This window comes from Theropithecus gelada, chromosome 13 (genome assembly GCF_003255815.1).
Source record: "Theropithecus gelada isolate Dixy chromosome 13, Tgel_1.0, whole genome shotgun sequence".
Lineage (NCBI taxonomy): Eukaryota > Metazoa > Chordata > Mammalia > Primates > Cercopithecidae > Theropithecus > Theropithecus gelada.
The window spans coordinates 45254690-45326447 of NC_037681.1; the positions used below are offsets into that span (position 1 = coordinate 45254690).

The 71758-nt window shown below is 44.1% G+C and overlaps 1 protein-coding gene and 1 pseudogene across 4 annotated transcripts; one reads left to right on the plus strand and one right to left on the minus strand.

Moving 5' to 3' along the window:
- The first annotated feature begins 14557 nt into the window (after nt 1–14557).
- Nucleotides 14558–25196, plus strand: LOC112604478 (annotated as a pseudogene). The gene is made up of 2 exons (XR_003115234.1): nt 14558–14618; nt 23939–25196. The product of XR_003115234.1 is annotated as a 39S ribosomal protein L45, mitochondrial pseudogene (transcript).
- Nucleotides 25197–26306: 1110 nt separating this feature from the next.
- DNAJC27 (DnaJ heat shock protein family (Hsp40) member C27) lies at nt 26307–55059 on the minus strand. Of its 3 annotated transcripts, none has more exons than XM_025354901.1 (7): nt 54785–55059; nt 50177–50259; nt 46068–46137; nt 40209–40373; nt 39442–39564; nt 34093–34253; nt 26307–30394 (listed from the first exon to the last, which is right to left on the minus strand). In XM_025354901.1, the coding sequence occupies exons 1-7, from the start codon at nt 54869–54871 to the stop codon at nt 30262–30264; spliced, it is 822 nt and encodes a 273-aa protein (XP_025210686.1). In that variant the 5' UTR covers nt 54872–55059; the 3' UTR covers nt 26307–30261. The 3 variants fall into 3 exon arrangements, with proteins under 3 accessions (XP_025210686.1, XP_025210687.1, XP_025210688.1); XM_025354902.1 differs by lacking the exon at nt 54785–55059 and adding an exon at nt 54523–54634; XM_025354903.1 differs by lacking the exon at nt 34093–34253.
- Between the last annotated feature and the right edge of the window lie 16699 nt (nt 55060–71758).

The following is a 71758-nucleotide window of genomic DNA, read 5'->3' on the forward strand; positions in this document are numbered from 1 at the left end:
CGAGAGCTGGAGGGGCCCGGGCAGCCCCCGATCCGGCGGGGGCGGTGGGCTGGGGAGACGGCTGCGTGGAAGCGCGGGCGTGGGCGGCGGGCGGGAGGGCTGGGGCGAATCCACGCCTTCCCGCGAGCAGGCCCGGTCTAGGAGGATGGAAGACCGAGACGCGCCCGCCCGCAGGTGAGGCGCGCTAGGGGACACCCTGCCGCCGCCCCCTCCTCCGCCACGGCTTCCTTCCGGACCGGCAGAGGCCGGGGCTCAGGTTTGGGGACCGCTCCACTGCGGGGCGCGTGGGGCCTAAGTATCCCCGCCCACCCCGGGAGCCCAGACTTCGGAGCGCCGGGCCTGAGCTTTCCACAGAGGGGCCCGGCGACGGAGCCCTGTCCTGCTCGGAGGAGGCGGGTGGCGGTGGCCCGGTGGGCACCACACGTGGAACTGGAAGAGTTCCTGAGACCCTGCTTCGAAGAGATATCCCGTGCACATCCTACCCGTTTGAGATGTGTTTGAGTTCACAAACTCTCCCTTAAAGATGCAAATGCTCCTTTGAATAGTTAAACCTATAAGTCTCTTACACCACAGCATAAAGTATTTTCCTTGCATTTGACAGAACACCGTGCTAAGATCAACTACAGGCTTTGAGAATTTAAATAAAGGAAGAGGAGAGAGAATGTTTTGGGACAAAAGCACGTGTGGGGAGGTGGGTGCTGAGGACAGCCAGCAGCAATAGGGGGTCATCTCCCCTGGGGAGAGCTGAAGGAATGAACAGAGGGGAGAGAAACTCGTCTATCCAGACCCTGGGTGGAGCTGCCTCCCCATACACCTGAGAGTTACCCGTGGGCACCCCTTCCAGAACCTCAGGCATCACCTTGCATCCCTCAGGGAATGGATCCATTAGAGAATCGATCCTGCCACTGGCTGTTTCTACCATTCCCTCACACTCTGTCTGAAAAGGCGCCAACTTCAGCCCCAAACTTCTCAGGGCTTTGATTCCAAAGGTAGGGGACCTAACATCAGATACAGGAGGATGGTAATTTAAATAAAGCAAAACTTTGCCCCCATTTGTTTTATTTTATTTCTATTTTTTATTTTTTCCAGAAGGAGTCTCTGTCACCTAGGCTGGAGTGCAGTGTCGTGATCTCCGCTCACTGCAACCTCCGCCACCCGGGTTCACGCGATTCTCCTGCCTCAGCCTCCCGAGTACCTGGGATTACAGGCGCACACCACCAAGCCCAGGGTAATTTTTGTAGTTTTAGTAGATGGGGTTTCACTATGTTGGCTAGGTTGGTCTTGAACTCCTGACCTCAAGTGATCTGCCCACCTTGGCCTCCCAAAGAGCAGATGAGCCACTGCGCTGGGCTGCCCCACTGTTTTAATTTGCTGGAGGTTTTTGGGTTTTCGGGGGGATTTTTTTTTTGGAGAGAGTTATTTGTGGTTTTTTGTTTTTGGTTTTTGGTTTTTAAAAAGGAAGGCATTTATTTATTTATTTATGAGACAGAGTCTTACTCTGTCGCCCAGGCTGGAGTGCAGTGGCAATCTCAGCTCACTGCAACCTCCACCTCCTGGGTTCAAGCAATTCTCCTGCCTCAGCCTCCCAAGTGGCTGGGATTACAGGCATCCGCCACCATGCCTGTCTAAATTTTGTATTTTTAGTAGAGACAGGGTTTCACCATGTTGGCCAGGTTGGTCTCGAACTCCTGACCTCAAGTGATCTACCCGCCTTAGCCTCCCAAAGTACTGGGAATACAGGTGTGAGCCACCATGCCTGGCCTTTGCTGCAGGGTTTTTGTTTTGTTTTGTTTTTTGTTTTTGAGACGGAGTGTCACTCTGTCGCCTAGGCTGGAGTGCAGTGGTGGGATTTCAGCTCACTGCAAGCTCTGCCTCCTGGGTTCACGCCATTCTCCTGCCTCAGCCTCCCGAGCAGCTGGGACTACAGTCACGCGCCACCACACCCAGCTCAATTTTTGTAGAAACGGGGTTTCACCGTGTTAGCCAGGATGGTCTCGATCTCCAGACCTCGTGATCCGCCCGCCTCCGCCTCCCAAAGTGCTGGGATTACAGGCGTGAGCCACCGCACCCAGCCTTTGCTGAAGGTTTAAACATTTATTTTGAAATGTCACATGATGTTAAAGAGGACATGACTTTTATGTTTTACAAAGGGAGATGTAATGTACGGCATGGAGCAGTGGCTCACACCTGTAATCCCAGCCTTTGGGAGGCCGAGGCAGGTGGATCTTGAGGTCAGGAGTTTGAGACCAGCCTGGCCAACATGGCAAAACCCTGTCTCTACCAAAAAATACAAAAATTAGCCAAGCGTGGTGGCGGGTGCCTGAAGTCCCAGCTACTCAGGAGGCTGAGGTGAGAGAATCGCCTGACCCTAGGAGGCAGAGGTTGCAGTGAGCCAAGATCGTACCACTGCACTCCGGCCTGGGCAACAGAGTGAGACCCTATCTCAAAAAACAGTGGGGGTAGGGGGAGAGCTGTGCTAATGTTTTTTAAAAGGCTGATAAATATCGTGCCTGGTCCTGCTTTGGCACAAGAGACACTGTGTTGCACCCTCTTTGGGCCCCTTCCCTTTTCTTGGCACACATGCCAGCCTTATGGTTCTCAGTGGAGCACCCTGCCCGCAAAGCCATGCCCAGCTCCTGAGCTGAGAGGGCCCTCTGCCACCACTCATGCCCCAGCCTCCTCTCCCCAGCCACGCCATGAACGGAGAGAGTTCCACACAGAGGCAACCTCATATAAAAACAACAACAAATTGATTTCCTGCCTCTCCATACCCTGCCTGCTGGCTTCACAGTCCCACTCCCTGTCCTTCCACCATCCCTATCTCTCCGCTGTGGGTCCCTGCTCAGCGGGCACTGGGGAAACCAGAGGAGCCTGCCAGTTCTGCCAAGGCACCATGTTCACCCATGAGGCAGACCCTCAGGTGTACACAGGTTATAGTTGGGAGTGACTTCTGGCTGAGATGATCAGAGACAGGGCCTTTCAGGGCAAGAGGGAAGGATCTGATGGGCCTGAAAGGCAGGCCCCCCGGGGTGGCTGGAGCCTCCCCACAAAAGCCCAGCCACAGGAAGAGCACAGCACAGTCCCATCCCTGCTCTGCGTCCTGGGTTCTGGCACAGCCCTTCCCTGTGGATGTGGGAAGCACAGTGGGACAGCAGTAGCCCCTTGCAAGGACTCCTGGGGAGCCAGAAGCATCTGGGTGAATATTGCCGGGCAAGAGAGCTGCTCGACATCCTGTCACAGAGGAGATCAGGGAAAATGCCACGAGGGCCTCATCCATCTCACTCACAGTGGCTTGCCCGGTACCTGGCACCTAGTAGATACTCAAAAAAAATACTCATTGAATGAATGGAAGTCTCCCTAAGAAGAAACGGTACTTTGTAACGGCACTGGCTGTCCCTGAAGGGACCAACTGGCCTCATTCCCTGATGCTGGGAATGTCCTGGTCCCAGGGCAATGAAAAATACCCACCCTCGAGTGAAAAGGGTGGGATTATGGGGGAGGTGTTTTTATTTTCCATGCTATACATTTTGTATTGATGTAACCTGGACAACTGGCATGCTTCGCTCTTATAATCAAATGATACAGGAAATCTAAATACACACAACTCAGGACCTCAAATGGCTGCACGGGTGACTTGCCCCTGCAGTTTGTCCTAAAAGGAAGACAGAATCATGGACTTAGGTCAAAGCTTGGAGGGCATCCTGACCCCTCAACCTCAACCCAGCATCTGCCTGAATGGGATACCTCTTTGCTGAAGGTACCTTTTTGTCTGTGTGGTTCAAGACTAGAGATGATGGCTGAGAATTAATTGTTATTGGATAAACAAGAATGGTTCCCCCTCCCACCCCCGGGAAATGCGGTGGCTCTTGAATCCAGCAAACAATAGATCAGAGCAGAACTCTGTGTCCTGGGGGAAAACAGAAGTGGGAGAGAGAAGATCATTAGTTGCCCTGGTGCTGGGCACCAGGAGAGCCCTGTTTGGGGCCTGAAAGCAGAACCTGAGACAAGGCCTGCATGCAGGTGGTTTAACTGGGGTAGTGATTCCAGGGAAACAGAACAGGAGCCTGGGAAGTTCAAAACAGAGAAGGCAGGAAAGCCGGTAAATATGAGGGTTTGTTACAGTGTTGGCCACTGGTGTGGGAGGGGGCCTTGATCCTGCTGGGACTGTCTTACGAGCCTTGCAGAAGGCACCTCAGAGCTTTCCACTGAAGGGCTGGCAGAGGTGGGTATTCGTCCTCCTGCCATCCTTCCCTGTTGGTTAAGGGTCGCCAGTCAGGGTGTTCTCTCCCTGGCTCTTCCAGGTTTGTGCAAAGGAGGCTAAGTGGTGAGCGCCTGGGAAGGAAATGGATCCTCAGTGCAGATACCTGGCAAGGTGCTGCTGGGGTGTGCCTGCAGCAGTAAGGGGAGTAGAGAGGGGGACCGGGGGAATGTGGCATGTGATACTCAAGCATCCTGCGCAGGGCCCACACCCCTCATCCATTCCTGCTGGCTCAGAGGCTCAGCAGCTTGGATCCTGTGACCTGGAGGAGAGGCGTATGGTACCCTAGGGAAAGCTGGCTCTCTGGAATCAGCTCGGCTTTGAGCATGGTCTTGATGAGAGCTGAGGACCTCGGACCAATTACTGAGCCCCCCAAGCCTGTGTCTCTGTGGTGCAGTGACAGCACTAACCCCTAGTCAGGATCCTTGTCAGGAAGGAGGGGATTCATGGGTACCAACATGGTGCGCAGCTCTCAATGGAACAAGTCAACTGGAGTTACCAGGATCTCACAGCAGACAGCTGGGCAGCCCTGAGCACTTCTGCCCCAGCGTGGCCTGCACGGCTGGGCTGGCTGCCCGCCCTAGTCCTCTCCATGACTGCATCTGGGGCCCCTCAACTCCAGCGCAGTCTTCCTCTCACAACATCGACAGCACCGGCCAGTCTGTCCCTGTGTTCTCACTTCTTTGTCTCTGTTCCTGGTCTCTCCCTTCTTCTGCCCCGTGTTGGAGTCTCCCTGACTCTCACAGGGTCACTCCTTGGGCACTGTGGCTGGGTGTGAGAGCGTGTGTGCAGGACTGTGAATGTGAGGAGGGGTGTGAGGAATGTGTGTGAGAGTGGGGTGTGTGTGTGAGAACGTTCCTTCACATATGTGTGCATGAGTGGATGTGTGAGTGTGCATGTCTGCGAATGTACGTTCACGTTGGCCTGTGTGTGTGTGAGAATTATACCTTCATGTTTGTGAGTGCGTGTGTGACAATGTATGTTCGTGTTTGTGTGTGGGTGTGTAAATGTGCATGTGAAAATGCATTCGCATTTGTGTGTGAGTGCGAGTGTGTGTGAGAATGTAGCTTCATGTTTGTGAGTGTGAGTGGGTGTGTGTGATCGTGTGCTTGTGACAATGTACCTTCGTGTTTGTGTGTGCGAGTGGGTGTATGAGCATGATTATGTCAGAACGTACTTCACGTTTGTGTGTGATTGTGTATGTGTGAGAGAATGCACCTTCATGTTTGTGTGAGTATAAGTGGGTGTGTGTGTGAGAGAACGTACCTTCATGTTTCTGTGTGTGGGTGTGTTAGTGTGATTGTGTGTGGAAATATACCTTCACGTTTGTGTGAGTGGGTGGGTGATTGTGTGAGAATGTACTTTACGTTTGTGTGTGTGGGTGTGATTGCGTGTGAGAACGTACCTTCGTGTGTGTGTGTGAGAATGTACCTTCACGTTTGTGTGAGTGGGTGTGATTGTGTGTGTGAGAATATACCTTCACGTTTGTGTGTGAATAGGTGTGTGACTGTGAGAACATACCTTTGTGTGGGTGTGAGTGGGTGTGATTGTGTGTATATACTTTCACATTTGTGTGTGAGTGTGAATGGGTGTGTGTGATTGGGTGTAAGAATGTACCTTCATGTTTGTGTGTGCGAGTGGGTGTTTGAGCATGATTGTGTGTGAGACGTACCTTCAAGTTTGTGTGTGAATGTGAGTGGGTATGATTGTGAGTGTGTAAGAACACACCTTTGCGTTTGTGATTCCGAGTGGGTGTGTGATTGTGAGAACGTACCTTCATGTTTGTGTGTGTGAGTGGGTATGTGAGTGTGATTGTGAGTGTGTGAGAATGTACCTTCACGTTTGTGTGTATAATTGTGTGTGAGAACGAACCTTCACGTGCATGTGTGAGTGTGCATGCATGTGCCTGGCGGTTGCCTCATCCGTCCTGGTGGGTGCCCACCTCACCTCTTCCTCCCCTCTCCTCGCTCGGTGCCATCTGCACAGGACGTGGGCCCTGCTGGCTGCCCTCGGGTGCTGTTTCTAGGCCCCTGGCGCGGGCAGAGGGAAGCGGGCTGAGGATGCGCAGTGAAGACTCCAGACACCAGCGTTGCTGGGGCTGGGCGTGGTCTGTGCCCCTCCGCAGGTGTGAGCGTCTCCTCGGGAGCAAGGACCAGGATCCCTGGTTCCTCCTGCCCAGTCGTTGAAACAGAGTGACTATTCCACAATATGTCATGGAAATAATGTCAATGGCACACGAGCCACAGTGCCAGTGACACCCATGGGCCCGATCCCCAGACAGCGGCAGCAGCTCCCCTTCCTGCGCCCCGCCCTCCAGGCACTGCGCGCTACCTTCTTCCCTTTGGTTTCCCAGGTAGAGACCCCTGGCGTCCCTGTTTTGCGGGTGGGGAAGCGGGAGCGCAGAGATATCAGGTAACTTGCTCCGGCCCCAACTAGGAAGCGGGGGAGGGAGGCCCAGGCTCTGGCCACCCAGAAGTCCGGCCGTACAAGGAAGGCTCAGGAAGCTTCCTTTGGTTGTCACTGCTTCTCTGTAGCCAAGGGTGCCTCAGGGACTCAGAGCGAATCCTGGAGAGTCACAGCTCCCTGCTGGCAGTTGAAAGAGACTCCAAACACCATTCTGCTCCAGCCCAGGTGGAGACATTGAGGCCCAGAGGGGTTAAATTTGGGGAGAGAAGGACACGTGCCCACGGAGCGTGAAACGGCGTGTGAATGCTGAGTAATTCCGAGGCCTCTGCGGGACGTCACGTTTCCAAAAGCGCCCGAGCCCTGCCCCTCCGGGAGGAGGCACCATAGAAATGTGTGCTAACAAGCCTCCCGCGGCCTGCGGGGGATAGGAGAGAGCAGGAAGCTTTCAGAACAATGGGAGTGACTAGAAAAGGCTCAGGCTGGGAGGAGATGAAGGGCCCTGCCCCACGGTCTTTCTCATGGGTGGAAAGTCACCAGCACCCAGAAGAGCAAGGCTAAGACAGCCTGGGGAGCTGGCACAGGTTCTCCGATCTTAAAGACGCCTGTGATTAGATCCGGCTCACCGGGATATTCCAGGAAATCTCTCCATCTCGAGGTCCTTCACTTAATCACATTTGCAAAGTCACTTTTGCCATGTAAGGCATCATAGTCACAGTTTCTGGGGGTTAGGGTGGTGACATTTTGCGTGGACATGATTCTGCCTATCACAGCAGGCTCCTAATGTGATATAGATCCCTGTAGTACTGATTAGAGGAAGGACTCATCTTAATTCCTCCCATTACAACTTTCTCTAATGTTTCTAATCTCCATGCTGAAATAAACGAGCCTTTGCCATGTTAAATCAGAGGAGAGGAAATCATCTCAAAGGTCTGTGAAAGGGTGATTTTTGAGAAGAGACCCTACACATTTTTACTTTTTGAGATGTCTCACTCTTGTCGCCCAGGCTGGAGTGCAAAGGCAGCATCTCCGCTCAGTGCAAGCTCCATCTCCTGAGTTCAAATGATTCTCCTGCCTCAGCCTCCCCAGTAGCTGGCACTACAGGCATGCGCCACCACGCCTGGCTAATTTTTGTATTTTTAGTAGAGATGGGGTTTCATCGTGTTGGCCAGGCTGGTCTCAAACTCCTGACCTCAGGTGATCCACCCGCCTCGGCCTCCCAAAATGTTGGGATTACAGGCGTGAGCCACCACGCCCGGCCACCCTAAAAATCTTTTAATGCAAGAGAATGCTGTAGAAAGAACTCCCACCTGTGGTTCCTTGCCACCCTCACCCCTCCCAAGTTCAGCTGAATGGATGCCTGAGGTTCATGGATTCTTTCTAAGACTTTTCCAAATCCCCTTTCTGCTGCCACTGGAATTGTCTCCCAGAAACACAGTTCAGACTGTTTGACTTCCCAATTCTTTAGCATCCAGGCTTTTCCTTGGTTAGGCCCCAGCCTACTTATTCTCTCATATAATCTGTACACCAGTCATATGAGGTAAGTACAATTGCCATATCCATTTTACAGATGAAAACACTGAGATTAGATTCATAACCTGCCCAAGGTTCCATAACTGGCAAAGGGTACTGCCCATGTTTACACCCACATCTCTGACTCCTGGGCCCAGTGCATAGACACTGTGGCCTGCTCAACATCCTGGGTCATTGCTAGAGGAATCGGGGGGCTCATGCCTTCTCCTCTGCTTCGATGGGGGCCAACTTAAGCTATGGACCAGAAGGGGTGGCCCATGGGAAAGACAAAGCAGGAGGAATTAGCAGTACTGGAGGGGAGGCAGGGCCTTTATCTTAGCGGCCTTGTCTGTTCAAATCCAGAGACATCCTCTCCACCCTGGGAGGCAGGAAAGCAGCCCAGTCAGAGAAGAGAGGTGGAGCCCTGGACAACAGATCCACAACAGCGCAACACCCAACCCTGGCCCAGTGGAGGCTGCAGCCTGGCCAGGAAGGGCTCAGGTCAGCTTGATTAACATATTGCTGACCCAGCCGGGTGCGGTGGCTCACGCCTGTAATCCCAGCACTTTGGGAGGCCAAGGTGGGCGGATCACGAAGTCAGGAGATGGAGACCATCCTGGCTAACACGGTGAAACCTCGTCTCTACTAAAAAATACAAAAAAAAAATTAGCCGGGCGTGGTGGCGGGTGCCTGTAGTCCCAGCTACTTGGGAGGCTGGGGCAGGAGAATGGCATGAACCCAGGAGGTGGAGCTTGCAGTGAGCCGAGATTGCGCCACTGCACTCCAGCCTGGGTAACAGAGCGAGACTCTGTCTCAAAACAAAAAACAAAAACCAAACAAACAAAAAAAATATTGCTGATCCATTTTCATATCTTAAAATTAGAAACAGAAGGCCGGGTGCGGTGGCTCAAGCCTGTAATACCAGCACTTTGGGAGGCTGAGACGGGCGGATCACGAGGTCAGGAGATGGAGACCATCCTGGCTAACACGGTGAAACCCCGTCTCTACTAAAAAATACAAAAAAAAATTAGCCGGGCGTGGTGGCGGGTGCCTGTAGTCCCAGCTACTTGGGAGGCTGAGGCAGGAGAATGGCGTGAACCCAGGAGGCAGAGCTTGCAGTGAGCTGAGATCTGGCCACTGCACTCCAGCCTGGGCGACAGAGTGAGACTCTGTCTCAAATTAAAAAAAAAAAAATTAGAAACAGAAGTACAAGCTCCAGCTATTCTATTTATCAAATCAGAGCAGAGTGAGGCTGACGTTTGTGGAAGCTGAGATTTCTCTGCTCACCTTGGTCATTTAGGGCACCCTCTCCTTGTTCCCCTGTCAGTGTCCAGGTCTCCCCAGTTCTTGCCTTCTTCCCTCTCTCCCGTCTCAAAACACTGTATCAGGACCAGATCCCAGAGAGTGCCCCACCTGGAGGTGATAATGATTTGAATGTTAAGGCTGGGTCTTTAATTCTGTGTCTTCATGCTTTTGCTCCGAACCACTTAGGAAGTAGATCCAGAAATCAGGCAGTTGGGGCGCAACAGATCAGTTTCAGATGGATGAAAGTTGAGTTGGAGGCTGGGGCTTAGGTGTGTGGCCACAGCCTGGGATAATGCTTCACTTTGGACTTGAACTCCTCACCCCATCACAGGCAAGTGGGTTGCCACAGGCCTCCCCGGAGGGGTGGAGCCTGCCTGGGGAATATGGAATGGTAGGAAGGGGCTAGATCACAGAAGGCCTTGGATGCCTAGCTAAAACGTCTAAATTTGGGCTTTGTGTTTTATAGGAGTTGTTGAGGATTCTTTTGAGTAGATGACATGTCCTGACCTGCTACATTCTTTCAGAGGATTGATTTGGGATAAAAGATGGTTTGGAAAAGAAAGACTGTCAAGAGAAAACTGGGCCGGGCGCGGCAGCTCACACCTGTAATCCCAGCACTGTGGGAGGCCGATCCTCCCACCTCAGGCGGGTGGATCACCTGAGATCAAGAGTTTGAGACCAGCCTGGCTAACATGGCGAAATCCCGTCTCTACTCAAAATACAAAAATTAGTGGGGTATGGTGGCGCATGCCTGTAATCCCAGCTACTCGGGAGACTGAGGCAGAGGAATCGCTTGAACCTGGGAGGCGGAGGTTGCAGTGAGCCAAGATCTTGCCACTGCACTCCGCCTGGGTGACACAGCGAGACTCTATCTCAATTAAAAAAAAAAAAAAAAAAGAGGGAGAAAACCGCTGAGAAGATGCAAACTAATCACTCCTGGAAGACAGTGGTCCGAATCTAAGTAATGCTCTCTAGTATTCATTCCACAGGGGTCTCAGGCGTCTCATGAGATCTCAGGCTGACTCACACTCACATTAGACACATTCAGGTTTTGGGTTGAGCATATCCATGAGTATTTGCAGATAGTAATTTTTATAACTATTAAATAATTCATGCTGACATTGTTTTCCCTGTTGTGTTCTTGAAAAAGATGCTGTTTACTGCACAGGCAGTGGTGAAAATAAATTAGCCACCTGCTTTGCCACCCCTTTTCCAATCTTGCTGTGTCCCATGGGGGATGCAGGCTCTGCTGGGCACCTTTCTGAAAGTGTTCTTTTCAGTAGAATATGTGCTGAGCTTTTTTGCAAAATCAGGCCTTAAAAAAAAGTTATACTTTTTAATTTTCATTTAAAAAATTTCTTTTTCACTCCATTAAAATTCATCTCCATGAAATGGGTTCAGAGTGGTTTTAGCAATTCTGTCTGTCACTCATTCTAAGATACTGCTGGCGCCACGTGCAGCCACCCCCTGCTGAATGGGAAGCAAGTGGCAGAGCCGAGTGTGCACCTGGAACCCCAGTGTTGAGGTCTCTGGTCAAGGCAGCCCCCACTCTCCTTTCATTCGCAACCCCCCACCCCCAGCCCACACTACCTGCCAGTTTTACATCTGTTTGGACAGGAAGCCTTACAACCCTGCTCTGCTATTTTTAGGAAGCGCTCACATTGAGTCAGCCTTTCTGCTGGATTCACGCCCTCTGCTTGATGGTTCTCGGGCTGTCTGCCTTTTCAGCAGGAGCCTCGGGCTCACATCCTCAGACAGTGAGCACAACGCTTCTCTTCTCCCTGCCTGTCTCAGCTTTGGTCTGCACCCCCATTTTTATCACCTTCCTAGAACAAGGGCAGGCTTTTAGGGGGTCCATATTTTCTTGTTTCTCTCATTAACAGTCTCCCCACAAGTCATGCACATTAACATGGATAGAGCTGGAGGCCCTTCCTCTTTTTCACAATTGTGCATTAATGTAGCTATAAGTGGGAACCTTTTTTTTTTTTAAATCAAGTCTACATTCAAACATGCTTTTAAACTAAAAATAACTGCATTTAAATAACTTTAGGCAGAATGATATAAAGGAGGATTTAAATGTTAGCTGTAAATTGATACTCTTCATTCTTATCAATTCTTATCATTTCTTATCCCAGAGTATAGCCAAGTGACTGTTATAGAAAAGGTGCTTAATAAATGCTTGATGGAGGAAAGAATAAATGAATAAATTCTGTAATGTTAATAGTTTGGTGATGTATCCCTCTCAAGGGTGAAACTTGTAATTTAACACTCAGAACTTTTCTTTAATAAATTGCAAATGGTAGAGTTTTCAGGCGTCTGTCCAGGTTGCACCAGAAATATTTCAGACAACTGAAATATTTCTTTGGCTGAGGGGCTCTGGTGCCCCTCAAAGGCCAGGTCTGATTCCCAACAAAGCCAACTCTAGTCATTTTCCTAGGAGATTTTATAAACCAGGGAACTAGTTAAACACATTTCATTGAGAAAGTTACACCAAGATTTGATCAATTCAATTTAAAATGGCTTAACCAGTAAAGAAAATGTATTATCTCTAAAACAAGCAGTCTTTGGCTAGGACAGGTCTAAGGTTAGTTATTCTAGTGGCTCAATAATGACATTAAGGTCTGTGCACTTTCCACTTCTTCCCAGCTACCTCGAGGGTATCAGCTTTGCTATCACAGGCTTACACTCCTCATGGTTGCAAGGTGGCTGCCACAACTGCAGCATCATATGCAGACATGACAGTGTTCAACAGAGGAGGAACAGTTTCTTCCCCTGCCTCTCTTTCAGGACTTCAGAGTACCTTACCAGAAGCTCCTCAGAAAAATGTCCCATATATATTATATATATATAATATTTATATATTTTTATAAATATATATATTTTTATATAATATATGGGATATATATATATATTTTTTTGAGACAGGGTCTCATTCTGTCACTCAGGTTGAAGTGCAGTGGCGTGATCTTGACTCACTGCAGCCTCAACCTCCTGGGCTTAAGCGATCCTCCCACCTCAGCCACCCTTTGTAGCTGGAACTACAGGCATGTGCCACCACACCCTGTTCCCTTATACCTTTTTGGCCAGAGTAGGGTCACATGCCCACTTCCAAACTAACACTGGCAATAGAACTGGTACCACTGTGGACAATTTCAATCATTCGTGGTTTACAATTGAGCCATATAGCAGAGGTAGAGACACCTAAACACATTAGGACCCTTCCAGCAAGGATAAAGGGAGGGAGAGCTATAGGATGGGCCATCTACAGTGCTGGCTCTGGCGCCCCTCAAAGGCCAGGTCTGATTCCCAACAAAGCCAACTCTAGTCATTTTCCTAGGAGATTTTATAAACCAGGGAACTAGCTAAACACATTTCATTGAGAAAGCTACACCAATATTTGATCAGTTAATGAGAAATACATTTAGCTGTTAAGGGTACCCCCACTTTTCTTGCTTCCTTACTCTCAAGGAGACCCCTGTTTTCAACATTTTCAGTTGTATTCTGTGACTTTTTTCATTTGGCTGGGAATGATGTGGTTGAGGGATCTACAATCTATTTCACAGTTCAGCAACAGATGTCATTCATTCATTCGTTCATTCATTTATCAAATATTTATTATGCTTTTATTAAGCACTGCAGATACAAATATTTTTAGAAAGTTCAGGTTTTTGTGGAGACCCTGCCCTCCTAAGGAGAAGATCTACTAAATGTGCCTGGGTAGCAGAGAAGACTCCGGAAAACCTTTCAGAAAACGAGTTGTTGGAGCTAGATGTAAAAGTTAAGAGTTTTCCAGGTGGACAGAGCGGGAGGGAGGGCGCGTTGGGTCGAGGGCAGCATGACAAAGGCACAGGCCGTGTGCCATGGTGTGTTCAGAGAACACCACGCTCAGCGTGCCTAGAGGACGGGAGAGGGTAAAGAGGTGGAAACACAGAGGCAGAAGATAGAAGGAGGTCGGATAGGGATGGGCTCTGAAGTCAGGCCCCAGTTTGAATCCAGGTCCCACTTTTGCAACAGCTCAATGGTTGCCTTCATGTCCCAGGGCTGCCATAACAAATTACCACAAACTGGGTGGCTTAAAACAAGTTATTCGCTCATGCTTCTGAAGGTCAGAGGTCCAAAATGGGGGTATGTTGGGTGTTGGCAAGGCTGTTTCCCTCTGAAGGCTCTGAGGACGAATCCAGCCTATGCCTCTCTCCTAGCTGCTGGTGGCTGCTGGCAGCCTCAGGTGCTCCTTTGCTTGGGGCTTTAAAATTCCATGCTCTGCCTCTGGCTTCACTAAGCCTCCCTTTCTCTGTGTGCCTCTCTGTCTCTCTCCCTTCCCTTCCCTTCCCTTCCCTTCACTTGGAGTTGACAATGGATTTAGGGCCTGCCTTAACCCAGGATGATCTCATCTCAAGGTCTTTACCTTAATCACATCTGCAAAGACCCTATTCCAGATAAGGTCACACTTTGAAGTTCTAGTGGGCCCATCTTTGGTAGACCGTAATGCAGCCACTACAGTAGTCTTAGATAATTAACTTACCCTCTCCAAGCACTTTTCCTTATGCAAAGTATAGGGATAAAATATTTATCCTAAGTGGTTATTGTGAGATTCAAATACAATGCTTTTTCATTGCTTAGGAAGTACTTGGTCTATAATAAGTGCTCAATAAATGGTAGGAATTTGGATATTATCCTATAGGCAACAGAAAGCTTCATAAAGTAGGTGTTTGAGGAGGGAGAAAAAGAAGTTGCTTTCCAAATTTGCCCTCTTTTTTTGTTTGTTTTTTTTGTTTTTTGGTTTTTTTTTTTTTTCAGATAGAGTCCCGCTGTGTCACCCAGGCTGGAGTGCAGTGGTGCGATCTCCGCTCACTGCAACCTCCACCTCCTGGGTTCAAGCGATTCTCCTGCCTCAGCCTCCCGAGTAGCTGGGATTACAGGTACGTGCCACCATGCCAGCTAATTTTTGCATTTTTAGTAGAGACGGGGTTTTACCATGTTGGCCAGGCTGATCTCAAACTCCTGACCTCAGGTGATCTGCCAGCCTTGGCCTCCCAAAGTGCTGGGATTACAGGCATGAGCCACCGCGCCCGGCCAGGGATGTGCAAGCGCCTAGGCGATGCTGAGGCCACTTTGAAAATCACTGGCCTGCACATCTGCTGTGCTTTGCAAATAGTAGATGCTCAATAAGTCCTTTTTGCAATGAATCCTATACTTTCTAAAATGAAGCTTCTCTCTTAGGGCGACAAAGACTATTCAAGACTTAATACCAACTAATAATGCCGACTGCAGACTGCTAGTGAGTTGTCAGATCTTCCTGCATACAACTTTAAATCATGATATCAATTAATTAGACTTCAGCCAAATCCATCCTAATAAATACACTTTACAAAATCCCAAACCTTGCTCCATTAAACATTCCTTGGCAATATGGAAGGGATAGGCCGGGGGCGGTGGCTCAAGCCTGTAATCCCAGCACTTTGGGAGGCCGAGACGGGCGGATCACGAGGTCAGGAGATCGAGACCACCCTGGCTAACACAGTGAAACCCCGTCTCTACTAAAAAATACAAAAAACTAGCTGGGCGAGGTGGCAGGCGCCTGTAGTCCCAGCTACTCGGGAGGCTGAGGCAGGAGAATGGCGTGAACCCAGGAGGCGGAGCTTGCAGTGAGCTGAGATCCGGCCACTGCACTCCAGCCCGGGCGACAGAGCGAGACTCCGCCTCAAAAAAAAAAAAAATATGGAAGGGATACTCTCTGGTGCAAGATTGAGAAGCTTTGGGGCATTGGTTAATTTCATTAGGTCTATAGGGAAAATCACAAGAGGTGAGTAGCCTTTACGCCTCTGATAGTGAAAAACGGTGTGGTGTTGCCTTTAACAGCCATATATATATATATATACACACACACACACACACATACATACACATATATATTTTTTTGAGATGGAGTCTCACTCTTGTTGCCCAGGCTGAAGGGCAATGGCATGATCTTGACTCACTGCAACCTCTGCCTCCCGGGTTCAAGCAATCCTCCTGCCCTAGCCTCCTAAGTAGCTGGGATTACAAGTGCCCACCACAACTCCTGGCTAACTTTTATATTTTTAGTAGAGACGGGGTTTCACCATGTTGACCAGGCTGGTCTTGAACTCCTGACCTCAGGTGATCTGCCTTTCTTGGCTTCTCAAAGTGCTGGGATTACAGGCATGAGCCACCGCGCCTGGCCTAACAGCTATATTTTAAAACACTGTCATCAGTCAGCATACTTAGTGCCTCCTCAAGTGCCCTGTGAGGAATCCTATGAGAGAGAAGACTTTGAGACATAATCCCCACCCCAAGCACTAAAAATGTAGTCGAGGAGATGAGATCAGAGGGAAGGTTCCTGAGGGGTGGGAGGAAAGCTTGGCTGCTGGAGGCTGCATTAGAGCCAAGTTCACTTTCCCTCTTTCCTGGAGTCAACAAAGTGCCAAGCCACAGTTTGCTGTCACAGCTTATGAGATCTTATTGGTCGGTGGTGTTATTTCTCCTCAACTTGAAATCAACCATAGTGAGTATTTATACTACAGGAGCCAAGCAAAAGCTACAAATCAGGGTTTCCCCCAACCCCCTCCCAAGGGAACCAGTTCGCCAGCGCACCAGTCACTCCTCGGGCCTAGTTGAAGCAGCCTGGGAGGTTGCAGTTGCAGTTTCCAAGAGGAGCGTGGCATGAAATTGGGTCTGATGTGGCACCAGAGCCTCAGGGTGGTGATGGCTGGAAGACAGGCCTGAGGGGATGGGCCTCGTGTCTGGGATGGGAAAAGTGGCCCAGAGTTACCAACCCTCCAGGGGGCAGGGGGCAGAGCAGGGGAGGCCTAGGGCCAGCCTGGACAACTAGGAGGACCAGTGCTCATACCTCCAGTCTGGAGGCCATGGAGGGACCAATGACATCAGTGGGAGATCGACCAGTAGGACCAGCTAGAGGCAGTCAAGGCCGTGAGGGTAGGGGATGGCAAGAGGACAGAAAACGTTTCTCCTGGCCAAGATGAGAGGTGAGGTACCCCAGCCCCAACTTTAGGTCTTCCCTGGGGAGAAAGAGGGGAGCAGAAATGCGAGGGCGAGATGATCTTGCATTTACTGAGTTTTAATCTTGAGTTAATTGTGTTTGAAACCAGAAGCGACTAACTTACCTTAAGAGGCAAATTTTAAGTTTTCGTATCCTTGGTGAAAATGTTAGCATGGGAGCCAAGATAACTCCTATTTCATAAAAGAATGTCTTTGAACATCTGAATCTTATGGACTTGCTACTGAAAAAAATTTTTTTTGCTTCTCCCACCCCCACCAAAATCAAGTCAGGATGAGCTATTTTCCAGGAAACATTTTTCCTTTCTTTTATTTATTTTTTCTGAGTTGGGATCTCACTCTGTCACCCAGGCTAAAGTGCAGTGGCATGACCATGGCTCACTACAGCCTCAAACTCCTCGGTTCAAGTGATCATCCCTCCTCAGCCTTCCGGGTAGCTGGGATTACAGGCCCAAACCACCACACCACCGCAAACAGCTAATTTTTAAAATTTTTATTTTTTAACTTTTTATAAAGACAGGATCTTGCCGGGCGCAGTGGTTCATGCCTGTAATCTCAGCACTTTGAGAGCCCGAGGCGGGCCAATCACGAGATCAGGAGATCAAGACCATCCTGCCTAACACAGTGAAACCCCGTCTCTACTAAAAATGCAAAAAATTAGCCAGGCATGGTGGCAGGTGCCTGTAGTCCCAGTTACTAGGGAGGCTGAGGCAGGAGAATGGTGTGAACCCAGGAGACGGAGCTTACAGAGGGCCAAGATCGCGCCACTGCACTCCAGCCTGGGTGACAGAGTGAGATCCCAACTCAGAAAAAATAAATAAAAGAAAGGAAAAATGAAAAAAAAAAAAAAAAGACAGGATCTTTACATTGCCCAGGCTAGTTTCGAACTCCTGGCCTCAAGTGATCCTCCCACCTCGGCCTCCCAAAGTGCTGAGACTATAGGCGTAAGCCACCACACCCATACTACTGAAAATGTCAAACCTGTGATTTCATCTCAAACCTTTGTAAAATGAGATGTCATAATCACTATTTCATGTAGTAGAAATTTAAGGGTTTTCTTTAATTAAAATAAAAGAGGGCTTACCCAGGCATGGTGGTGCACACCTATAGCCTCTGTTCCTCAGGAGGCTGAGGTGGGTGGATTTCTTGAGTTCAGGAGTTTGAGACCAGCCTGGGCAACATGGCAAAAACCCATCTCTAAAAAGAAATACAAAAATTAGCTGTGTGTGGTGGTATGCACCTGTGGTCTCGGGAGGCTGAGATGGGAGGATCACTTAAGCCTGGAAAGTGGAGGCTGCAGTGAACTGAGATCACACCATTGCATTCCAGCCTGGGTGACCGAGGGAGACTGTCTCAAAAAAAAACTATCATCAATCTGTGTATATTATTGCTTAAAAAATAAGCGTTCAACAATGCCTGCTATTCCAAACTTTAGGAAAAGCATAATTCATATATATATATGTGTGTGTATATATATATATGTGTGTGTGTGTATATATATGTGTGTGTGTATATATATATGTGTGTGTGTGTGTGTGTGTGTGTGTATATATATATATATATTTTTTTTTTTTTCCTGAGACAGAGTTTCGCTCTTATGATGAGGCTGGAGTGAAGTGGCATGATCTTGGCTCACTGCAACCTCCGCCTCCCCGGGTTCAAGCAATTCTCCTGCCTCAGCCTCCCAAGTAGCTGGGATTATAGGCACCTGCCACCACTCCTGGCTGATTTTTGTACTTTTAGTAGAGACGGGGTTTTGCCATGTTGGCCAGGCTGGTCACGAACTCCTGACCTCAGGCGATCCACCTGCCTTGGCCTCCCAAAATGTTAGGATTACAGGTGTGAGTCACTCTGCCCAGCCAATTTGCTAATATTTTAAAAATTAATTTCTATTTTTTCTTCTCCTTTTTTTGCCGGAGTGGGAGGTGTTGAAGAAATCCCCCCAAAGAGTAGGTCTCTCCCAGCCTCCCCACCTGTTCTTAGATTATTAAACTCTCAGTTAATGTTGCAGTGGAATTATATGCAAGAAGCCTGGGAAACCTAGTTTTTACTCACTTTGTAAAATTTCATAAAGTAATGGTCTTTAAAAAGGACCTCAGGTGTTATCTAATTAAATGGCCTCATCTAATAACGGAGGAAACCTAATCTCAGAAGGTGAATCCACTTGCCCAAGGCTACTCTATTAATGAACAGGAGAGATAAGACTCTATCCCAAGTCTTCTAATTTCAATTCTGCTGCTGCTGTGTTATATGAGAGTGGAGTTTGCGGATATATAACTACTTTAAGTGGATTTGAAATCCCAGCCAGGGAGCACTGATTGCTATGTTAGCTTTCTGAAAAACTTCTAAGTCATTAAAAGCTTGTTTTCCCTGTAGTCTGAAATTTCTACTAATGTAAAGAGAAGCAGGATTTCATGACAGCCTAGAGTCACCATACTGTAAGAGGTCCCCACAAACAGCTTCAGAGTGAGTTAAAAAAAAAACTGCTGCTATGCTTAGCTTTTGGATTTGTGTAGTTTTTAGATGACCAAAGTACACTCATTGGGAAAACTCAAAGTACATTCATTGGGAAAACTCAAACAATATAGACAGGATTGGACGAAAAGTGAAACTATCCTAACCCCATTCCCTAAATTGCACTTCCTGGAGGCAAGCTTTAGAGTTTGGTGAATACAAACCACCTTTTCTTTGTATAGTGCTAGTGATTCTAACATAAAATGCCTGGCCACTTCTGGGGGCGAGGATGGGGCGGGAAACAGCCCCTTTAGAGCTTCCTGGGTTTTAACTATGACAAAAGAATGTTAGGAACATGAAAATCACTCAGAAACAAAATCCTTAGAGTGGGTCTCTCCCTATCTCCTGCCTCATAGGTTATTTAACTCTCAGTTACTGGCCTGGGTGGAGGTCCCTTAAGACATGATTTTCAAGCCATTCTGGAGGCATCAGAGGTCCCATAAGACTTTAAAATTTCATTAAAAAAAAAAAAAAGTGACCAGGCATGACCGCTTATGCCTGTAATCTCAGCACTTTGGGAGGCAAAGGCAGGTAGATTGCTTGAGCCCAGGAGTTCGAGAGCAGCCTGGGCAACACAGGGAGACATTGTCGCTACAAAAAATAGGAAAAATTAGCCAGGCGTGGTGGCATGTGCCTGTGGTCCTAGCTACTCAAGAGGTTGAGGTGGGAGGATCACTTAGGCCGGGGAGGCAGAGGTTGCAGTGAGCCGAAATTGCACTACTGCACTCCAGCCTGCGTGACAGAGTGAGACCTTGTCTCAAAAAAAAAAAAAAAAAAAAAAAAAAAAGAAAGCAACAAAAGAAAGAAAACGTAGACTGGGTGTGATGGCTCACGCCTGTAATCTCAGCACTTTGGGAGACTGAGATGGGTGGATCACGAGGTCAGGAGATCGAGACCATCCTGGCCAACATGGTGAAATCCCGTCTCTACTAAAAATACAAAAATTAGCTGGGTGTGGTGGTGCATGCCTGTAATCCCAGCTACTCGGGAGGCTGAGGCAGGAGAATTGCTTGAACCAGGGAGTCGGAGGTTGCAATGAGCCGAGATCGTACCATTGCACTCCAGCCTGGCGACAGAGCGAGACTCTGTCTCAAAAAAAAAAAAAAAAAAAGAAAGAAAACATATTAAGTACATCCACCAAATTCCGTATTCTAAAGCACTCATGTTAACTCTTTCTTGGTTTGGGCACACCTCAGAAAGAAGTTTCTGTCATTCCTCTGCATACATGCAGGATTTGATGAGGAAAATTGTCTGTGGTGGTCTTTTAAAAGTATATAGACCTCTTCAGGAGAATTGCTTGAACCCAGGAGGCGGAGACTGTGGTGAGTCAAGATCGCGCCATTGCACTCCAGCTTGGGCAACAAGAGCAAAACTCCCTTTCAATAAATATATATATATATCTTTATGTCCATCTAAGCAACCTGGTAAAGCAGGTACAATATGACTTACAAGTGGGAAGCAGAATATTTTAAAATTTGGATCCTGAGCCTGATAGTGTATAGTGGGAAGCTGGGTTCTGAAAATGGGCAGTCTTGGGTTTCAATAGCTTCTTGCCCCTGCCCCAGGGCTGGAGTGCAGTGGTGCAATCACGGCTCACTTGATTTCCCAGGTTCATGTCATCCTCCCACCTCAGCCTCCCGAGTAGCTGGGACTACTCGTGTGCCACCATGCCTGGCTAATTTTTGTGTTTTTTGTAGAAACAGGATTTCACCATGTTACCCAGAGTGATCTTGAACACCTGAGCTCAAGCAATCCTCTGTGTCTTGGCCTTCTAAAGTACTGGGATTGCAGGTGTAAGCCACCTCTCCCTGCGTGAATAGCTTCCTGTGTGGCCTCCGATGAGGCATTTAACCTCTCTGAATCTCGGTTTTCTCATCTGTAAAACGGGGATAACAATATAAAAATAAAAGACATCCATATTCTTAAGAGTCATTGGTTATTTCCGGAACTTCTCTTTGACTTTCTTTCTTTCTTTCTTTTTCTTTCTTTCTCTCTCTCTTTTTCTTTTAACATTTATTCCATTCACTGTACTCAATTCTTTCACTTTTTTTTTTTTTCCAGCTGGAATCTTGTTCTGTCACCAGCCTGGAGTGCAGTGGCACGATCTCGGCTTGCTGCAACCTCTGTCTCCCGGGTTCAAGTTATTCTCCTGTCTCAGCCTCCCGAGTAGCTGGGATTACAGGCATGCACCACCATGCCCAGCTAATTTTTGTATTTTTAGTAGAGACGGGGTTTCACCATGTTGGCCAGGATGGTCTCAATCTCCTGACCTCTCATGATCCGCCTGCCTCGGCCTCCCGAAGTGCTGGGATTTCAAGTGTGAGCCACCACGCCCGGCCCTCTTTGGCTGTCCAAGGTGATTTAATATCTCATAATTTCTACCATCTAGCATCTTTCTAACTACCCTTCTCAAGACCCCAGTCTTCTACTCCATCTAATCACATCTTTCTCTTCCTTTAGGCAGTCCCCAGCCTCCAGGAGTCTTGTTCATTTCTTTGGAAGAGCAGCTTAGCTCTCTGCCTCACAGCACAATGCCGGAGTACCTTCCCTCAGAGCTAAAATTTCATCAGGAAGCAGCATTAAACACAGCCTCTGCCTAACACTGCCTGCAGCACAAGGCCCAGCAAAAGCTCTTAACCCAGTGTCCTTGAATACGATTCATTTTCTTGGGCAAGGTGCTCTCCTCCAGCAGCATCTGTGAGCAGGAGAGATTACTATCTTCAGATCTAAACCCTGCCATCTTCCTCAGGAGGCACAACTGCCTATTCGCTTCTTCTAGAAGGGGTGAAGTTACCAATGTGAACTTACAGATTTGTCCTAATAAAATGTTGCTTTTAGCTCTTTAATATATAGGGATCCCATGTTGGAGTTTACTAGAAATACAGGGTTCAGTCACTAAAAAAACAGTTGACAACCACTGACTTGGGGCTTTTCTGTTTGCTCCCTGCTAGTCAGAAGGAAGACAGTTTGTTCTATTTTCTTTTCTTTTTTTTTTTTTTAATGAGACAGAGTTTCACTCTTGTCGCCCAGGCTGGAGTGCATGGTGCGATCTCGGCTCACTGCAACCTCTGCCTCCCAGGTTTAAGCAATTCTCCTGCCTTAGCCTCCCCAGTAGCTGGGATTACAGGCATGTACCACCACTCCCAGCTAATTTTTGTATTTTTAGTAGAGATGGGATTTTACCATGTTGGCCAGGCTGGTCTCGAACTCCTGACCTCAGGTGATCCACCCACCTCAGCCTCCTAAAGTGCTAGGATTACAGGCGTGAGCCACCGTACTTGGCGTTATTTTCCTTTTGAACCACAAAGATCCTTTCTTTCTTCAGTATTTATTCAATTAACTTACTTTCTCTCATACTCCAAAACTAGCAGAATGTTTACATCCTGACATCTGAGGACACAAGACCCTCTCATCTTAATTTCTCTTAATCATAGCAGATTTTTACATTCTCTTCCTAATATAAATGCATTCATGCGTTACAGCTGCTGATTTTATAATTACCAACGAATTGGTTTTGGATGCAAGGAGACATTTTCTTCAAGTCATAGCATTTAGAACAGTCAACTGACCAGAATTTTAACGAGGTGATATTATGGTACATATTTGTTTATATAACTAAAACAACAAACTTAGATTTTAGATATTTTCCCTTAAAATGAACCCAACTTTCAACTGCTTTAGAAGAATATGTTGATATATTTCATTATGAATATACAAACTTGTATATAAAGAAATCCCTAACTAAATGGTTGGAACTATTTCCTTTAATTTAATTTTATTATTTTATTTTGAGACGGAGTCTCACTCTGTTACCCAGGCTGGTGTGCAGTGGCATGATCTCAGCTCACTGCAAGCTCCGCCTCCTGGGTTCAAGTGCTTCTCTTGCCTCAGCCTCCTTAGTAGCTGGGACTACAGGTGTTCACCACCACCTCCGGCAAATTTTTGTATTTTTAGTAGAGACGGGGGTTTCGCCACGTTGGTCAGCCTGGTCTTGAACTCCTGACCTCGAGTGATCCCTGCCCCCACCTTGGCCTTCCAAAGTGCTGGGATTATAGGCGTTAGCCACTGCGCCCGGCCGGAACTATTTCCTTTAGGCCAACATGAAAAACTGAGGTTGGCATAATGATAATGGTTGAGCTCTCAAAAAAATAAATAAAAGCATTTAACAACCTACATGATCTTCAGTATATAGTAGCAATGAGTATTAATTCTGAAATTGTATCTTGAAGATTTCTAAAAAATGCAATCGAGAAATAAATTACAGAAAAAAAGAAACTCTTCAAAACACAAATTTTTAAAAATGACACTAGACTGTAAGCTCCACAGGGCAGGGATTTTTGTCACTTCTGCGCTCTGCTAGATCTCCAGCACCTAGAAAAGGGCCTGGCACATGGTAGGTGCTCAGTAAATACATGGTGAATGAATATATATATATATTTTTGAGACGGAGTCTCGCACTGACGCCCAGGCTGGAGTGCAGTGGTGCGATCTCGGCTCACCGCAACCTCTGCCTCCCAGGTTCAAGCGATTCTCCTGCCTCAGCCTCCAGAGTAGCTGGGATTACACGTGCCGGCCACCATGCCCAGCTAATTTTTTGTATTTTTAGTAGAGACGGGGTTTCACTATGTTGGCCAGGCTGGTTTCGAATGCCTGACCTCGTGATCCACCCACCTTGGCCTCCCAAAGTGCTGGAATTACAGGCGTGAACTACTGCACCCGGCTGGTGAATGAACACTTTCAACAATAAAGTTTGATTAAAAATTTAAGAAATTACAGGTGCCCTCGATAGGCAATCAATCAACTGGAAACTAAAAAGCCAGATAATTTTGCATCTTAAATTGACCCTGAAACAAATTGAGTAAGTCCAGTTTTTCTTTTCCATTTACAACTGGTTATTGGTTTAAAAAGCAGCCACTTCCCAGCGGCCTTTGCGGGAACAAGATGGCAGCCCCCATACCTCAAGGCCAGTTCTGGTGACTCAGTCCTCAGCTATAGTTCCAGTAAGAACTAAAAAACATTTCACACCTCCTGTTTATCAACCTAAATTTAAAACAGAAAAAGAGTTTATGGAACATGCCTGGAAAGCAGGATTGGTTATTCCTCCAGAAAAATCGGACTGTTCCATACATCTGGCCTGTACAGCTGGTATATTTGATGCCTGTGTTCCTCCTGAGGGTGATGCATGCATATCATCTCTTTCAAAGGAGGGACTGATACACAGAACTGAAGGAATGAAGAAGACTATGGCATCGCAAATGTCAATCCGGAGGATAAAAGACTATGATGCCAATTTTAAAATAAAGGACTTCCCTGAAAAAACTAAGGATATCTTTATTGAAGCTCACCTTTGTCTCAACAACTCAGACCATGACCGACTTCATACCTTGGTAACTGAACACTGTTTTCCAGACATGACCTGGGACATCAAATATAAGGCCGTCCGCTGGAGCTTCGTGGAATCTTTAGAGCCCTCCCATGTTGTTCAAGTTTGCTGTTCAAGTATGATGAACCAGGGCAATGTGTACAGCCAGATCACCGTACGCATGCACACCCGGCAGACTCTGGCCATCTATGACCGGTTTGGCCGGTGATGTATGGACAGGAAGATGTACCCAAGGATGTCCTGGAGTATGTTGTATTCGAAAAGCAGTTGACAAACCCATATGGAAGTTGGAGAATGCATAGCAAGATCGTTCCCCCATGGGCACCCCCTAAGCAGCCCATCCTTAAGACGGTGATGATCCCTGGCCCTCAGCTGAAACCAGAAGAATATGAAGAGGCACAAGGAGAGGCCCAGAAGCCTCAGCTAGTCTGATGACAAAAATGATTCTGGGGTGAAGCCTGGGTGATGAGGCTGCTGGAAGCTTTGAAGTCTCCCATTCCCATCATGCTACAGAAAGAACTACCTTTGTTCTCTCTCATCCTGCTCAGGTCTTTTCAGTAGTCTCATCCTCAGCAACCATGGCTGATGGCTGGGCCCTAGCAGGTGGCAGGTATAACATGGCCATGTACACTCTTCTTTTTTAAATTTTATGTCAAGCTTCTGAGTCTAGATGAAAGACAGTATGTTTCAGAGAACATTGGATACCAGTTTTTTCCACAGCAGAGTCTGTGAGAGAGAACCAGCAGCATCCTCTTTGTAATCACAGGGCAGGGATCAGAGTTTGAAATAAAACGCTGTCAGAGTGTTGGTTAAAAAAAAAAAAAAAAAAAAAAAAAGTAGCCAAACAAACACCCCAGTTGAGAGAAACCAAGTAATTAGATATATTTTAATATATAAAATGTTACACTTGTTAAATGTTACTGACCATAGCTTTCTCATCCCTGCTTATGATCCTTGTTGGCTTTTATTTTCTAACATTCTTTAGGCTGCAGGTAACAAAAAGCAAACTCCAACGAAACTGAAGCAGTAAACGAGTGGAAGGACTCTGAGGTGACTGATGAGCTTGACAAACAAGCTCATGGGCCCTCCCTCAAGGACTAGAAGGCAAGGCTGAAAACCATCAGGACTCTGCCTCTCGCTGGATGTCTGCTTCATTCTCAATTTTTTCCCATGAGGTTGGAATCAAGGTTGTCAGCATCACTGGGACTTCTTCCTTTCCTGAGAGAAAATATCTTCCTAGCTCCAGTTAGAGAGATCCTAGGGAGCGACACCTATGTGACCTATTTGGAGTCACATTCCTGTCCTGTGGACGGGTGTCTGTGACCAGGGAAGAAAGATCGGAAAGAACTTGAACTTTGAGGCCGGGCACAATGGCTCAGCAGTGGCTCACGCCTGTAATCCCAGCACTCTCGGAGGCCGAGGTGGGTGGATCACTTGAGGTCAGGAATTTGAGACCAGCCTGGCCAACATGGCGAAACCCTGTCCCCATCTCTACTAAAAATACAAAAATTAGCCAGGCGTAGTGGCGGGCACCTGTCATTTCAGCTAATTGGGAGGCTGAGGCAGGAGAATTGCTTGAACCCAGGAGGTAGAGGCTGCAGTGAGCTGAGATCACACCACTGTACTCCAGCCTGGGTGACAGAGTGAGACTCCATCTCAAAAAAAAAAAAAAACAACAAGACCTTGAACATTTTGAACGTCTCCCCTTTAGACCATGTTTAGCAGGATGAAGAGGACAGAGTAGCTCCCCTGAAAGACGGGTGGGCCATTCTCAGGAATGTCTTACTGAGGGTCACAGTTGGTGAGGAACTGGACTGGCTTCTAGCTTAGTATGTTTTCCATTAAAGACCAGTGTTTCCACAAATAAATGCAGCCCACAGACCAGTGTGGCTTTACTTGATATTTGGCTTTACTTTATAAAAATACACAACTTAAATACATATGACACTCTGTTTACAAGACATAAACAACTGGTAGATTTCACATTTTCAGTTATTTCAACAGAAAGAAAATATGTAAATTACCTTGTAAGAGTAAAGAGTTCATTTATAGACTCTGCTTTCACAGTTAAGGGGGAAGAATGCCCAGGGGCAATCAATGCAGGAAGCTAACCAACACCGTCCAGCTCTCCAGCAAAACTCATCTCGCCAACAGGGCCTCTATTGCACAGCCTAATATTGCACTGCTTGTTAGACACCATCTCACTTATCCATGTCAGAAGTGTAAGCTTTTGTCTTCTCTAGAAAAGTTTAATGGAAAAAAACAATGAACAAACAGTAAAACTGTGTCTTACAATTGTGCTAAATACCAGTTATGAGAAGTACGAACCTCTCTTTGCAAAGCTTGCAATGAAAGGTGGTTAGCTATATTTTGCAGCTAAGTTCATTTTCAAGTTTTACAAAAACTTTGATTCAGAGTAAGCTTGATGGGGTACAGTGGCAAAGGAGGTGACATTCCCATGCCTAGTGGAATTAGTTGTAAGGGGGCACTGTCACTGTCAAAGGCACCATGCACATGGCTTACAGCTCCACCCTTTCTAACTTTTGGCAAAATCTCTCCCTTCCCCTTGTGATGCTGTCATTGTTCTATGGGGTGCAGCTCCTTTTTTTTTTTCTTCTTTTTTTTTGGAAACTGATTCAGAGCTTGCAGTGGCTGCTTACTTACTCTGGCTATCTTTCAGAAATTTAGCTGCCTTATCTATGGCTCGTTTAACTAACAGTGAATTAGGTACTAGTTTATAGGTATAAAGAAATAGTTACTCAGTTGAGAATTCAGTATATGAGAACATACTAGAGTAAGTTTCCTGAGGTAAATGTATGCCTTAAAGAATGATGTGCAATCTATAGAACTGTAGCATTTTCTCTTGGGTAGCAACACAATGACCCCCAAGTCTGGACTTTTAAATTAACAGGCTAACAAAACTAAGGATACATTGATATAGAGAAATAAAATGACAATGCTGAAGTCAAAGAAATATTGACAGCTGAGATATCAATTCAAAAGGAGGCATGAAGGGGAACAGAGGAACAGAAGGAGCCTGTATTTTAAAGTGCTTAGGTAGGTTAGAAGATGAATTTAAAATGCCTCCAGGGATTTCTAACAAGTTTAAAAAGTGTTACTTCTTGGTGATTCAGATGTTGAAGACATGGCTTTTCTTTAATAATAGCTATTCAAACTTTTTATTCTTTTTTGAAAAACAAGATCCTCTATAAAAACGTTTTAGCCATTGTAATTATTCTGCTAGCTGTTACTCTCACTAATGTATTTTGAAATCCTAACTGGCTGAAGAATTTTTAATAAGGTTGAACTACAAAGCACACATTTGCACCAATAATTTAAATTAATGCATAGATGTCTGTGAAATTTTGCATGAAGTTAGTGCCAAAAAAAAACCTTTCCATTGCAGATCATGCTTTGTTATTTCTTCATATTCTGCCGAAGGATTATAGGAGTCAGAAAAATTCTAGGACCCTGAAGCTTAACTTGCTTATTTTATTCCTTTTACGTAAATGAAGTGGTATATGGCCATTCTTAGCATTAATATGAAGGTTGGAAACTGAGTCCCAAGACCTAAGAATCAAGCTCAGGCTAAATTTCACCAACTCACACATAAGGATATGAGTGGAAGCACTAATGAATTTTCTCTGCTATAATTGCTCATCTGTGCAATACGGTTGAATGAGGTTCCCAATCTATTATGTAATAACAGTGATGAAAACTGGCACCAGCTTTTATACAGGGCCACACATTCAGTGAGTTGTCATGTCAATTTGGGCTGACACTACCATGTATGATCCCTCATTCATATGACTTCTACATTCTGCTGTGAGGGCAGACATGTCTGAGTGCTTTCAGCATGATAAAGGCCTTCCTTAAGCAAAATTTAAGTCCTGAAGAACTCTGGGTTGGAGTTCTGTAGCCTCAGAAGCCAGTTAAAGGCCAGAGGAAAATCTTGCAAGAAATAACATATCAATCAGTTCATTTATAAAGTTGTTTTGATATTACCAAGATGAAAAATGCTATGATAAAGCAATGTTCTGGTTTCCTGATGACAAGCTCAGTGCAGCACGAGTACAGGCATACAGTGAAAAGCTGCTGTGTGGAAAATCCACAAGACTGCAGTGGGCTTGGATTGGAAGAGAGTGGCTTTTCTTCTTAGGTGGTAAGGTAGATGCTCTCTGGCAGTCGATATGGGATAGCTTTTTAAAATCCACAGGATAGGAAGATTTTATATACTTTCAAGCCCCAATTAGTACAGCTAATTGAAAGTATATAAAAATGTTAGTTAATGTGGCTGTAGCTAAAAATATGATGTAACAAGAGTGATGACGTAATGAGTCAACTGGTGAGACTGGTTCTATAAGCACCGTAAGGAGTGCCAGTCCTAATACGGGAACTTCATCCATCCCTTGTATACCAAGGAAGAGACTGTGGCCAGAGAATGTATTTTGTAAGCTATAGTTTAAAAATTTGGAGCCCAAACAGGAATTACAGAGATTCCTCCCAATAAAGGCCCTGAGGTTTCCCCTGACTGCCACCCAAAGGATCTACACTTGTCTCTGGTCAACCAGGTTCAGGTCAAGGCTTAGAAGAGGGAGGAGGCAGTGGCCAGAAGCCAGGGACTCAAGAGGAGAGAAACGATGGCAGATGTGGGGTTCAGAAAAAACACAAGAGGGGAAGGGGAAGAGGGGAAAAAAGGAAGAAACAACACTGGTGAGGAAGTGCAGAAGAGGCCAGCTTTGCTGAGGAGTGGCCCTGCCTTTCTCACCTGCCTGTGGCAAAGGCTGGCAATAAGACAAGGGCTAAGCCTCACGGGGAGTCTCTCCTACTGCATCAAGCTTGCCCTGAGCTTGGCTGACCTTTTCCTCTGCCGATGTGCATAATCTTCAAGTGCGACCTGTAAGTATCTTTTTTTTTTTTTTTTTTTAAAGACACAAGGTGTTACTATGTTGCCCAGGTGGGACTTGAGCTCCTGGGCTCAAGCAATCCTCCTGTCTCAGCCTCCTGAGTAGCTGGGACTACAGACAGATACTACTGCACCTAGCTCCTGCAAGTACTTCTGTCTTGGGGTCTGATTCCTCATTCCCAGGTGCACAATGCTCTCTACTGCTACCAGCAACCATTTCTATGGCAAGGAAAAGGCCTCAGATCCAGGAACAGGATGAGCAGCAGCTAGTGTACCTAGAATTTGTGGCTACCACCACCTTTTCTCTTAGGACTGGCTTGTCTCTCCCCCTGGTGGCTGCAGAAGAGGAACAGAGTGAATATCATAAAGGATTGCTCAATTCAGAACTGTATCACCTCATTTTACAAACTCCCAAAGGGCTGCCAAGAGTCATCATTATAGATCGATGGTTAAAATATCACCTAAGGAACTCATCGTAAAAGCAGCAACTTCTCTGTAAGGTCACACCAAACTTACAGGGATTCTGATGTTGTTTGCTTCCATTTTTGTTATTTTCTTCTCTTATGAGGAATTCAGTAAAAAACAAAAAGTGAAAGGGTCCTCTTGTCCTCTCTTCCCTCCCTCCAGGAACCTCGTGGATTTCCCCAAGTGAAATGTCTAAGGGATACTATAATTACAGAGCTGACGAATGAGAAAAAAATTCAGATTATCTAGAAATATGAGATGAAGTAAGCGACGCTCAGTTCTCTTCACTTCATACAAATGCAGGTCATTTCTCAGTAAAATGTCTATGAAATGGGCACCTGAATTACTGATATACAAATGACAACACATGAATGAAAAGAGCAGTGAGATTCTGGGAAGGAAAACTCCATGTTGGTCATTTCACCTCTAGGGAAAGTCTGTTTGCATTTGAGTCCCACACGTGGCTTTTTTCTCTACTTTCTACTTGATGTTTTTCAGGAGGGCTGTCCGAGCATTCACAACTGCTTTGAAGGCATCTTCACTGCCAGGTGCTACACATTTGTCAGGGTGAAGCAGCACAGCAAGTTTCCGATACGCTTTATTGACTTCATCCCTGGGAAAAGCAGCCAAGATCTATGTTAGTAACAAAGTCAGCCCAACCCACTGCATGTTAGCTGTTTCGATACACATATCTCTTGCAGTGAACATATCCTAAATTATTACCCTTTCTCAAAGGCAGGATTAAAGGACTAGAAAACAGACAATGAACCAATAAATAATACGTTATAACACAAATTGAAAAAATTATTATTACACAATGCAAAAAGTATGTAAATGCTAACAAAACACTTAGTAAAAGAATAATCAGATGAAAACAGGCAGTACTTGGCACCTCGCAGGCACTCAGCGTATCTTTGCTGATTGAAAGAATAAGGGCTTGGGCATCAGGGAAGGCACCCAGAGTCGCCTTCTGAAAGAAGGGGTTCTGGGAGAAAACCAACAGCGGCCTGGAATGGAGCCCGAACACAGCACAGACAGAAAGCAAAACAACCCCAACACCTGGGCTTGATAAACAATCACAACAGTAGGTGCTTCATGACAAGTGTGTGCTGGGAAAACTGTTTCTCGAAGTTAGGATACAGGAGGTTGTTACATAACCCAGGCATGAGTGAGTACAAGAGTTTAGATTAAGGTATTTGTGGAAGGAAACAAGGGAAGATAAAAGATAAAGAAAGAAATGGCAGAAGTGGATGATAAGCTGAATATCCAGAAGGAGAAGATGAAAGGAAAGGGGCTGAAATGAGCTCTAGGGTCAAGGTCATGAGCAATCTGAGGCCCAAGAAGGTGACACCACTGAGCAAGCAAGGGATGCTGGAAAGGGGTAGCCCAGAATGACCATGAGCTCATTGAGACCAAAGAAGAAACATGACAGAGATCAGTACTATCCGGAGAGGAAAGGAGCAGTAGCTGTGCTTTTCCAATCCGGCGGTTCCTATAAACCAGTGGCACTCCAGGAGAGAGCTGCAGGCTTCTGAGCGCCTCAAAGAGCCAAAACTGGCTGGGGAGGGGCCTGGATACACCTGTCCCTGTCCCCACTGGTCATCATCATCTGATGGCAGGCCTCCCAGAAGGCTCTAAGTACCCAGCCACTCCCCTGTCAGATTAAGCTCTGTCTCTACCAGATGGTTTTATTTCTCACCTTCCCTTTGTAATTCAGGGTTCCAGTGATGCTATAAGCATGGATACGGCGCTTTATCAAATGCCCTAGCCTTTCTCCTTTATTTTTTATCAGAAGGATTTCTAATGTGGCTCGCCAAATCAGACGGCCTTTGATACCTTGGCTATGATGGAAAGTTTTATGTATCAGCTTGGAGAGACTGAGGTCATAGCGTCATGTTAACAGTCCTCCAAGTCTTAGGCATACATTCTAGGGCCTTTTCTGCTTTCTGCTCTTAGAGGGGTCCTGAATTTTCTTGTTTTAGCAAGAACCTTGTTCTTTCAGAAGGCTACTCTGGCAGGGGGCCTTCCTGGTGCCCTGCATGTTGTTTTTCTACATGTATAATTTTGATAATTCGCGAACAAGAATGACATTCTCCCTCTCTGAAGCAATTCGAATTGTCAGAATTTTTATTTGTCCCAAAGACCCCATATCCTTGAGGAAGGTACAGCATCCTCCCTCTTCTCCACGAGGGAGTCCTGGGAAGGGCCCTTCCAGCCACTCTGCCTCCCGAGAGAGGGTGTGCAAATGGGGTCAGTAGTTACACCTGGTCCTCTGCACTAAGAGTGCCTTTCAAGATTTGCAGGTAGCAGGAGAAACTCTCAAGATGTAACAATACATCAATTCTGTTGAAGACAAAGATTTTCTTAAAGTTCAAGAACAGTAAACACAGTTAACACTCAACAAATATCAAAACTCTCTGTAACTTAAGAAAAAAATGTTTTAAGGTTTTTTTCCCAAATGTACTTAGTGCCATACAAAATTAGTTTGCTGGCCCAGTGGAACAAAGGTAAGAAGCACATGTTTCTATTGGTTAAGGATATGAAACCTATAGGGGCCTGTAAGTTCTGGTAAACTTCAATTAACCAAAGTGAATACACAAGGAACCAAAAGTTTCTTCTTTCTTAATGAATATTGTTCTCAGTCTACTAACAGGTAGAAAAAGTAATCGTTTCTTAAGTTTAGAGCCAGCATCCCTTGGAGATGACACAGAAGAATTCAGAAAGAGACTATGGAGGTCTAAAAAGAAATTTAAAAGATACGGATATACAGATTCAGTGCAATCTTACTGAAATCTTACTGGCTTATTTATTTATTTTTTTTTTGTAAATGGAGAAGCTGATCTTAAAATATATATGGAATTACAATAGATCCTTAATAGTCAAACAATCTTGAAAAAGAAAATAGGAAGACACATTTTCCAATTTCAAAACTCACTAAAAATCTACAATAAACCAAACAGTATAGCACTAAAAAAAAAAGATCCCGATAAACTCTATGCCTTACACATGAGGTCATCTGAATTCCCTGACAGCTTTAGAGCATCCTCAATATCACCTGGTGAATGAGTGTGCTCAATAACAGTCTTCCCCTTCCCTTCTCCTCTTTCCTTCTGGACCTGAAGATATGCTGTGAGGTCAGAATGGAGAAGAGATGTGTAGTGCTTTGGGTGCTGACATGGCAATTTCAAGACATACTTTTTTCTTTTGTGAGAATCAAGGTGACAAAGTAGGAAGGGTGAAGTATGTGGGGGGAGTCTGGGTGCAAAATAAGACACACAAATTACAATATGTGTAGTAACGGTGGAATTAGACCATTGAAAGTTACATAACCATAATGAATAATAATTTAATTTTGGTACAGGCAACAAAGAATAGTGATTGACTTTTTTTTCCTGAATAACTCTTTTGACTTAAATAAAATAATTAACATAAATACACACACAGAGGGCTGGGTGCAGTGGTGGCTCACGCCTATAATCCCAGCACTTTGGGAGGCCAAGGCGGTTGGATCACCCGAAGCCAGGAGTTCAAGATCAGCCTGGCCAACATGGCAAAACCCCATCTCTACTAAACATTCAAAAATTAGCCGGGCGTGGTGGCGTGTGCCTGTAATCCCAGCTACTCAGGAGGCTGAGGCAGGAGTATTGCTTGAACCCGGGAGGCAGAGGTTTCAGTGAGCTGAGATCACACCACTGCTCTCCAGCTGGGGTGACAGAGTGAGACTCTGTTTCAAAAATAAAAATAAATAAAAAATAAAATAAACAAACAAATACACACACAGATGAGGAACGTACACACAGATGAGGAACGTGCAGGGCTTTAGAGATAGACAGTTGAACATATAGTGTTCCAGGGTAAGAACCAATTATACCACCAACTCCTGAGATTCTTGAACATGCTTAATCTCACTGAATCCCAGTTTTCCCACCTACAAAACGAAATGTTTGTACAAGTTGATTGCCAACATGCTTTCCTCATCTAACATTCTATGATTGAATAATTCTCTTGTTAGTTTTTTTTTAAAGTTACATTAGCTTCAAGGCTCTTCTTGTTCCACACAGATGAAAGCAGAGCATACCATTTCACGAAGTGTTTATGCACATACATGACACAATTTTCTTACCGGGCAACTGTGCCCTCTATTTTATCTCTTTGGTATTCAGCTAATTCAGTGAAACAGAGTCATTCTGATATATTTTCATATATCTTCGTATTTCCAGCCAATTGGAAGAAGATGTACTGCACCTATAATTTTGGTGATGGGGTCTTTCTTTATGATAAAAGTCAGCACTGAAATCCCAGAGCGCTTACCTTGACGCCCCAGGTTTGACTCCCAGCATGTCCCAACTGTCTTTACTATTTCGAATTCTGCGAATGGCATCTGCTTGTTCTTTGGTGAAACTAGCACTGCTATTTGTGGTAGGGCGTTTCCCGCCATTTTCACATAAATCAACTATGGATACATAAAAGGTCTGCAAGAAGAAAACACATCCCAGGGTAGAAATGATTTTGTGAAAATAGGAATTCCTTTTAAACATCAACTTAAAATACTTTTAATATATTCCAGCAACTCTTAGAAGTCATGTATAAAGCAAATACATACTTTGGAAGATTTTTTTCTTTTATACTATTTAAATATATATATTCATATATTTTAATATGCAAAAAGTATAAGGAATAAAATTAAAGTGGCTGATAATCCTACTTTCAGATAACCACAATTGAAGTTAAAAAGTAACAGATGAGCTGGGCATGGTGGCTCACGCCTATAATCCCAGCATTTTGGGAGGCCGAGGCGCACGGACTGCTTGAGCTCAGGAGTTTGAGACCAGCCTGGGCAACACGGCAAACCACCGTCTCCACCAAAAAAAAAAAAAAAAAGAAATTGGCCAAGTGTGGTGGTGCACCACCCAAGCAGTAGTCCCAGCTACTTGGATGGTGAGGTGGGAGGATGCTCAAACCCAGGAAGTGAAGGCTGCAGTGAGCCCAGATCATGCCACTGTACTCCAGCCTGGGTGACAGAGCCAGACCCTGTCTCAAAAAACAACCAACCGACCAAAACAAAAGTAATAGATGAACACTGTTAGAAAAATTCAAATAGTAAAGAAAAGTGTAAAATGAAAACTGTGTCTCTCTACTCCTCAAGTTCCTCTCCTGGAGGTAACCATTGTTAATTTTTTTTGAGCATCCTTCTAGAAAAATTTACCATGAGTATGCTAGTATATACACAGACCCATAATCTTTCAACATGTACTAAAGGAGATCAGATTAAACACATCTTAGCACCTTGCATTTTTTTCCACATAATAATACATCCTGGAATCTTTCTATAGCTACATGTAGAGACTTTCTTTGTTCTTTTAAATGACTGTTCAGTATTGTATGGTGTGGGCTGTACCATAATTTGTGTAACCAACTCTCCATTCTTGGACAAGTCAGTTGTTTCTAATTTTTTTGCTACTACAAACAGTGTTTGTGTATACATCTCTGTACGCTTGTGGGGATACTGCTTTAGGATAAATTCCTAAAAGCAGAACTGTTGAGCCGGAGTATATGCACATTTTAATTTTTGAGTCTGACAACCGTTGTCCAAAAAAAGCTGTACCAGTTTACATTCCATCACTGTGTGTGTGAGAGAGAGTGCCTATTTCTCCATACCCTCATTAACACTGTCCATTATCAAACATCTTAATTTTTGCTAATCTGATATATATGTAATATAGTTTGATTTGCATTTGTTTAATTATAAGTGAAAGTGGGTATCTTTCCAAATGCTTATGGCCTTTTCTTTTTCTGTAAACTTTATATTCTTTGCCCATTTTTACAATTTTGTGTTTTCTTTTTTTTAAGACAGGGTCTCTCTATGTTGGTCAGGCTGGTCTCAAACTCCTGAGCTCAAGTGATCCTGTCTCAGCCTCCTGAGCAGCTGGGATTACAGGCATGCACCACTGCACCTGGCTACACTTTTCTGATTTTTTTTAAAGTGAAAGCTTTTTTGACTCTGCTCCTGTTTCATGTTCTGTGCACACTGTAATTATTACTGAACAATACTCATTTACCACACTACAGCTACTTTTAAATGGACATATCTCCTCTTCTAATTTCTTTAAAAATCTTTTCCTCTTCTTTTTTGGATTCTTCTATAGTTCTTGTTATCTTCTAAAATTTTTAGCTTTCTTTCAGACTCTTCTTTCTTACCTCTAGTATTAGCCAATCAACCTGGTAACCTAACAAGAAGCCTTGACGTCTGAAAAGGGGTGTCAAAGGAATACCACTAGAGACCAAGACACAAGATGTATTAGCTTGGCTTTAGTCTATCTTAATATTGCTCTCTCTGTTAACAGTATCAACCAGATAAAACCAAGTTACTTCCTGACATAAAATGTCTATTAAGTAGATAGGAAATAAAGAAAATATTTATTAAATTGAACCAACAGGAAAGCACTACTTTTAAGTACTTACTTATAGAATACTGTAATTATTCTCTTCTTGTTAGTCTTTTTTTTTTTTTTTAAACAGACTAATTTATCCATTAGTTCTATCCAAGATGTAGCTAAAAAGATACAAGTCACATAAAAGGGATCACAGTTCACGGATGTTTGCTAGCTGTGTGTCAGTAAGATTGTCTTCTAGCCTATGAGTTAGCCTGAAATATGAGTATTCATAGATTTCTGAAGGCATAAGGATTCATTCATCACACACATGGTTATAGAAGACAAGCCATGGTGTGGGCTACAGAATACGAGGATTGAGACCAAAGCCTGTTGAAATTTCATGTCTGAGTTCCAGCTATGACAGAGTAATGAATACTGGACTAGACCTCCTGCCATCAACTACTATTGAATTGGAAAAAAAACTGTTGGTAGTAGACAACAGCAAGTACAAGACCATTCCCTGAGAGATAAGCCCCACAATCACCTGGTTGTCTACTTGGAGTCCATTTCCTGACCACGTCACAGAGAGCTGGAGTCTGAGCAGACACAAGTCTCATTGAGCTGAGGAGGTGGCTAGAATCTGCAAAGCAGGCCATTGGAGAGAAGAGAGCTGTGCAGAGCTGGGCACCAAGTCTATATGGGGGTCTCTCATGAGTCTGTGGCCAAAGGCTGGGCTATAATATGCATAGGGTGAGATCACTCAAGGCTTACCAGGTAACAGCTGCTATGGGGTTGAGAACAAAACCAATATCCTGAGTTCTAGTGGTGCTACAGAAAGAGCTATCCTGGGAACAGTATGGTTTAGCCTTGTCAGAGTGGAGATATTGCCTTAACCCCTTATTAATTGCCCTACCACCTATTGAGGCACCACAGAAAGGCTGTGCCCTAAAAATTATAGACTCATCCTAACAAAACCTAAAACCAAGAGCTGACAAGATCTGCAAAAGAGACAGAATTTGGAAGCTGAGTCCTGCCAAATTAGAAGGGCTTGGGAAACACTTTGAGCTTTCTTCAAATCCTTGCTATTAAGGCAAAAAAAAAAAAAAAACCAAGTCAACACAAGTTCATTGTAATTTGCCAATAATTAAACTGCCTCCTGCGGAATCAAAAATCAACACTAAACAGTCTTCAATCAAGAATCAACAGTCTTCTGAGGAAGATAAAATAATCTAAAGTCTCTACAATGTGTTATCCACAATGTCTGGTGTTCAATCAAAAACCACTATTCATACAAAGAAACATGAAAATGTGATCCATAGTCAGGAAAAAAAAGTAGTAAATAGAAACTGAACCCAAGATGGTTCAAATGTTGGACTTCGCAGACAAAGACTGTAAAACAGCTATTATAAATATTTCAAAGAGGTAAAGAAAAATACATTCAAAGAAGTAAAGGAAAATATACTCTTAATGAGTGAGCAGACAATCTAATAGAAAACTGAGAACTATACTGGGAACCAAATGCAAATTCTAGAGCTGAAAACTTCCCTCAGTGAATTTAACAGTAGATTGTCAGTGGTGAAATAAAATCAACAGAGACTATGCAATCTGAAAAATGCAGAAAAAAATAGATTAAAAATAAATATAGCCTCAGGGACTCTGGGACAAAATCAAATGGTCTAATATACATGTAATTGGAGGCCAAGAAGGTAAAGAGAGCCAGAATGTGGCCAAAAAAAAAATCTGAAGAAATAATAGTAAAACAAAAACAAAACAAAAAACTTCCCATATTTGATGAAAAACACCTACCTACCAATCTTAGAAACTCAGTAAATCCCAAATAGAATAAAAATGAAGAGAATCACATCTTGGCACATCATATTCTAACTGCTGAAAACCAAAGAAAAGAGAAACTCTTGAAAGCAGCCAGGGAGAAAAAAGGGCACATTAGGCACAGAGATTAATAAGAGTCAGAATGAGTGCTAACATCTCATGAAACACAATGGAAGCCAGAAGAGAATGGACCAGCATCTTTAAACTGCTGAAAAACATTTCATTTCTAACAATTATGTCCCTTGGACAAATCACTTTACTACCCTTAGATGCTCTCATATATGAAATGATAACAATACCTGCCATACATTGTTGTTATAAGTCTCCATGTGATGAAATGTATAACTTCTCTAGAATGGTAAAGTACTAGTCAAATGGTTAGGTATCATTATTATACACATATAGGCACAAACTCACATTGCTCCATGTACTCAAAAGAATAGAAAGCATGGCAAACCAGCATCAACTTTATTTCATTTTGAAATAGAAAATACTTTTGCTTAATTCAGCCTGTCAGCCAAGGAAGAAATCTGTCTTCTAGTAGGAGGAGTGACATCTTGTGAGATGGAAATTCAGCATAAAAGATTAAGTACAATCCCACTCAACAATTAAGAACAACTCTTTATAGTGTAACTATATTATTTGAAATGCTAAAAATTCCCAAAATATCAGATATATTCATAAGAAGAAAAATACATTATTCATGCTACCACTTACCTCCAAATGTATCTATAATTAAGGGCTGACTTTATAAGTTACTGTTTTAAATAGCCTATTTCCCTTAAAATTACTCAAGATGAGTAGGTTTTTTTAAAGTGGCCATCTATTCAGGTTGCAATGTGAGCATCTCCCTCTATTTCCTGCTTGATTGGCAAGGCCTTATTTTTGTGTGACTGGCTGGAGTCTATACTGAGAGTCTCCTATTCTCTAACTGTACCCCTGTGGGCTACAATATAGGATTATACGAGCTGTGGCAAGGCAATTTTGCCACAGTAATGCTTCTATTTGATTATGCATATAAATGTAATACCATTAGCCAAAGGTGGCTTTGAAGAAAATCTCTGTCCTGCTTAAGCAGTGTATAATAACTGTTGTTAAACTTGATGATCTTCAGGATCACCTGGAGAGTTTTTTCAAAATATAGCTTCCTGGACTCCACTGCAACATAAGCTTCCAGTAGGTCTGGAGCCCAGAAGTATGTAATTTGAAGAATTTCCTCAGGTAATTCTGATGATCAGCTAAGTCTCATCTAAAATAGACAGCAGGCAGATCACTCATTCTCATTCTCTCTTCCTTTCTCTCCCCCTTTCTCTATTTCTATCTCACTAGATTCTTTGAAAAGAAAGAGCTTATTCTAATGAGAAATTCCTATTACTTTTTTGCTTCCTATAATTTAAACTAAAAATTGGCACAGTGGCCTTGACACAAACCTTAAAACGACAAAATGCTAGCTTACCTGGAACATCTCATTAATGCCTTCTCCAGTTTGTGCTGAAGTTTCAAAGTACAGGAACCCTTTGCTTTCAGCCCAAAGACGTCCTTCACTTTCATCTACACAGCGGTGTTTGGTACAATCAATCTGAAATAGAAGGGGCCGGGGGCAGAGAGAAGATTACAACCTTGTCCTACTAGAATGGACCCAGTGAGGGTCTTTGTCAATCCTTTACTAACGCAAAGCTATTCTTAGTAAACATCTGCACTAGTATGTAAAATTACCAGGACCAAAGGGACACAAACAAAACCTAATATTGAATGTAGACTGATATTCTATGGCAATAGGACGAGTGCCTGTTGCTGCAATGTCCCACCTGATCCCTTGGGAAAACAGCTGTTACTCAGTTCTGTTAAAGTTGGTTTCATGATATCTGCCATACCCTTAGGGCCACAGTCTGCTTTTCATACCTTTCCATAGTCCACATCACCTAATTAATGCCCCTACTCCAGTCGGGTCAGAGTGTGATTATTAGGACCCATTGCTCCCGCTCAGTCACAAACATCCTTCCCCAAGTATGGCACCAAGAAAAAAAAAAAGTATACAAATCTTGATGTAGCAGGTTTTAGGTTGCTGTGCTGTTTTCTTTTTGTCTTAGGGACGTTATGTTTTGAAAGGTTATTGATTCCCATATTATACAATAAGGAATTTTTCTTTTCTTTTTGTTTCCCAACACTCAAAGCTCCACTCTTCCCCTAGAAACCTGAACACACCATTTCCAGAGGGGTTACCTTGTTGGCACAAACTACAAATATAATATTTTCCATGTTTCCATGAGGTCCAAGCTCTTGCTTCATTTCTGCCAGCCACGCATCAAGGGCGTCAAAGGAGTCTTTCTGCCCAACATCATAGACCAGTATCACACCCTGTGTGTCCTTGTAAAACTCATTTCGAACCTTCAAATAAAAGGACAGATACACAAAACGTAGTTTTTGTGATGTTATAAGAATATATCTCATAGTCATTAACCTGGCAAAGTGTGTTCTCTTGTGTATTCTTAGTGTTTGCTATTGCATCTGTTTCTACTGGTCTTCAGAGGATTTTTTATAGAATCAAAGTAACGTCATTCTAAAAATGTATTAGTATAGAAAGGACCTACAATGGAAAACAATAGCCTCCTGCCCCACCCCATCCCACCTCCAGTTCCACTCCCTAGAGGAAATCAGTCTTTAATTATTAGTAGACCTTAAAAGAACACCAATTATATAAAGTTCTTCTTAGGAAGAATTAGGAGGGTGAGTGAGCAATTCAAAAGAACTTAAGGCAAAAATGACACAAGTGTCAGCAATGGGTACAGCCATTTATAAATCATATCCCAAAGCTGGCTTCCCCCAGGGTGCTAGACAGAGCTTCCCTGACTCTCGGGTCTGCACACCAACTTTAGAACTCCAAACTCAGAGCCTCAGTGTAATACAATGGAAAAGAGCACAGGCTCTGGAGTCAGACAGATCTGGGTTCACACTTACTTACTAGTTGTGTGATCTTGGGCAAGTCACTTAACCTCTCTGCGTCTCAGTTTCCTCATCTGTAAAATGGGGATAATACTACTTACTTCACAGGGTTATTATGAAGGTTAAATGAGATAATGCAGGCAAAGTACTTAGCATGGTGCCTGAAAAACAATGTCTATTTAACACCCTCCCCTTCCTTCCTTGCATCCATTCTCTGAGCTTCATTCCAAATCCGGGAAGAAGCAGCATGAAGTATGGGCATACTCAAACATTAGGGCCAGAGAGAGGTTAAGTGGGTGAGGAGCAGCATTGACAGACAGGGTTTCCGGGACAAAGTTCCAGAAAGAACCCTGACAGAGGCCATATATTATACGTTCTTTTCACAGAATTCCCAAATGTACTCAGACCCACACAGGCTATGTAGTATAAGAAATGAAAACATGTTATACATATCAGGTAGGGTTTCTGGGCATAGGCAGGTATCTGCACCAAGGATATTAAGTGCTCCTATTTGCTTACAGAAAACTAAGAAGCTATCCCCTAAAGTTAAAACCAACAAAATCAGAAAGAACTGAAGAAAGAACTAAGCCACCAGTCCCCTTCCTCAGTACTCATGGTCTTTGGCCCTTCTACAGTAGTAACAATGGGCTCTCTCTTCTTTCCTAAAACTCTCGCTGCCTTGGCTCCCATACATCACATTCCCTAGGCTCTTAAATTCTCTTTCACCAACTCCTCTTCTCTCTATTGCTCCCATTCCAGCTTACCACCAAAATCCCCCAAATCCTGTCCTGTGCCCTCTTCCTGTCTTTTTGAATCCTTCCTCCCAAATCAGCAACATCAACCACTTGTACAGTTTCAACTGTGAGAATCTCCAAGATGAGCCCTCTCCTCTGAGGTTCCAGACTTCCATTTCTAATTAGCACCAGATTCTTCCAGCTGAATGTCCTGTTGGAATCTCAAATTCAATATGCACACAAGAAACCCTTCAACTTCTTCCTTCTTAAACTATTCTCCAAAGTTCCAACTTTCTCAAACAATGTTAAAAGTTTCTGATCAGTCCTCCACCAACCTTCCGAGTCTTATCCTCCCACTATCCCCGACCTTCAAAGTGGGTAATCTCTCATTCCCCAAACCTGCCCCATGCCTTTCTAATTCAATCTGGAAACAGACACCTCTTTATCTTTAATTGTTCAAGCCCTGGCTATAATGCTGTATCTCTCATGCAGCTTTCTCTGTCCCATTCCTCACCATCCAGCCCCCTACTCCTGCAAAACAGAATGTAATCGCTACGTCCCCTGGAGTACCATATGGTTTTGTACTCCTAATAGTGCTATCACTTCCTGCCCAGTTTTACAGTTAGTAGCATATCCAGCTGTCTTCCCTCCTACACTAGAAGAAATGTGAAGACATGCATCTTCATGTATCCACCCTTGTGTCACCCACAGGGCCTAGCAGAGACAGGCACACCTCACTTTATTGCACCTATGTAAGGCACACAGGCACACCTCACTTTATTGGACGGTATGTACATATTGTGTTTTTTTACAAAGTGAAGATTTGTGGCAACCCCAAGTCAAGCAAGTCTATCGGTGCAATTTTTCCACAGTGTGTGTTCATTTTATGTGTGTGTCACATTTTGGTAACACTTAAAATATTTCAAACTTCATCATTATATCTGTTATGATGATCTGTGATCAGTGATATGTTACTATTTTAAGTGTTTTGGGGTACCATGAACATATAAGATCATTTAAGACAGCAAACTTAATAAATGTTGTATATATTCTGACTGTTCCACCAAATGGCTGTTGCCCCATCTCTCTTCCACTCCTTGGGCCTTCCTATTCCATGAGACAAAACAATATTGAAAGTAGGTTAATTAATAACAATACAATGGCTCCTACGTGTTTAAGTAAAAGGAAGAGTCACATATCTCTCATTTTAAATCAAAATCTTGAAATGATTAAGCTTAGTGAGGAAGGCATTTCGAAAACTGGCCAAAAGCTGGGCCTTTTGTACCAAATTAAAAGTGCTACTCTTGTAAACACATGAATGATAAGAAAGTGAGACAGCATATTGCTGACATGGAGAAAGCGTTAGTGGTCTGGATAGAAGTCCAAACCAGCCTCAACCTTCTCTTAAGCCAAAACCTAATGCACAACAAGTCTGTAACTCTCTTCATTTCCATGAAGGCTGAGAGAGATGAGGAAGCTGCAGAGGAAAAGTTGGAAGCTAGCAGTGGTTGCTTCGTGAGGTTTAAGGAAAAAAGCCATCTTTGCAACATAAAAGGGCAACATGAAGCAGCATATGTTGATATAGTGCTGCAAATTATTCAAAATATCTAGCTAAGATCATTGATGAAGGTGGCTAATCTAAGCAATAGATTTTCAATGTAGACAAAACAGCCTTGGAATAGACAGATCTAATGGAAGAAGATGATATCTAAGACTTTCAAGGCTAGAAAGGAAAAGTCAATGCCTGGCTTCAAAAGCTTCAAAGGACAGGCTGACTCTCTTGTTACAGGCTAACAGAGCTATCAGGGGCTAAATGAGCTGATGCTCATTTGCCATAACGAAAATCCTAGGGCCCTTAAGAATTATACTAAATCTGCTCTGCCCGTGCTCTATAAATGGAACAGCAAGGTCTGGATGACAGCACATCTGTTTAAGCACAGTTTACTGAATATTTTAAGCCCACTATTGAGACCTACTACTCAGAAAAAAAGATTCCTTTCAAAATATTACTGCTCATTCACAATGCACTTAGTTACCCGAGAGCTCTGATGGAGATGTACAAGGAGATTAAAGCTGTTTTTATTATGCCTGCTAACACAACATCCATTCTGCAATCCATGGATCAAGGAATAATTTTGACTTTGAAGTCTTACTGTTTAAGAAATACATTTTGCAAGGCTATAGCTTCCATAGTGATTCAATTTGCATGGCAAAGCAAATTGAAAACCTTTTGGAAAGCATTCACCATGCTAGATACCATTAAGAACATTTGTGATTCAGGGGAGAGGTCAAAGTATCAACCTTAACAAGAGTTTGGAAGTTGAATCCAACCCTTGCAGATAACTTTGGAGGAGTTCAAGACATCAGTGGAGGAAGTAACTGCAGATGTGGTGGAAACAGGAAGAAAACTAGAATTAGAAATAGGGCCTGAAGATGTGACTGAATTACTGCAGTCTCACAGTAAAAAATAAATAAGGAATTGCTACATATCAATGAGCAAAGAAAGTGGTTTCTTGAGATAGAATCTACTCCTAGTGAAGATGCTATGAACATTGTTGAAATGACAACCAAGAATTTAGAATATTACATAAACTTAGTTGATAAAGCAGCAGCAGAGTTTAACTGAATTGACTCCAATTTTGAATGAAGTTCTAATGTGGGTGAAAATGCTGTCAAATAGCATTGCATGGTACAGAGAAATCTTTCATGAAAGGAAGAGTCAATCAATGTGGCAAACTTTATTGTTGTCTTATTTTAAGAAACTGCCACATCAACCACCACCCTGATCAGTCAGCAGCCATCATCACTGAGGCAGCCTCTGATCACAATGGAATCAAACTAGAAATCAGTAACAGAAGGATAACAGGAAAATCTCCTAACACTTGGAAACTAAACACCACACTTTTTTTCTTTTGTTTTTGTATGTGTGTATGTGTTTTGTTTTTTTTTTTTTTGAGACGGAGTTTCGCTCTTTTTGCCCAGGCTAGAGTGCAATGGTGTGATCTCAGCTCACCGCAACCTCCGCCTCCCAGATTCAAGCAATTCTCCTGCCTCAGCCTCCCGAGTAACTGGGATTACAGGCATGTGCCACCATGCCTAGCTAATTTTGTATTTTCAGTAGAGATGGGGTTTCTCCATGTTGGTCAGGCTGGTCTTGAACTCCCGACCTCAGGTGATCCACCCGCCTCGGCCTCCCAAAGTGCTGGGATTACAGGCGTGAGCCACTGCGCCCAGCATTTTTTTGTGTTTTTTTTGTTTTTGAATAACACACTTTCTTTTTCAAAATGGAGTTTCACTCTTTCACCCAGGCTGGAGTGAAGTGGCGCGATTTTGGATCCCTGTAACCTCTGCCTGTTCAAGTGATTCTCCTGCCTCAGCCTCTGGAGAAGCTGGGATTACAGGGATGCACCACCACGCCCGGCTCATTTTTGTATTTTTAATAGAGACAGGGTTTCGCCATGTTGGCCAGGCTGGTCTCGAATTCCTGACCTCAGGTAATCTACCCTTCTTGGCCTCCCAAAGTGCTGGGATTACAGGCATGAGCTACTGTGCCCGGCCTGAACAACACACTTCTAAATAACTCATGCGTCAAACACAAAGTCTCAAGGGAAATTAAAGAAATACATTGAACTGAATGAAAATGAAAATACAACATCTCAGAATTTGTGGGACACAAAGCTGTGCTGAGAGGGAAATATGTAGCATTAAATGAATTTATTAAAAAAGGAAAAAGTCTCAAATCAATAATCTAAGATCCCACCTCAAGAATCTAAAACAAAAAGAGCAAAATAAGCTTAAAGCAAGCAGAGAGAAGGAAATGATGAAGATAAGGGCAGAAGTGAAACAGCCAAACTAGAAAAGAGCAAAAAACCTCCTTAGGAAAAATGACAAAGCCCAAGGAAGGTAAAACAAAAGAGAATGGTCATGAGATTCATGTGGGGATTACTTAGAGCTGGCAAGCAGATGAAAATAAACCAAGTGGTTGCTTTAGTTTCTTCTCTGGAAAGAATGCAGATGACTAGGCATGAATAGGAACGATCACTCCAGTACTCTGTTGTCAAAGAAGTCACATCACTGAATTCTTAAGTCCAAGCCTAAATGTAATTTTTTTTTCCCACATTTTAGGCTAAAGTATGAGGTAAAAAGCAAAAGTCCTCTGAAAGTCAAAATGTCTTATTGAAATGTTTGAAATATTGGCAATGAAATTTCCTACCACTATTTAACGGGATAACCTAAAAGATCAACAGGTGTCTATTAACTTAAGGCTCTGAAGGCAAGCCACGATCAAGCTAAAATTATGCAATTTTACACATGATATCAATATTGGTTGTTTCATATAATTCGGGATCTCTCCCCAAACCACCACCAATACTGGATATAGCTTTTGTCAAAAAGGCCTTCTTACCTCATAGAAGAAGGGATGTCCAGCCATATCAAAGATGTTAACTTTGATTTCTCTGTCTCTGACGTGTACCCTGAAATGTTCAAATGGAAACAATCCCAAAGAAAGTCATGGTTTCTCCATTTACCTTAGTATCATTTATAAATTTCAAAAGGGTATGTGTATGCAATTTATGAAGCTTTCTTAGTGCCTCTTCTTCATTCCAGATCATCTTTACAACAGCAGTCAGCAACCTGACAGAAGACCCTGCTTTCTTTTTTTTTTTTGAGACAGAGTCTCGCTCTGTTGCCCAGGCTGGAGTGCAGTGGCCAGATCTCAGCTCACTGCAAGCTCTGCCTCCCGGGTTTATGCCATTCTCCTGTCTCAGACTCCTGAGTAGCTGGGACTACAGGCGCCCGCCACCACACCCGGCTAGTTTTTTGTATTTTTTTAGTAGAGACGGGGTTTCACCGTGTTAGCCAGGATGGTCTCGATCTCCTGACCTCGTGATCTGCCCGTCTCGGCCTCCCAAAGTGCTGGGATTACAGGCTTGAGCCACCGTGCCCGGCCCATCCTGCTTTCTTATCCCAAGAACACTGAACCCACATGCAGTAGGCATTCTCAATTACTTCACTTTCACCTTCACCTCTAGAAACTTTGGTCCACCACTCCCAACCAACAAAGGGTAGCTATTACTATGGTATTAAGAAAAATTGATTTGGGATAAGTAGGAGCAAGATGAAGGAAAATGAAAACTTTTATTTCACTTAGTAAGAGACATCTTAATTACCACTGGTTATATTTGGTTATCACACAGTAGAATAACAAAGATGTATATGAATCATGTCTGTTTAATTTTCTTGTGATCTTTATTTGAGCAAGAGCAATAGTGAATTTGTTTTCAGATATTTGGAAATAAAGAATAAAACCAAAGGGGAAACAGTAACTATTCATATTAGAATTAACTACTGTTAACATCATAGCATATTTGCTTCCAGTCTTTTTTTTTTCCACGAAAAATCACCAGTGGAAAATGATAAAGGAACATTAGAAATAATTCAAACACTAAAGAAAAACACAAGGATGAATGTTTAAAAGTTATTCCAGGCCGGGCGCAGTGGCTCAAGCCTGTAATCCCAGCACTTTGGGAGGCTGACACGGGCGGATCACGAGGTCTCAGGAGATCGAGACCATCCTGGCTAACACGGTGAAACCCCGTCTCTACTAAAAAATACAAAAAACTAGCCGGGCGAGGTGGCGGCGCCTGTAGTCCCAGCTACTCGGGAGGCTGAGGCAGGAGAATGTTGTGAACCCGGGAGGCGGAGCTTGCAGTGAGCTGAGAACCGGCCACTGCACTCCAGCCTGGGCGACAGAGCCAGACTCCATCTCGAAAAAAAAAAAAAAAAAAGTTATTCCAGGCCAATAGGTAGAGAGGGAGAGAGATGTAGTGAAATGACCTGTCTATATTCCCTCCCTGATTCCAGCCATCTCTGAGGCCCAGCTGCATCCTTGTTGCTAGATTATGTGAACTGATTAATATCCTTTTTCTTTTATTTTGCTTAAGTTGGTTTGAAATAGGTTTCTGTCAATTATATTCTCCTGACTCATCATGGGACAAACATCTCTTCCAAAAAAATTTCTGCCAGAAACAAAATAGTCTGTTGAATATACCACGGTCCTATGGCATAATATGGTAATTCTCACATCTTAGATAAATAAACTAGCTACTTATATGAATTCAGAACAGAACTATCCTAAACAGGATGTCCTACTACATCACTGATGAAATCCTATGCTTTGAAGTAGGAAAGAGGAAAAGAAAACTAGAAAGAAAGGTGAATTTCAGGCTGGATGCGGTGGCTCATGCCTGTAAACCCAGCACTTTGGGAGGCTGAGGTGGACGGATCACGAGGTCAGGAGTTTGAGACCAGCCTGGCCAACATGGTGAAACCCTGTCTCTACTAAGAATACAAAAATTAGCTGGGTGTGGTGGCACGTGCCTGTAATCCCAGCAACTCGGGAGGCTGAGACAGAAGAATCGCTTAAACCCGGGAGGTGGAGGTTGCAGCGAGCTGAGGTTGCAGCGAGCTGAGATTGCACCACTGCACTCCAGCCTGGGTGACAAGAGCGAAACTCTGTCTCAGGGGAGAAAAAAAGAAAGAATGTGAATTTCATTTTTATTTTTATTTAGTTTTGAGAAGGAGTCTCATTCTGCTGCCCAGGTTGGAGTGCAGTGGCATAATCTTGGCTTACTGCAACCACCGCCTCCCAGGTTCAAGTGATTTTCCCACCTCAGCCTCCCAAGTAGTTGGGATTATAGGCACCTGCTACCACATCTGGCTAATTTTTGTATTTTTAGTAGAGACGAGGTTTCACCATGTTGGCCAGGCTGGTCTCAAACTCCTGGTCTCAGGTGATCCGCCCACCTTGGCTTCCCAAAGTGCTGGGATTACAGGCGTGAGCCACTGTGCCAAGCCAGAAATGTGAATTTCAAATGAAGAGCTTCGTACATTTCACTGCCAAGAGCTACAATTTTCATTCTTTAAAGAAAATTTGCAGAAATACCCTCTGCTGCTGTCAGTTGAAAACAGTGCTATGAGAGCATTACATAGAACTCTTGAGTTTTACTTTACCATTTACTGGGGCCACTTTAAATAGCCATGAAGAATACATCTGAACTTGATTCCACTCTTCACCTAATTGACATTCTGCTAGCTATATGTCACGACTTTAGTCTACCTTCTTAAAAATTGCCCTCATAGTCTAATCTGGCAATCTTCTTCTTTAGATGTATCTATCTTACCTAACAATAAGTATTTGTTGAGTACCTATTAGGTATAAGCACTATGCCAGGCACTTGGAGAAAATTTATACTAATACATTTTCAGGGAGTTTATAATCTAGAAGGAGACATTACACATATACAAATAATAACAATACAAGGCAATTTTTGGTAAGTACCATAAATAGCATAGAGAATTTTAGGATTTCTGTCATTTGCAACCAAAAAGAGTCCTGACCAATAAAGGGCATGTTTAGAAGACCTTACGGGAACAGGAGAATGTTTATATCTCAGAGAAATTGGCAGAGGTGTTCCAAGTGGACAGGCTGCATAATGATGCAGAGGTAGAAAGTCTGAGGGTAGCAGTTCAGTGTGGATGGAAAGTAAAGTGTGTAACGGAACAGAGAAAAGGGGGAAGGCCAGAATGGGGCCAAGACAGTGAACACCTGAAATTTCATGTTTAGGGAGTATGCTACCTACTCCAATTCTACTGTATGGCTATTTCCTGCTAATTACATCCAACTCTTCAAGCTCAACCCCCTCCTGACTCATCGCCAGATAAATCCCCAATTAGACCCAACTTTACTTTTACCTGTTCATTTTTTTTTTTCTTTTTTTGGGATGGAGTCTCACTGTTGCCCAGGCTGCAGTGCAATGGCACGGTCTCAGCTCACTGCAACCTCTGCCTCCCAGGTTCAAGTGATTCTCCTGCCTCAGCCTCTTGAGTAGCTGGGACTACAGATGTGTGCTACCACACCTGGCTAATTTTTGTATTTTTCTTAGAGACAGGGGTTCACTATGTTGGTCAGGCTGGTCTTGAACTCCTGACCTCGTGATCCGCCCACCTCGGCCTCCCAAAGTGCTGGGATTACAGGTGTGAGCCACCGTGTCTGGCCCATTTTTGCTGGATTCTAATAGCTATGAAGATCATAAACCAATTAAAAAAAGTTCTCTGGTAGAAAATGTTTCACACAATATTTATAGACTTTTTAGAGAGAATATTTCAAAATGCTCTAAAAACACACCTGCTAGAAGGAACTGCTAATATAAAAACATGTTTCCTGGAAAGCTACACCTGCCATTTAGGCTTCGTGTTGACATCTTCATCATTGTAGCCTACACCTAACATGAGGCCTGGTGAACTGGATGCGCTCAATACCAATACATGGGCTGAATGAATGATATGATCACTAGATACCTTTAAAGGTCTCCTATTCCCATCTTTCTCAACTTATCTTCAAAGTCTCCATTTCAAGATTACCTACACAAGTGCACTGATGCAAATATAGATCATTTTGGAAAGTTCTGAACTTCTGTGTAACTTATAAACCCAGGGGAACAATATACTTACTTTGTAACTCCATAGTCAATTCCAATTGTTGCCAGGTATTTAGACACGAATCTTTTCTCACAGTATCGCTTTATAATACAGCTCTAAAAAGGTAAAAAATACAGGCATTTAGTAAATATACAGTGAGAACACATACATAATAAGTATATTTCTTCATTATGGTTCCTCCATTCATCACCATGAAAAAGCATTTTCAAAAGACAAAAGTGGTGTGCCGTGGTGGCTCACACCTGTAATCTCAGCACTTTCAGAGGCTGAGAAGGGCGGATCACCTGAGGTCACGAGTTCAAGATTAGCCTGGCCAACATGGCAAAACCCCTCTCTACAAAGATATAAAAATTTGCCAGGCATGGTGGCAGGCACCTGTAATCCCAGCTACTCGGGAGGCTGAGGCAGAAGAATTGTGTAAACCTGGGAGGCGGAGGTTGCAGTGAGCTGAGATTGCTGCCATTGCACTCCAGCCTGGGCGGTAAGAGTGAACTCTGTCCTTAAAAAAAAAAAAAAAAAAAAAAAGACAAAACTATAAGATAACTGAAACAAGTGTTAAAAGATTTTAAGAAAAATTATTTTTAAATTCTTCCCTTATTACTAAATACGCATATGTTTTCAGTTGAGTTCTCAATCCTGTGCTCTTTTCTTTTGAAGATGTCTTCTATTCTTACGCTTTCAATGATACCTGTCTAGCTTTGACCTCACTGCCAAGACGAGATCCACATCTCCAAATATCTATTAGATTAGTTCCTTTTTTTTTTTTTTTTTGAGCCTAGGAGGAGAGGCTGCAGTGAACCACGATGGTGCCACTGCACTCCAGCCTGGGTGGCAGAGGGAGACGCTGTCTCAAAAAGAGAAAAAAAAAAATTTCCTGTTAAATCAATTGAATTGGGTTTGTCCTACTTGCAGTAAAAAGTACTCACTTCATAGAGTATTGCACATACTTCTAGAGTTTGCTTTTCTCTCTTAGCAATAACAAATTATGGTTCCCAAGTTAACTTTAAAATAGCTCTACTCACTTTTTTATGGTTGCACAATAGTCTGTGATACACAAATATTCCCTCCTTTTCATTGCTAGCTAGTTACTTTGTCATTTGTTTTGATTTGCTGTTTGAGCCAATGATTAATTACTAAGGCATTCCTTAATTTTTAACTTTAAAATGCTTTACCTGTATATCATCCTATATTTTCCAACTGCTTTAAAATGAGTATGTGTTACTTTTACCACTAAGGCAAAATAATAAGTTCTTTAAAAAGTTACACTTAAAACTTTTATCCATCTAGAATTTATTTATATATATATTTTTAGGAGAGATGGGGTTTCACCATGTTGGCCAGGATGGTCTCGATCTCCCGACCTCGTGATCTGCCTGCCTCAGCCTCCCAAAGTGTTGGAATTACAGGCATGAGCCACCGTGCCCAGCCTAGAATTTATTTTTGAGAAAGGAATGTAATAGGAATCGAACCTACTCTCAAATAGTACATAGTTGTTCCAGCAATATTTACTAAATGGTCTCTATTTTCCCATACTTTTACTACATTTGTTGTAAATTGAATTTCCTTATGTATTTGTGTTTATTACTGGACTCTACTCTGTTCCACTGATGTCTCCATTTTCCTTCCCAATACCAATGGGAAAAGTTTGGTAGCTTGAAAAAAAAATTTTTTTAAAATAAAACAATCATTTCATTGCTTGAGTACATAGACAAATTTATATGACCAGGACAGAGGCTGCAGATCACTCATTTCCAATTGGGAGGGAGGACTCACTTGGTCTTACAATATTGAGCCAAAGGGTGACTCCGGCTGTCTACCAGGATCAGACGGAATTTAGCATCCTTATATTCTTTCTGTTCAAGATGCTTTCGAACAACAACTACTTCTTAATTAAATGGTAGAGATCTTCAGGGAGATCAGGAGCAAGTCCCTTCTTGGACTTAAGAATTCTTAAGATGCTACTGCCTGTCACAAAATGTACTTGAGTCTCTCAAGAACCACACTTGAAAAGGGAATCATGTTTTAACTTCCAACACCAAACATGTGAATGTGATGATGTCAAGACTAAGGTATCACAGCATAGTTTCCTATTTGTAACATGGGAGTCTACTTTTATACATCACAGAAACCAATATGGGAATGCATGCAAAAAGTTCTCACAGACATCCAAGGAAGGTTTACCCAACACTAAGGAAAACCTTTCTGGTGGAAATTGTGAACGTTGAAAAACCATCATCACTGTGAATAAAAAAATTTTTTTCTTTTTAGAGACAGTCTCGCTCTGTCCCCAAGCTGGAGTGCAGTGGCAAGATCTCAGCTCACTGCAACCTCTGCCTCCCAGGTTCAAGCAATTCTCCTGCCTCAGCCTCCCAAGTAGCTGGGACTACAGGCACGTGCCACCATGCCTGACTAATTTTTTGTATTTTAGTGGAGATGGGGTTTCACCGTGTTGCCCAGGCTGGTCTCAAACTCCTGAGCTCAGGCAATCCACCTGCCTTGGCCTCCCAAAGTGCTAGAATTACAGGCGTTAGCCACTGTGCCCGGCCTGAAAAATATTTTAACAAGGCTGATAACAGTTAGTCTTCTCTCATTTCCCTTTTTTTCCCAAAAAATTTTCTTTGTTGTTTTCACATTAATTTTTCAAAAAGACTTTAGTAGTCTTGTATTATGTTCTGGAAAAAAAAAAAAAAAAAAACCCTTATTGATGTTTTCACTGGAATTGAATTTCATTTGTAGGTTGAGTAATTCACATCTATACAATATTGCATAATCCTATCTAAGGAAAAAGTATATGTTTCCATTTGCCTAAGTAATTTATGTCTCTTCATAGAGTTTGAAACTTGTCTTCATATAGGTGCTGCCTATTTCATGTTAAGTTTAAACCTAGGCACTTTGTTTTTGTTGTAACTGTAAATTAAAATTGTTTTTCAATTACACATTTGGAATGTGTAATTCCAATATAATTCTGAATATAATTTGGACACAATAAAGTTATTAATTTGTGGGTATTAACTTTGCTTTATTGAATTTTCATGTTTCTAATAGTTTTTCAGTTAATTCTCTCTAGGTTTCCAGGTAAACAATCGCATTATTAGCAAATAATGTTAATTTTACCTTCTCTTTTCTAATATTTTTGTATTTTCTTACTCTTGTCTAATTGCACTGGCTAATAAAACTAGAAAAATGTTAAATAGATGTGGTGACACCAGGCATTCTGAGCTGCTTCTAATGTTGCATCATTAGACACAATAAATAACTTTTTTTTTTTTTTGAGACAGAGTCTTAACTGCCGCCCAGGCTGGAGTGCAAAGGTGCGATCTCGGCCCACTGCACCCTCTGTCTCCCCGGTTTAAGCGATTCTCCTGCGTCAGCCTCCCAAGTAGCTGGGATTAAAGGCGTGTACCACCATGCCTGGCTAATTTTGCATTTTTAGTAGAGACGGGGGTTTCACCTTGTTGGTCATGCTGGTCTTGAACTGCTGACCTCAAGTGATCCGCCCGCCTTGGCCTCCCAAAGTGCTGGGATTACAGGCCTGAGCTACCGTGCCCAGTCCCTAGAGGCTTAAAAAAACAAACAAAAAACCTCGCACGTACACAGCTGACGTTCAAAAAAATGTTGACTTTCAGTGAATACTATGCTAGCACATACACACATAGGCAGTACAGGATCATGCTACGTAGAAATAAAAAACACTAAGTAAACATTTACTGAACATCTCCTGGGTGCCAGGCGCTGGCCTAAGCACTGCCTTAACAGCTCTTTCGGAGTTGATTTTGACAACGATGGAAAGAGCACCGCAGTGGGAATGTGAAGACTTAGGTTCTAATCTTTTCTCGGTCATTGATTTGATGTCGTTGGGAAGTTCTTAACCAACAGCTTCCACTTGCCCAGAAGGAAATAATTTGGGTGAAGAGAAGGCCGTCTTGGAATTCGTCAGGGAAAAGGCCTCAGGTTACCTCTGGCCTTACCTTCCCGCATACTAAAGGAGAGTTTATAGCTGGTGAACCATAGATGGGGCAGAGAAGGGCGGTGGAACTAATAGATATGGGAACACCACCAGAAATAAAACACAACGCAAAACAAAACAGCGCCGGACCCCGGCCATCCCTGGCACCTGCCCTGTGAAACACATCAACGTCAGTTACGCTCTCTCGTGACGGGAATGCAGAATCTGGGCTGCCAGGCACCATTTCGCGAACCCCAAATTCTCACACGCACCCCATGACGTTCCGCCAACTCCCAGGCCCGGCTGGGGGAACTCAACTTTCATCCTCCACTTCCCGGTCCCGGACAGCCCCCTAGAACGCGGGCAAGGCATCTAGGCCGACGGCCCCGCATGGGAACCCAGGCCTCCTTACTCTTTGGGGGACATATTCAAGGCCTAGAGGCCACCCCAGACTGCATCTCCGGGAGAGTGACGTCGGAGGACGAGGGGGCAACGCAAAGGTCAAAAAGGTCGGGGAGCTTCGCTCGCGGAGCCGCACCCCTCGGCGGAGACCCGGGCCTGCTCGGGGGCGGAGAGGAGGCCGGGCCCCAGGCCGTTGAGTGGCCGCCCTTCCAGCCAATGGGCACGTCGCCCCGCCACGCTGGGGCCCGCCCCTCCCGGCGCGCAGTACTCACTTTCCCCACTTCGGCGTTGCCCATGGAGATGACTTTGATGCGGAGAGACCTGCCGGGATCCTTCCGCTTCGACATGTTGGCCTCCATGGCCTTGGCTCTCTCGGGGCCACCCGCCTCGGTCTCTCCTTGTGCACCGCTGGCCCGTCCCTCAGGCCTCCTTGTCCAATGGCGGACCCGCTGCTCTCGTCACCGCCTCGCCTCCGCTGCTCGCCATCCCAGCCGCTGCCTGGCAGCAGGCGCGGGCGGTTGGGAGCGCGGGGAGCAGGGAGAGGGAGGCGGAGTCTCGCGATGCTAGCGCGGGGCTGCTGACGTCATCTGCAGGCCCTGGATACGCGGCCGGGGTTACCGGGTCTCTGGGGCTGCTTCCCCTGACTGGAAGGAGGTGTTGGGGGGCGGCTGGGTTTGCCCTACGAGGTGAGCGCGGCCTTGTTTTCAGGGACGCCCGGACGGGAGGCGTTTGTTGCTTTCGCAGCCGAGTGGTGGAAATGTATTGGCTCTTCAGGGCAGGTCTGGTAGTATCTGGTCCTTTGGGGAGTGTTTTGTTTTTTGTTTTGTTTTGTTTTGTTTTTTCCTGGATTTTTCTTCGGTTCCATGGGCCGGTCTGCTGCTCCTCTTCCCCCTCCAATATTATGTTCCCCTTGCTCGAGATCTTGGAGAGGCGGACCCCAGAGTCAGGAAAGTGGGGAGGTCGGAACCCTGGTTCTGGAAGACGGCCTTGGGCAAGGCGGGAAGCGATTCTGAATCTGGTTCCTATCGCTTTTCATTTTAAATGGAATTGTCTATTTGGAGTCAAGGCAAGAATGTTTAGTCTTGGCCCTCCTATTACAGAGATCTGATGGATTTGTTGACTCCTCTGTGTGAGAAAGGCTCGGCCTGCTGCAGGTGTTAACGCTAAGCCATGCTGGAGCTGTGGACGTTAGTTTCCTCAGCTCCCAGCGGTTCACTTCGAACGTGACCTCGAGGTCTGCTCTCCCCTTCCCTTTAGCTGACAATGTAACAGTGGAAGAGGCTGGGCGCGGTGGCTCAAGCCTGTAATCCCAGCACTTTGGGAGACCGAGGCGGGCGGATCACAAGGTCAGGAGATCGAGACCATCCTGGCTAACACCGTGAAACCTCGTCTCTACTAAAAAAAATACAAAAAAAAATTAGCCGGGCGTGGTGGCGGGCGCCTGTAGTCCCCGCTACTCGGGAGGCTGAGGCAGGAGAATGGCGTGAACCCGGGGGGCGGAGCTTGCAGTGAGCCGAGATCGCGCCACTGCACTCCAGCCTGGGGCACAGAGCAAGACTCCGTCTCAAAAAAAAAAAAAAAAAAAAAAAAAAAAACAGTGGAAGAATAAAGAGTCCTAAGATAACCACTTTTCTGCTACATTCCAGCAGATGAGAAAAGCAGCTGCTTGAATAAAAGTCAGTCTGAGAGGAATGGTAATTTATTTTTTCAGTCAATATCTTCAGTTACAGAAGATAAATAGAACTTGACAATGATTATAGTGCCCTGAAAAAGAATGGCTGCCAATTTCCCTGTATATTACAAAGTATTGCTTCTTTTCTCACCTAACTTTAAACATCTTAAGGGAAGTGCATTACGGGAAGGCAATGAACAGAGGCTCAACATTTCATAGTAAAGTCAGATTTTCGACATTTTAATTTTAAAATGTATTTTTTAAACACTAAGTTTTTAAAAGACGTTTATTCTGGATTGTTTTGATAATCAAATAATATAACTTAATTCACTGAAGCTTCTAAAATTATTTACAAATATGAAATATAAGTCCTGGTTAGAATTTGGATAGTTTTAAAGCGTAAAAGAATCCACATGCTAACTTCTCAGTATGATTTAATAAATCAAACTGCTAAACATCTGATTTCTTCGGCAGTTCACCTTTGGCCCTGTAATAGGGTAACTGGTATTGTGGAAGAATAATTGTAAAATGTCAAATCTTCAGCTGTTTAACAACTGATTAAGTGTGGTGCTATTGCGACTAAGCAGTAAAACATGCCAGAGATTAAAATTGATTACTATTTTTTTCATATTGATGGTTTTTTTTTGTTTTGTTTTTGTTTTGAGACAGTTTCACTCTTTCTGCCCAGGCTAGAGTCCAGTGGCATAATCTCTGCTCGCTGAAACCTCCGCCTCCCAGGTTCAAGCGATTCTCCTGCCTCAGCCACCTGAGTAGCTGGGATTACAGGTGCCCACCACCATGCCCAGCTAATTTTTGTATTTTTAGTAGACATGGGGTTTCACCATGTTGGCCAGGCTGGTCTCGAACTCCTGACCTCAGGTGACCCACCAGCCTTGGCCTCCCAAAGTGCTGGGATTACAGGCATGAGCCACAGTCTCCAGCCCATATTGATGCTTTTGACATTTTATTATATATAGCTACATTTTCTACTGTATGTATTAAATTAGTTTGGAATTGAAAGAGCAAGAAAGTTGTTTTTTTCCCCCACTCTTTGAATATAAAAAAAATAAAAATGAGCACAAGTTAGCTGTTCTTTCCATAGTATGGACCTGGGAGGTATGGTGCGAGCATGGATTCTGGAGCCAGCCCGATACACTTAATGTTGGCATATGTTGTAGGCATGAGGTGGTGATAAGGATTGTAGGAGATAATGCACACGAAGTACGTAGTAGTCCCCAGCATACAGCAGCTACATGCTCTCATTTGCTCATACTTTTTTTATGTATTAAGAAAAATCCTACATCTTTTTAATGTATTTTTTTTTCTTCTTTTTTTTTGTTTTGAGAGGGAGTCTCGCTTGGTCTCCCAGGCTGGAGTGTGGTGGCCGGATCTCAGCTCACTGCAAGCTCCGTCTCCTGGGTTTACGCCATTCTCCTGCCTCAGCCTCCCGAGTAGCTGGGACTACAGGCGCCCACCACTTCGCCCGGCTAGTTTTTTTTTTTGTATTTTTTAGTAGAGACGGGGTTTCACCGGGTTAGCCAGGATGGTCTCGATCTCCTGACCTCGTGATCCACCCGTCTCGGCCTCCCAAAGTGCTGGGATTACAGGCTTGAGCCACCGCACCCGGCAATGTGTATTTTTAGAAAGGAAATTATGAAATACTTTGGACATACTTAAAGGTATAAAGTATAATGGAATGAATAGCCATGTATCCCCCACCCAGTTTAAGAAATACAATATCACCACTGGGCATGGTAGCCCATGCCCATAGTCCCAGCACCTTGGGAGGCCAAGGCCCAGTGGATCATTTGAGCCCAGGAGTTCGAGATCAGCCTGGGCAACATGGCAGAACCCTGTCTCTACAAAAAAAAAAAAGTTAGCTGTGTGGTGGCCCAAGCCTGTAGTCCCAGCCACTCAGGAGGCTGAGGTGGGAGAATCACCTGATCCTGGGAGGTTGAGGCTGCAGTGAGCTATGATCGTGTCATTGCCCTCTAGCCTGGGCAACAAAGTTGGACCCTGTCTAAAAATAAATAAATGAAAAAAGAAAACATCACTGATACTGTGCATAGCCTTTCCCAATACATCCCTCTTCCCTCTCAACAAACAGTTGCAACAATCTGAATGCTGCTTTAATTTCCAGGCATTTAAAATTGTTTTACTATGTATGAATATATACCTTAAAAGGTAGTATTGCCTTTCATCTTTCAAAACTATTTTGAAATATCTTTACACAGAAAAGTTTCAAGAATGGTACCAAAAAATCTTGTCTACCCTTTATCCAAATTCATAAATTGTTAACATTTTGTCCCATTTTTTCTGTCACTTGTGCTGTCTATACGTACATGCATACTCACATTTTTCTGAGTAGTTTGAGGTTTATTTGCAGACATTTTAATAGATAGATAGATAGATAGATAGATAGATAGATAGATAGATATGAACAAACACAGACCCAGCTCAGTGGCTCACACCTACAATCCCAGCACTTTGGGATGCCAAGACGGGTAGATCACTTGAGGTCAGGAGTTCGAGACCAGCCTTGCCAACATGGTGAAACCCCATCTCTACTGAAAATACAAAAATTAGCAGATGTGGTGACACACACCTGTAATCCCAGTGACTTGGGAGGCTGAGGCAGGAGAATTGTTCAGAAATATATATAAACACGTATATAATATATACACATACATATAGTGGATAATGTATACATATATGTGTATATATATGTAAATATATATGTGTGTGTATATATCTTTTTTTTAGAGAAGGAGTCTCACTATGTCACCCAGGCTGGTTTTGAACTCCTGGGTTCAAGCGGTCCTCCTGCCTCAGCCTTCCAAAGTGCTGAGATTATAGGCATGAGCCAGTGCGCCCAGCCAGCATGTTTCTTTATCCATAAGTAATTAAATGTGTGTTTCCTCAGAAGGACTTTCTTCTACATGGCAACAGTAATTTATCAAAATCAGAAAATGCAGTATTTATACAGCACTATTATAAAATCCTGTTGTTTGAATCAAACTGTGCACTGAGGTACCTCACATTCCCACAGTAAATCCACAGGGGGATATCTGTGGAATAGCTTGCATTCTAAATTTTCAAGGCAAACAAAATGAAATCTAAACGACTGTGCAAAACTACTAGCTACTAGGTTGTTTACAGTTTCAACAACAGATGGCGCCAAATTCCCTGTCTATGTCATATCTTGGGGCATCTGGGCTTTCCAGTTGGTTGTGATGAAAAGTGAGTACACTGGGCCGGGCCCGGTGGCTCACGCCTGTATTCCCAGCACTCTGGGAGGTGGAGGCGGGCGAATCACAAGGTCAGGAGATCGAGACCATCCTGGCTAACAGAGGTGAAACCTCGTCTCTACTAAAAAATACAAAAAATTAGCTGGGCATGGTGGCGGGCGCCTGTCCTCAGGCAGCTGAGAGAGGAGAATGGCATGAATCCGGGAGGCAGAGCTTGCAGTGAGCTGAGATCGCGCCACTGCACACCTGCCTGGGCGACAGAGCCAGACTCTGTCTCAAAAAAAAGAAAAAAAAAAAAAGGAAAAGTGAGTACACTGCAAAAATCTATGTGGAACAGGAAATGAGGGTGGCCTTGCCCAGTCTAATTCCAAGGTTTGAGAAGTATGTGCCCAACAGGTGCACACATCCCGTTAATAAGTAAGTGTGGTTGTTTAAGAATGAAAAACATTGTTTTCCTTTTAATTTGCATGTATTTTTTTTTAATGGCTACTAAATTATTAGGGCATAAATACTTAGTAAGTTGTTTGGACCTAGATATTTCTTTTCACCAAGGGGCATCGTAAAAAAAAAATACTGGCCAGGGGCACGGTGGCTCACGCCTGTAATTCTAGCACTTTGGGAGGCCGAGGCAGGCTTATGAGGTCAGGAGATGAAGACCATCCTGGCTAACATGGTGAAACCTTATCCCTACTAAAAATACAAAAAATTAGCCAGGCATGGTGGCACGTGCCTATAGTCCCAGCTACTCGGGAGGCTGAGGAAGGAGAATCGCTTGAACCTGGGAGGTGGAGGTTGCAGTGAGCCAAGATCATGCCACTGCACTCTAGCCTGGGCAACAGAGTGAAGACTTTGTCTCAAAAATATATATATACCAAAAAACAAAACAAAACAAAAACTGAGAGGCCAGGCGTGGGCACTTACAAATGTAATCCCAGCACTTTGGGAGGCTGAGGTGAGTGGATAACTTGAGGTCAGGAGTTCGAGACCAGCCTGGACAACATGGTGAAACCCCATGTCTACTAAAAATACAAAAATTAGCCAGGCGTGGTGGCAGGCACCTGTAATCCCAACTACTCGGGAGGCTGAGGCAGGAGGATACATTGAACCTGGAAGGTGGAGGTTGCAGTGAGCCAGAGATCGCACCACTGCACTCAGCCTGGGTGACAGAGCGAGACTCCATCTCAAAACAGCAACAACAACAGAAACTGAGATGCTAAAAGCACTGTGAACCAAGAAAATTTGGGAAACTTTTATCTAATCCACAGTTAATATTCAAGTTTCACCATTTGTCCCAATAATATTCTGTTTTTTTTTTTTTTTGAGACAGAGTCTCGCTTTGTCGCCCAGGCTGGAGTGCAGTGGCCAGATCTCGGCTCACTGCAAGCTCCGCCTCCCAGGTTTACGCCATTCTCCTGCCTCAGCCTCCCGAGTAGCTGGGACTAAAGGCGCCCGCCACCTCGCCCGGCTAGTTTTTTGTATCTTTTAGTAGAGACGGGGTTTCACCGTGTTAGCCAGGATGGTCTCGATCTCCTGACCTCGTGATCCGCCCGTCTCGGCCTCCCAAATTGCTGGGATTACAGGCTTGAGCCACCGCGCCTGGCCCCAATAATATTCTTTATAGCTATGTCTGACTTGGTCAACTGGTCTAGGATATAATCTAGGATCATTTAGTTATATATCTTTAGTCTTTAAGCTGGAATGGTTCTTCAGCTTTTCTTTTTCTTTCAAAATGACAGTTATGTTTAGAATATTCCTCAATTTGTGTTTGTGTATTCTTGCAATTAGATTCAGTTATGTTATGTTTGGCTGGAAAGCCACAGAAAAGATGTTATAGGCCAGGCGCGGTGGCTCACACCTGTAATCCCAGCACTTTGGGAGGCCAAGGTGGGCAGATTACCTGAGGTCAGGAGTTCGAGATCAGCCTGGCTGAGATGGTAAAACCCTGTCTCTACTAAAAATACAAAAAAATTAGCTGGGCATGGTGGCATGTGTCTGTATTCCCAGCTGCTCAGGAGGCTGAGGCACAAGAATTGCTTGAACCTGGGAGGCGGAGGTTACAGTGAGCTGAGATCATGCTACTGCACTCCAGCCTGGGTGACAGAGCAAGACTCCATCTAAAAAAAACAAAAAAAGATACTATGTCATTTTTTGGGCATCGTATCAGTTGGGATGCCAATTTTTTCCATTTATTAATGATGCTTTAGTTCATTGGTTCAGGTGGGGTTCATGAGGCTGATCTACAGTAAAGTGACTTTTCCCTTTGTAATAAGTAATTTTTTAAGGGATGCTTGGAGATACATAGCTATCCTTTCTTCACTGAACCTTCATCCACAAATTTTTAGAATCCGGTGATTACTTACGGCTGAAGAGATTATTACTATGATGGATGCAAAATGCTGATTTTCCAACTCCATCGTTCCATTTATATTTGTTACTTGGTATTCTACCATAAGGGAAAGCTTACCTTTCTCATTCATTCATTTATATCAGTATGGCCTTGTCTATGCTTATTTTACTCCATGAATATTGTTATTTATTTTGATACTCAGGTTGGCTCCTATGTCCTTTTGATGTCTGCACCTTTTTTGTTGTTGTTGTTTCTGTTTGTTTAGCACTTTCTTACTTTTTTTTTTTTTTTTTTTTTTTTAAGAGACAGTCTTGCTCTGCCATCCAGGCTGGAGTGCAGTGGCTCAATCTTGGCTCGCTGCAACCTCCGCCTCCCAGGTTCTAGCAATTCTTCTGCCTCAGCCTCCTGAGTAGCTGGGATTACAGGTGCATGCCACCACGCCCGGCTAATTTTTGGTATTTTAGTAGAGACGGAGTTTCCCATGCTGATCTCAAACTCCTGAGCTCAGGCAATCCACCCGCCTCAGCCTCCCAAAGTGCTAGGATTACAGGCCTGAGCGACCACGCCCAGCCACTTTCTTACTTTCTTAGCACAGCAACAAACCCTGCTTCCAAGGATCCTTTTAATAGAGGATGGTATTTAGAAACCAAGATCTGGGTGCTAGGTGTGCTCATATCTTATTATGTACTTTAGAAGGTGAAGCTCTTAAAGTACAAACATAAATGAAATCTAACTGGCATACTGTGGTAAGCCAAATTCTAAGATGGCCTCCAAGATTCCTGGCCCCTGGTACACACATACCTTTTCCCAGTTAGTTAATCAAACATGAATTTGGGTGCTGCTACAAAGGGATTTTGGTAATTAAGTTCCCAGATCAGTTGCTTTTACACTAAGGATATTATCCTCCATGGGCCTGACCCAATCAGATGAGTCCTTAAGTAGGATAGGGCTTTTCCTGGCAAGAGATATTAAAAATGTGAGAAGCATTCAATAGGAGGAAGGTTCTCCAGGATGGAAGGGGACACTTGGCAAGGACCTAAGAGTGGCCTCTTGGAGCTAAGAGTAACCCTCAGCCAACAGCAAGAAAATGTGCACCTCAGTCCTACAACCAGAAGTAACTGAATTCTGCCAAAAACCTGAATGAGCTTGGAAAGAGCTCCTGAGCTCTGATGAGAACCCAGCTTTCTGCTACCTTCATTGCAGCCTTGTGAGACTTTTTTTTTTTTTTTTTTTTTGAGACAGGGTATTCCTCTGTTGCCCAGGCTGGAGTGCAGTGGCGCAATCTTGGCTCACTGCAACCTCTGCCTCCTGGGTTCGAGTGATTCTCCTGCCTCAGTCTCCCGAGTAGCTGGGATTACAGGCGCCTGTCACCACACACAGCTAATTTTGTATTTTTAGTACAGATGGTTTCACCATGTTGGCCAGGATGGTCTTGAACTCCTGACCTCAAGTGATCTGCCCACCTTGGCCTCCCAAAGTGCTGGGATTACAGGCGTGAACCACCATGTCCGGCCTACTTTTTTTTTTTTTTTTTTTTTTTTGAGCTAGGCTGTCTCTGTTTCCCAGGCTGGAATGCAGTGGCACAATCATAACTCACTGCAGCCTTGACTTCCTGGGCTCAAGTGATCCTCGTATCTCAATCTTCCTAGTAGCTGTGACTGCAAGTCTGTAGCACCACGCCTGGCTAGTTATTTTTGTAGAGGCAAGCTCTCACTATGTTGCCCAGGCTAGTCTTAAATTCCTGGCCTCAAATTAACCTCCCACCGTGGCCTCCCAAAATGCTGGGATTACAGGCCTGAGCCACCATCCTGGCCCCTTGTGAGATTTCTGGGCTAGAGAACCCAGCCTCTGTATGCCTCATTTTCTGACCTACAGGACTGCAAGATGTTTAATGTCTATTGTTCAAAAGTGTTAAATTTGCAGTAATTTGTTATGCAGCAATAGAAAACTAATATACATACTGAAAAGTTGGTAATAATTCCTCTCAGTGACCAAGTTTTTGTGGGAAAGGTTTTAACTATAAATTCAATTTTTAAAGGAATTCTGCTTCCAGTATGGTAGTGTAAACCCTTTCAGATAATTCTCCCACTGCTTAAAAAACAGTAACAGGGCTGGGCGTGGTGGCTTATGCCTGTAATTCCAGCACTTTGGGAGGCCAAGACAGGCAGATCTCTCGAGGTCAGGAGTTCGAGACCAGCCTGCACACAACATGACAAAACCCCATCTATACTAAAAATACAAAAATCAGCTGAGTGTGGTGGTGCACACCTGTACTCCTAGCGACTTGGGAGGCCGAGGTGGGAGGAGTGGTTGAATCCAAGAGGCAGAGATTGCAATGAGCCAAGATCATGCCATGGTACTCCAGCCTGGGCAACAGAGTGAGACTCTTCCTCAAAGAGAAAAAGGGAGAGAGAGAGAAAGAAGGAGGACGGGGGGAGACAGAGGGAGGGAGGGAAGAAAGGAAAGGAAGCAAAAAAACAACTACTGGGAGATTCTGAAGAGTAATAGAAACCAGGCAGATGGCAGAGGGGAGTAAAAATCTTGGAGAAGCACCTGGCATGGGGACGAGTCTCTCCTGAGCAATGTAAGAACCTTAGAACCCTGACTCTGCTGAGCATTCCTGCCTTCCTTATTAGGGGTAGAAGGTCTTAGTTTTGAGTCTGCGAGCATGGATATTGTGCTTCCATGTACACATCCATATATTCATCCTACTACAGACTATCCCAAAGAGTGTGTGGTAGTTCATATTTTCCAAAAATGTCTGCGACAACATCTCCCATTCCATATGACCTTTTTTTATATAGTGGCAAAATACACATAACATAATATATCATTTTAACCATTTAAAGATGTACAGCTCAGTGGCATTAAGCACATTCACATTGTTGTACAACCATCACTGCCATCTTTCCCAGAACTTTTTCATCTTCCCAAACCGACACTCCATACCACTGAGCACTAACTCTCCATTCTCTCCTCCCCGCAGCCTGTGGGACCCATCATTCTACTTTTGTCTCTATTAATTTGAGTACTCCAGGCACCTCATATGAGTAGAATGGCTGGCTTATTTCACTTAATATCTTCAAGATTCCCGTATGAAATTCTTACAGTGGGATTGAGACTTCTCTCCATAGGTCTATGTTCCTCTCCCTTGAATCTGGGTGGAATTGTAACTACGGTGTTAGTGACGTTATGCCACCTCCAAAGAAGTCATAAAAGGCAATGCAATTTCCTTCTGGAAATGCTCACTTTTGGAATCCAGCCACCAAACTGTGAAGATTCCAGCTCTTCATGGAGAGGACCATGGAGAGAGAAACGAGCTCCCCACTCACACCCACAACCACAGCTGAGCTCCCATATGACAAGCAGCACCAACTTGCCAGCTATGGGATTGAGCCATCTTGAAAGTGCCAAGACAACGAAGCAAAGATGCCAACAAGCAGTGGAATGTAGCAATAAGGAACACTTAACAAGTGATATTCAGTAATATGGACAGGTAGAAAATTGTCATTAACCCCGCCAAGAAATTTGAGCTCAGAGCAAGGTGCCAATTTCTTAGGAGACATCCTGTGGTACCTAGCAGGTTACTAGAAGTGCTCAAATGCTATCTTCCTTCTGTTCTTTGAATACCAAGTTCACTTGCAGCTCATGGCCTTTGTATATAGGCCTCTGCCTAAAACACCGTTCTCTAGATCTTGAGGTTCTCCAGCCATACTGGTTTGGCTCCTCATGGAGAGGAGATTTTGGCACAAACCAGTATTTCCACCTACATATCTAGTTGCAGTTAATGGCACCCAATTGCCTAATAAAAATGTAGGGGAGGGGAGGGAAGGGAAGGAGAGGGAGAAGGGAAAGGAAAGAAAATAAAGGAGGGAAATCTTTAGAGCTATGGCACAGGGCTCTACTTTTTAACCCAGCTCTCTTTAACAATTTGGGTAAATATATAGGAGAGATATATTAAAAAGTTGTGAACTGGCCGGGTGCAATGGCTCACGCCTGTAATGCCAGCACTTTGGGAGGCCGAGGTTGGTGTATTGCTTGAGGTCGGGAGTTCAAGACCAGCCTGGGCAACATAATGAGATAATCTCTACCAAAAAATACAAAAATTATCCAAGTGTGGTGGCAGGCACTTGTAGTCCCAGCTGGTCTGGGGACAGAGGTGGGAGGATTCCTTGAACCCGGGGGGCAGAGTTTGCAATGGGCTGGGATCGAGCCATTGCACTCCAGCCTGGGTGAAAGAACGAGACCTTGTCTCAAAAAAAAGTTGTGGATAACAATTCAAAATTGCGAACAATGTTGGTTTTTGTTTTACCTTTTTAGGCACAGGGTCTTGCTCAGTCACCCAGGGTAGAGTGTGGTGGTATGATCACACCTCACTACGGCCTCAAACTCTTAGGCTCAAGGAATCCTCCCAGCTGAGTCTCCCAAGTAGCTGGGACTACAGGCACATGCCACCATGCCAGGCTAATTTTGTTTTATTTTTTGCAGAGATGAGGCCTCGCTATGTTGACCAGGCTGGTCTTGAACTCTTGGCCTCGAGTTGTCCTCCTGCCTCAGCCTCCCAAAGTGCTGGGATTATAGGCATGAGCTACCACATCTAGCCAACAATGTTGCTTATAATGGACAACTGAAATAAGTTTTTGTTGTTGTTGTTTTTTGAGATGGAGTCTTACTCTGTCACCCAGGCTGGAGTGTAGTGGCATGATCTTGGCTCGCTGCAACCTCTGCCTCCCGGGTTCAAGTGATTCTCCTGCCTTAGCCTTAGCCTTCCGAGTAGCTGGGACTACAGGCGTGTGCCACCACGCCCGTTTAATTTTTGAATTTTTAATAGAGACGGAGTTTCACTATGTTGGCCAGGCCCGTGTTGGAACTCCTGACCTCAGGTGATCCACCTGCCTTGGCCTCCCAAAGTGCTGGGATTACAGGCATGAGCCACCATGCCAGGCCCTGAAAGAATATTTTAAATGATCAGTCTGCTGCTGATTGATTATGCATATTGGCAGCTTAACTCAATTTTAACATTTTGCTGTAAAAGTCCATCAGCATTACTTATATAGTACTCACATTTCTAAGAGGTATATACCTAGGAGTTGAATTGCTTTGTCATAGAGTACGTCTGTTCAGCTTTGGTTGGTACTGCCAAACAGTGTTCCAAAGTGGCTGTCAATTTACACTCCCACCAACAGTGAATGAGAGTTCCAGCTGTTCCAAATTTTCATTGGCCCCTCAATTTTGCTAGTCTTTTAATTTTAGCCTTCCTTAGACATTTGTAGTAGTATCTAATTGTAGTTTTAATTTGCATTTTCCTGGTGACTAATGAGGTTGAGTGCCTTTTCGTATTTTTAAAGGTCGTTTCTTCTTATATGAATTACCTGTTGCCTGGCACAATAGCTCAAACCTGTAATCCCAGCACTTTGGGAGGCCAAGACGGGCAGGATCACTTGAGCCCAGGAGTTCAAGATCAGCCTGGGCAACGTTAGGGAGACCCTGTCTCTACAAAAATTAGCTGGACATGGTGGCGTGGGCCTGTGAGCCCAGCTACTTGGGAGGCTGAGGCGGGAGGATCACCTGAGCCCAGGAGGTTGAGGCTGCAATGAGCTGTGATTCCACCACTGCACCCCAGCCTGGGTGACAGAGACAGACCCTGTCTCAAAAAAAAAAAAAAAAAAAGTACCTGTTCAATTATCTAATGTTTTATTGAGTTGCTTATTTTTTCTTATTGATTTGTAAAAATCTTTATGTATTCTACATATATATTCTTTATCTATATTCTTTATCAGATATATACACTTTGCACCAGAATATTTGTAGCACTACTATTAGTAATAGTAAAAAACTGGAAACAACTCATTTGTCCGGCAGTGGAGGAGTGGATAAATAGTGGTATATTCATCCAGTAGAATACTAAATATGCTATACAATGCTATGCTACTGCTATGAATCTCACAGATGTAATGATGAGTTAAAGAAGCTAGGCACAAAAGAGTATTACTGTATGATTCCAATCATACAAAGTTCAAACCAGATCAAACTAATCAATGAGCAAGAAGTCAGGATTCTGGTTATATTCGGGGATAATGATGGAAGAGGGCTATAAGGAGGGTGTCTGGGTGCAGGTCATGTTCTAGAGCTTGATCTGAGTGGGGGTTACATAGGCGTATTCACTTCATGAGAATTCAGAGGGCTGCACATTAATGATCTGTATAATGCTCTTCTATAGTATGTCACACTTCAAAAAAGTTTACAGAAACAGTTCCTTCCTAATTTTCACAGGGCCTAGGAGCTAAATACGCAGCCCCAGCCTGATGTTTTCTCTGCTCAGGGTTTCTTGTGCTGTGCCTGTGATAGCTCTTGGTGTCCATGGAAACCAGACGGAGACAGCATGGTGGGGAAACAAGCCAGAGGGAAACTGGATCCGTGAAGCTTCGCGCATGCGACAGAGGAACAGACCCCCGCTCCCACACCCCTCACGAGTCTTCCCTTCCTGTACTCTCAGATGTCAGTCGGCTATAGCCAGTTCCCTGCCACCATGACTGTCCACCTAGGACAACTCTGGCTGCTGCTTGTCATAATTTACACCCATAACTGCTTCCAGCCCACCTTCTCCGTCCCTGGCTTTCATCTTCCCCAACCCAGCGCGAAAGTTGGCCTGGCAGGGACTGAAAACAAACAAAAAAGGCCTTCCTTGGATCAGGAGACACTAATGCCTCATTAACCTTACTGAGGGCATAAGCCCAAAAAGGCCTTTGAGTATCCATAGTGAATGTTACAGACTCCGTGCGTAAGAGCATAAGCTCTTTACTCACTGTAGTGTTCTCCGTATCCTTGCTCCAAGCTTATGAATCCCTATTTTAAACAGAGTTGTATCACCTTGTTATCTGATTTTTTAGGTCTGCAAAAACACAGGGTAGAAGTGAGTGGGTGAAATTCTCCCAAGGGTGCCCACGTGCCTGGCTTTGTTAAGTTTGGGAATTATTCTGGATATACTGGGTACAAATGTGCATATGCAAGCATATGTGTGGGGTCTCTGGGTATACTCATGTGTTGGTTATAATGACTGTGTGTGAGAGAGTGTGTGCATTAGCATCTACTGCATCTGTTGGCTTTGTGTGTGCATATTGAATGTGTGCTATATGAGGACGTTTGTGAATGAATTTGTCGTTTTGTGGGTTTATATGTGTATATGTGATCAGATGTAAAATATGTAAATGAGAATTTACACTTTTTTGACTCTGTAGGAAATATGACAGAGCATTCGTAGGGCTGCTTATAAGTTTATGTCTTCAAGCTAAACTGTAAGTTTGTATGTGGATTTATATAGGGATAGCTCTAGGGAAAGTTTCCAAGTCATATGGTTGAACCATATGGCATTGCCATTTTTGTGGGCTAAAAATGGTTAAATATTCTATACTTTTTGTATGATTCAAATTAATGGGTGTGTATGTACATGTGAATACACACATACATAAATTCAAAGTAGCATAGCCCCTGCACCAATTAGTAATGCTATCAGAGCTAAGAAGATGACCACCATGAGCATGAGATCCGGGAAGAAACTTAACATAGACCTTGAGGGAAAGATACGATACAGAAAGAATAATGAATAATGGAACAGAAAGTTGCAAAAGGGAAATAGTGGGAAATGAGGTTGAACGTTCCTTAGCCGGGAAAGCCTTCTCTGACACTTGTTTTGTATCCACGCACCCCAAGTTTGGCTCTGCCTCGAGCTTGTACAACCCCCATGCAGTGACTCTATGACAGCACTTGTCACCCTGAACTGTAATTGTTCATCTAATTGGCTGTCTTCCCCACCAGGCAGCAAGTTCACTGAGAGCAATGACTGTCTCTGTAGTTCACTTATATTCCCAACACTTAGGACAAAGCTTGGTGCAGAATGGAAACTTAGCTAGCATTTGTTGAAGAAACGGATGGCTGAAAGCCAGGTCTTCTGATAAAGCAGTACATTGTCAGGCTAAGGAGTGCAACTTGTTCTGGTCAGTGCATGTGACTATCAGTTCTTTGGCAACTGACAGACATTTTGGAGAGTCAATTAACATGCACAAAACATCATTTAAAAATACTAATTTAGGAGTGGTGTCAATAATACACAGAAGTAGGTCAGGTGAGGTGGCTCACATCTGTAATCCCAGCATTTTTAGAAGGCTGAGGCAGGATCGCTTGAGACTAGGAGTTCAGGACCAGCTTGGGTAAGATAGAGAGACCCTGTCTCTTAAAAAAATAAAAATTTAAAAAAGGCCAGGTGTGGTGGCTCATACCTGTAATCCTGTAACTTTGGAAGGCTGAGGTAGGAGGATCACTTGAGCCCAGGAATTCAAGATCAGCTTGGGCAACACAGGGAGACCCCATCTCTACAAAAAATAAAAAAATTAGCCTAGGCATGATGGCTCACACCTGTAATCCCAGCACTTTGGGATGCTGAGGTGGGTGGATCACTTGAAGTCAGGAGTTTGAGACTGGCCTGGCCCAAATGACAAAACCATCTCTACTAAAAAAATAAATACAAAAAGTAGCCAGGTATGGTGGTGGGGCAGAACAAGTCACCCTATCCACTTGTGCATGCCTGTAATCCCAGCTACTCAGGAGGCTGAGGCATGAGAATCGCTTGAACCTGGGAGGTGGATGTTGCAAAGAGCCGAGATCGCACCACTGCACTCCAGCCTGAGCAACAGAGGGAGACTCTGTCTCAAAAAAAAAAAAAAGCCCGGGATGGTGGAACACATGTGTAATCTCAGCCACTGAGGAGGCTGAGGTGGGAGGATCGCTTGAGCCAGGAAGGTTGAGGCTGCAGTGAATTGAGATCACACTACCGCACTCCACCCTGGCTGCCAGAGTGAAACCCTGTCTAAAAAAAAAAAAAAAAAAAAAAAGGAAACAAAACAAAAGAAAAAACGGAATAGAAAGAAGTAGGTTATGGTTAGCCATTAGAAGCCCAGTAGTTCCTAGGCATGTGGTAATAAATACCTAGATGACAATGGCAATAGGAATGGACAGCAAGGGAGAGATGAAAAAACTACAATAGGAACAGCTTCTTGGTGACTGCTAGGTGTGGAGCAAACTGAGAAAGTGGAGTGAAGGCTGACCCCAAGTTCTGGAACCTGAGTGGCTGAAATGATGACAGTCACTCTGACAGAAATAAGGAGACCCCAAAGGAGAGCTATTAAAACAAGATCTGTTTTGAACATGTTGTAATTTTGGATATTGATATGGTTTGGCTGTGTCCCCATCCAAATCTTATCTTGAATTGTAATCCCCATAATCCCCATGTGTTGTGGGAGGGACTCAGTGGGAGGTAATTGAATCATGGGGGCGGTTTTCCCCATGTTGTTCTCATGATAGTGAGTGAGTTATCACAAGATCCTGATCATTTTCCCCTTCTGCAAGATATCACACTGGTCCATTACATTGATGACATTGTGCTGATTGGATCCAGTGAGCAAGAAATAGCAAGCACACTGGACTGATTGGTGGATCATTTGAGTATCCATGGTGAATGTTATAGACTCTGTGCATAAGAGCATAGACTACCATCTGTGGACTCATGGAATGCCTTATCCACCGTCATGGTATTCCACACAGCCCTGCCTCTGACCAAGGCACTTTATGACTGAAGAAATGCAGCAGTGGGCTCATGCTAATGGAATTTGGTGGTCTTACCATGTTACCCATCATCCTGAAGCAGCTGGATTAATAGAGCAGTGGAGTAGCCTTTTGAAGTCACAATTACAACGCCAACTAGGTGACAATACTTTGCAGGGCTGGGGCAAAGTTCCCCAGAAGGCTGTATACATCCCAAATCAGCTTCCAATATGTGGTACTGTTTCTCCCATAGCCAGGATTCGTGGGTCCAGGAATCAAGGGGTGGAAGTGGCACCACTCACCATCACCCCTAGTGACCTACTAGCAAAATTTTTGCTTCCTGTTGCAGCTATATTACGTTCTGCTGGCCTAGAGGTCTTAG

What these genes read in the sequence shown, in the direction of transcription:
- DNAJC27 (XM_025354901.1), bottom strand. Translation starts at nt 54,871, where the DNA reads ATGGAGGCCAACATGTCGAAGCGGAAGGATCCCGGCAGGTCTCTCCGC. An exon ending in GCAACGCCGAAGTGGGGAAA is followed by an intron (nt 50,260 to 54,784) that starts GTGAGTACTGCG and finishes TTACCTTTTTAG; the next exon opens with AGCTGTATTATAAAGCGATA. An exon ending in ATTGACTATGGAGTTACAAA is followed by an intron (nt 46,138 to 50,176) that starts GTAAGTATATTG and finishes TGAACATTTCAG; the next exon opens with GGTACACGTCAGAGACAGAG.